This window comes from Sus scrofa, chromosome 12, assembly GCF_000003025.6.
Source record: "Sus scrofa isolate TJ Tabasco breed Duroc chromosome 12, Sscrofa11.1, whole genome shotgun sequence".
NCBI classification, from domain to species: domain Eukaryota; kingdom Metazoa; phylum Chordata; class Mammalia; order Artiodactyla; family Suidae; genus Sus; species Sus scrofa.
Window position 1 is genome coordinate 26,502,663 of NC_010454.4, and position 60,948 is coordinate 26,563,610.

The following is a 60,948-nucleotide window of genomic DNA, read 5'->3' on the forward strand; positions in this document are numbered from 1 at the left end:
CCCTGGCCTAGCTCAGTGGGTTAAGGATTGGCATCGCCATGAGCTATGGCATAGGTTGCAGATACAGCTCAGATCTGGCATTGCTGTGGCTGTGGCATAGGCCAGCAGCTGCAGCTCAGATTCCACCCTTAGCCTGGGAATTTCCATATGCTTCAGGTGCTGCCCTTAAAAAAAAATTTAAAAATCAGGAGTATTAGTTTATCTACTGCTACATTAAAAGTTACTCCAAAACTTAGTAGTTGGAAACAACAAATACTTTTTACTTCAGAGTGTCTCTGAGGGCCAGGATCTGGGAATGGCCTAGAAGGGGTGATGCCGGCTCTCCGGCTCTCAGGGGCATTGACTTCAGTTGTAGATGGGCACAGTCATCTGAAGGCTGTGTCACCTCCCACTCGAAGCCCTCGCTGTCACTTACCTGATGTCATACAATGGCCACATGTCCTGTCAATTCCCCCAACATCTGTGCTTACCTCCCACCCCACCTCAACCATATTTTCATTTACCAGCCAGAGTGAGCTTAGACAAGGCAAATCCAATCTTATGGCCCCTGCTTAATATCCATCCGCAGTTTCCTGTGGCTCTTAGAATAAAGTACAAAAAATTAAACAAGAAAAGGTCTTACAAGGCCCACCTTCACCTCCTGGCTTTGTCTCCTTACCTCCCTCTCTCAGCCCCTCCTGTGTGCCAAGCTTTGTTCCACCTGGACTTCTCCCCAGATGCAGTTCCCTCTGACCGGCCCTCCATCCACGCCCCTTCACCACCACACTTACATGCACACACAGGCCACTCACAAAGCTGCTACTCCAGCCTTCCTTTCTGTTCCCCAGTGCCCAGGAAACAGCCCTCAATAAACATTTGTTCAACTTTTGTATCTCTGATATCATTTATGCCTTACACTAGTGGCAAATATTTCCCCCCCAGATTGTGATTGCCTTTAACTTTGCTTAATTTCAACCTTCAGAAGTTTTACATTTTTTTTTTTTTTTTTTAGGGCCGCACCTGCTGCATAATGGAGGTTCTCAGGCTAGGGGTCAAATCGGAGCTGCAGCTGCCAGGCCTACACCACAACCACAGTAACGTGGGATCCAAGCCATGTCTGCCACCTACACCACAGCTCATGGCAACTGGATGCCGGATCCTTAACCCACTGAGCAAGGCCAGGGATCGAACCTGCATCCTCATGGACACTAGTCAGATTCGTTTCCACTGAGCCACAACGGGAACTCCTTACATTTTTTTTTTAATAACTTTTTTTTTTTTTGCATGTGGAAGTTCCTGGGCCAGGGATTGGATCTATGTCACAGCAGTTATCAGAGCAGCTGCAGTGACAATGCCAGATTCTTAACCCACTGAGCCACAAGGGACCGCCAGGAAAAGTTCTACGCTTGGATGTAGTCAAATCAGTCAGTTTTTCTTTGGAGATTTGTCTGTTGCTCTAAGCGCAAAAGTTCTAGAGTTTTTTAAGAAGAGCAGGTGCCCAAGCATGGGACCAAGTCTGCGGAATTCAGATGGGAAAGAACAGGAGCTGATGAGGAGGCTGGAAACTGACAGAGGGAGCTGGTGGGGGTGGGGCCAGGTATGCAGGCAGGGTTTGGTAGGGGTGGCATTCGCTGTTGACCAGTTTTCTTATGGTGCATACCACCCCCTAACAGGCTGGGACAGTATTTGTGCCCAGCTCATGTCAAGTGAAACCATTTGCCAGGCCGTGTGTGAAGCCCTGGGGAACTGACTTTTTAGGTAAGAATTGAAGGAGGGAGTGGTAGTTTATTAGGTTCAGGGGTGTGTGTGTGTGTGTGTGTGTGTGTGTGTGTGTGTGTGTGAAGGAGGGAGTGGTAGTTTATCAGGTTCACGGGTGTGTGTGTCTGTCTCTCTGTCTGGAAGAAAGTTCAGGGGGATGGAACAGTATCTGCCAAGAGCCCAAGGTGGGATATGTTTAGGTGGGCTTTATTAAATCCCCAAAGAGGCTGCAATCATCGCTCCCTCATTCAAACTCATTGCTTCTTCACGGAGCAAGGAGAGGGTGTTACTGACCCTGATGTGTGTTCTTGAGGGTCTCTGCCCAACCTCGGCTTCCAGCCAGCTCTGGTGCTGCCATGCTTCTCCACACCTGCCACGAGAATCAAAGGCAAAACCATGAGTGTAGCACAGCCGTCGTCCCAGGTGAAGCCCTCATTCACAGGTGGCCTCGGCTCCCCAGCTGGCTGGCCCATCCTTGGCTGTGAGAAGAGGGCAGCCTTCAGAAAAACACCTGTAAACTGCAGCAGTTTGGGCACAGGTGTGGCTCAGCCTTGCTCAGCCCTCAACCCAGCAAGGTGACATTGCCAGGGGAAGGGGGGGGTTGCTCACTGTCTTGTGGGGACAAATCAGAATGTAGGAGTAGGAGTTCCCGTCGTGGCGCAGTGGTTAATGAATCCGACTGGGAGCCATGGGGTTGCGGGTTCGGTCCCTGCCCTTGCTCAGTGGGTTAACGATCCGGCGTTGCCATGAGCTGTGGTGTAGGTTGCAGACGGGGCTCGAATCCCGCGTTGCTGTGGCTCTGGCGTAGGCCAGTGGCTACAGCTCCGATTCTACCCCTAGCCTGGGAACCTCCATATGCCGCAGGAGCAGCCCAAAGAAATAGCAAAAAGACAAAAAAAAAAAAAAAAAAAAAAAAAAAAAGAATGTAGGAGTAGGAGTTCCCGTCGTGGCGCAGTGGTTAATGAATCCGACTGGGAGCCATGGGGTTGCGGGTTCGGTCCCTGCCCTTGCTCAGTGGGTTAACGATCCGGCGTTGCCATGAGCTGTGGTGTAGGTTGCAGACACGGCTCGGATCCCGTGTTGCTATAGCTCTGGTGTGGGCTGGCAGCTACAGCTCCGATTCGACCCCTAGCCTGGGAACATCCATATGCCGTGGGAGCGGCCCAAGAAAGAGCAAAAAGACAAAAAAAAAAAACAAACAAAAAAAAAACAGAATGTAGGAGTAATACAATACGATGACTTCCAGGGGCCAGGCCTGTGCTTGCGTTTCCCTTGGTAGAAACTTTTTTTTTTTTTTTTCCCCTTTTAGGGCCATACCCACAGCATATGGAAGTTCCCAGGCTATGGGTAGAGTCAGAGCTGCAGCTGCTGGCCTATACCACAGTCACAGCAACACAGGGTCCAAGCCACATCTGCAAGCTACACCAGAGCTCACGGCAACCCTGGAACCTTAACCTGCTGAGCGAGGCCAGGGATGGAACCCGAATCCTCATGGATACTAGTTGGGTTTGTTACCGCTGAGCCTCAATGGGAACTCCCCTTAGTACAACCTTAGACAGTAGGCGTGACTCATCCTCAGCTTAGGGGTAAGAAGTGGAGGCTCAGAGAGGCTCTGTGATTTGTCCAGGGTCACTCAGCTATATCTGGAGACATCCAGGATCCGGACCCAGGTTGCTTGGCTCTAAAGCCCATGAGAGGACCTGGGATGCCACAGACCATGGTGGACAAAATATGTCCAGGCGTGGGCACGCATGATGCAGCACTGGGGACTCGATGTCTGGCACCTGGGGGAGGAACCTGTCAAGGACTTTGATTCCAAAAAGGAAGAACTCTGTGGGACGCAGGGCTGCACAGCTCTTTCTCTGTATCTCTCTGAGTTCCCACTGTGGCTCAGCGGGTTAAGAACCTGACATAGTCTCCATGGGGATGCGTGTTGGAGCCCTGGCCTCCCTCACTGGGTTAAGGATCTGGTGTGGCCACAAGCTGTGGGATAGGTTGCAGATGCAGCTCAGACCCCGTGTTGCTGTGGCTGTGGGGTAGGTCTTCGGGCAGCTCCAATTCCACCCCTTCTCTGGGAACTTCCATATGCCACGGGTGTGGTGGTAAAAAGAAAAAGAAAAAATACATCCTCTGCCCCACTGCAGGGCTGGAAGAGGGCTATTTTAGTAGCAGCAGAACTATGTGGGCCCCAGATGAGTGGCAGGGAGCTGGCAAGCCATGTATGGACAAAGCTGAGGAAACAGTGAAATGGAGCCGTTAGAACAAAACATTACATGCAAGGAAGGCTGATGGGGTCTGGGCTGTGGAAGCTGTGAGGGGCACAGGCGTGCCGACAAAGACTGGAGAGAGGCTGCCTCCCCCTGCAGCAAGAGCCCTGCCGCCTGCCTGGAGGAGGGGGCCCTGGAATGAGGACCAGAGACAAATGGGGGAAAGAGTGAGGTGCAGCAACTGAGGTAGAGGTCTGGGAACTTGGACAAGCACGCTGGACTCATGAGCTGGTGATTCCTGGCAGCGTTTGTGGGTGTTCAGAAACAAACCCCCTTCCAAGTTGGACTCAAGACTTATTTGGCAAAGAACACTGTCTCGGCGAAAGAGACATTGCCCAGAGACGGGAACGTGTAGGTGCTATCGTTTCCCAGAGTTCTAGATACGGTGTATTTATCCATGGCTCTGGTGTTTTTCTAAGATAAGTAACTGAATTGCTGAAACTGTGAAAATGAACACTTGTGTAAACTTTGGAAGAATTCTAGTGTATAAGTCCATGGGTCTGTGTTGGTGAAGCTCGTGTATACAGTAACTGCTTATTTTATTGTTATTATTATTATTTTGCTTTTTTAGGGCCCACATGTGGCATATGGAGGTTCCCAGGCTAGGGGGCCAGTCAGAGATGCAGCTGCTGGCTTATGGCACAGCCACAGCAACACAGGATCCGGGCCATGTCTGTGAGCTTTGCCGCCGCTTGCGGCAACGCCAGAACCATAATCCACTGAGCAAGGCCAGGGATCAAACCCGCATCCTCATGGATGTTAGTCGGATTCATTACCACTGAGCCACAATGGGAACTTCCTGGAACTGCTTTTAAAAGTGATAAACTTGGGAGTTCCCATGGTGGCGCAGTGGTTAACGAATCTGACTGGGAACCATGAGGTTGCAGGTTCGATCCCTGCCCTTGCTCAGTGGGCTAACGATCCGGCGTTGCCATGAGCTGTGGTGTAGGTCGCAGACGCGGCTCGGATCCTGCACTGCTGTGGCTCTGGTGTAGGCCAGTGGCTATAGCTGCGATTCGACCCCTAGCCTGGGAACCTCCATATGCCGAAGGAGCAGCCCAAGAAAAGGCAAAAAGACAAAAAAAAAAAAAAGTGATAAACTTGGAGTTCTCATTGTGGCTCAGTGGTTAACGAATTTGACTAGGAACCATGAGGTTGCGGATTCAATCCCTGGCCTTGCTCAGTGAGTTAAGGATCCGGCGTTGCCGTGAGCTGTGGTGTAGGTTGCAGATGTGGCTCGGATCCTGCGTTGCTGTGGCTCTGGTGTAGGCGGGTGGCTATAGCTCTGATTTGACCCCTAGCCTGGGAACCTCCATATGCTGCGGGAGTGGCCCAAGAAATGGCAAAAAGACAAAAAAAAAAAAAAGTGATAAACTTTGGGGCTTACATCTTTTTTTTTTTTTTCCTGTGTGTTAAATGGTTTTCTTTGCAGAGAATATAGATGTAGTCATAATGCAGTATAATTTTTAATTGGAGGAGACTAGAAATATAATCTTCTATTAGTAGATTTGTTTTATTTTAATTGATTAACAGACTTTATTTTTAAGAGCAGTTTTAGATTTACAGTAACATTCAGGGAAAAGTACAGGAAGTTCTCACACACACACCCCTCGCCCCCCACGCCTGCAGTTTCCCTGTTGTTAGTATCTTGTATTATCGTGGTCTATTTGTTATCATTGAGCCAAGAGTGATGCATTATCATTCACCGAAGTCCGTATTTATATTAGGGTTCGCTCTGCCTGTTGCACGTTCCAGGCATGTGGACAAACGTGTAATGACATAGACCCACCAGTATTACATCACTCAGAATAATTTCACTGCCCTAAAAATCCCCTGTGCTCCCCCTATTGTACATAGATTTGTAGAAGGAAGACTTTAGTTTTAAGCGATTTCCTCCTCTGCTTTTTTTTCTTTTTTGGCTGCGCCTGTGGCACGCGGAAATTCGAGTCATGGCAGTGACAACATTGGAGCCTTAACTTGCCGAACCATCAGGGGACGCCTCCACTTTCTTTTATGTATTTATGTATTTATTTATGTACTTATTTATGTATTTTGGGCCACACCCATGGCATGTGGAAGTTCCTGGGGTCAGGAACTAGACCCGAGCCACCGCAGTGACAATACCAGATCCTTAACCCACTGAGCCATAGGGGAACTCCTCCTCCTTTTAGAAAGTAGAAGTTATATTGTGCCCCTTCCTATGCCATGTCCACTTCCTCCCAATTCTAGGAAGCAGGTCAAATTGGTTCCTCACTGACAGCCTCCGAAGAGGTGGCCAGGATATGCTCAGCCCCTCAATTCCGTATAGCCACATGGTGGCACCTGAGGAACTCAGCAGATTATTGGCATTATCGTCTTCTGAGGCTGTAATGGGAGACAGTTACCCACAGTCCTAGCCTCGAGCTCCTGGACAGCATCCTCTCAGCAAATCTACATGCTGGTGTCACTTTTGGTTGAAAGCAACAGAAACCCAACTCAAACTAACTTAGGCAGCAGAAAAAATCTAAATATGTAGTTCCCTTGGTGGCTCAGCAGTAATGAACTCAACTAGGCTCCATGAGGACGCAGGTTGGATCCCTGGCCTTGATCAGTGGGTTAAGGATCCCAGCGTTGCCGTGAGCTGTGGGGCAGGTCCCAGATGAGGCTTGGATCTGGCGTTGCTGTGGCTGGCAGCTACAGCTTCCAATTCAACCCCTAGCCTGGGAACCTCCATGTGCCACCCATGCAGCCCTAAAAAAAGAGAAACATAAAAACTAAATGAATGAATGAATGAATGAATAAATAAATAAATATCATACCATGGACCAGATTTGGAGCTGGCCCTGTACCAGGTTAACTCTCAGTGGTGTCTGGCACTTAGGGATCCGTCTCCCAATGGCCCCTTGCTCTTGCTGAGATGATGATGCCTTTCATCTTTCATTATTTGGAGGATCTGACTCAATCTAGAAGAGCTGCATGTTCTCTCCAGCCGGTGTGCCTCCAGGCATCAAACGTCAGGGTCTCCTATCCCTCCCTCCTTTTGTACGGAAGGGGAGATTCCCTGACCTAATCTCTGTTCAGTGGCAGTTGCAGAGTTCCCGGCGCCTCGGTGAGTTAAGGATCTGGCATTGTCGCTGCTGCGGCTCAGGTCCACTTGCTGTGGTGTGGGTTTGACGCCCTGGCCCAGGAACTTCCAGGTGCCTTGGGCATGGCCAATAAATAAATAAATAAGTACGACTTTTTTGCAAATGGCAGTTGCATTGTCTTGCAGGGAGGGGCTGGTTTAATGTTATCTTGAAGAGCACAGATGGGTTTTGATGCTAGGGCCGCATACCTGCCGCTGAGATACATGTAACTGTTCCTGTGAAGCTGAACAAGGAGGACTCCTGAGGAAGAGCCATTCTAAAGCAGCTTCCCCGTGGTTTCCCACTGCCTCTCAATTCCCCTGGGCTAGTGCTTCCAGCCTTGGCTGAAAACCGACTCTGACCCCTCTGGTCATCCTTTCTTCCAGTCCCTTCAAGTCACAAAACATTGTCCCTTTCGTCATTAAAAGGTCAAGTTCCACAAAACAGTGGAAACCTCAATCCTTTTTTTCAAGAAGACTTCTCTCCTAACTGGGGCCCATGCTGGGGTGAAACCTGTGTCTGGAGAGAGGCAGGGGCATCGGCTTTGCTGCTTCAACAAGGACTTGCCACCCCAGCTGCTGGCCACCCTGTAGTCTCTCTCAGGTTTTGCCTCGCGGCTTCACCAGGAGCAGCCCCCACACCTGATGCCTGTAGACGTGGGGGGCTGAAGGACTGGCCATGGCCCTGCTGAGAGGTACCACACCTGCCTAGCCCCTCTGCCCATTCTTGCTCCCTCCCCTTCCCTTATTCAGGTGTAAGAAATACCCTGCAGGCCAAACCCCACCTCTCAGCATCTGCTTCCACCCTGAGAAGCCCTCCCCCACCCCCTTTCCACTAACCAAGGTTTCCTTTCTGACCAGTCCAGGGGTGGAGTTCAAGGTGCTGACCCGGCTTCTGTGCGCTCTGGACCTGGGATGTATCTCAAGACGACCCCCTTAACCTTCTCACCAGCACTTACAAGGTTTTTTGAGGTTGGGGCTCAACCCTCTCCCTAATGAGGGGAATCGCCCACCTTATCATCAAGGACTGGCTCCTCTGACATCACCCAAAGCTTGCTGCTCACCACATCCAAGTCACCACCTTGCACAAAACTAGTAGAACCAATACATGAATTCAGCAAGGTTGCAGGATACATTAACATACAGAAATCTGTTGCATTTCATTACACTGACAATGAAATATCAGAAGGAGACAGTAAAAAAAAAAAAAAAATGCCGTTTACAATCACTTCCCCAAAAAGCACCTATGAATAAATTTAACCAAAGTGTTAAAAGACCTATACGCTGAAAACTATAAAACACTGATAAGGGAAACTGAAGATTATGCAAGGAAATGGAAAGATATTCCCATGTTCTTAGATGGGAAGTGTTAATATTGTTAAAAATGGCCATTCGACCTGAAGCAATCTACAGATTTAATGTAATCTCTATTGGAAGGCCCACAACATTTTTTCACAGAACTAGAAAAAATAATACTAAAATTTATATGGAACCACAAAAACCCCAGAATTGCCAAAGCAATTCTGAGGTAAAAGAACAAAGCTAGCGGTATAACCCTTCCAGAGTTCAGAATATATTACAAAGCTACAGTCATCAAAACAGTATGGTATTGCCCCCCCAAAAGACACATAGATCAATGGAAAAAAATAGCCCAGAAATAAGCCTACACATCTATGATCAATTAATCTATGACAAAGGAGGCAAGAATATACAATGGAGAAAAGACAAGCCCTTCAGCAAGTAATGTAGGGAAAGCCGGACAGCTGCATGTAAATCAATGAAATTAGAACATTCACTCGTGTATATATATAAAAATAAACTCAAAATGGTTTCATGACTTAAATATAAGACATGATGCCGTATAGCTCCTAGAAGAGAACATAGGCAAAACATTCTCAGGCACAAGTCATAGCAACATTTTCTTAGGTCAGTCTCACAAGGCAAAAGAAATAAAAGCAAAAATAAACAAATGAAATTTAAAAGTTTTTGCACAGCAAAGGACACCATCGACAAAATGAAAAGACAACATATGGAATGGGAGAAAATATTTACAGGTAATGCAATTGACAAGGGGTTAATAACCAAAATGTATATAGTTCATACAACGCATTATCAAAAAACCCCAAAATAACCCAATCAAAAAGTGGTGAGAAGACCTAAATAGACATATTGCCAAAGAAGACATACAGATGGCCAACAAGCACATGAAAAAATGCTCAACCTCGCTAATTGTTAGCAAATCAAAACCACAATTAGGCATCACCCCATATGGGTCAGAATGGCTATCATCAGGGAGTTCTCATTGCAGCTCAGTACCTTAGGAACCCAACATAGTGTCTGTGAGGATGCAGGTTCAATCACTGGCTTCACTCAGTGGGTTAAGCCCCTGGTGTGGCCCTAAAAAGACAAATAAATAAGTAAGTAAGTAAGTAATAAAGTAATAAAGTAAATGCCGGAGTTCCCATTGTGGCACAGTGGTTAACGAATCTGACTAGGAACCATGAGGTTGCGGGTTTGATCCCTGGCCTTGCTCAGTGGGTTAAGGATCCAGCATTGCCGTGAGCTGTGGTGTGGTGTAGGTTGCAGACACGGCTTGGATCCCGAGTCGCTGTGGCTCTGGCATAGGCTGGTGGCTACAGCTCCAATGCGACCCCTGTCCTGGGAACCTCCATATGCCACGGGAGCAGCCCGAGAAATGGCAAAAAGACAAAAAAGAAAAAAAAAGAAAGTAAATGCCCAGGCTTTATTCCTTTCAGATACTCTCCTCTGGGAAAAGTAGAATAAGGCAAAGATGATGGACTTGGTGGCAGTAAGAATTTTGCCCAACAATGTCCAAAATAATTTGTGACCTTCTGACTGGTTTTCCTTGTGTGTACCAGCATTGGGGGAAAAGGCAGACCCTCCCCAGAGGTTCTTGATGAGTCTTTCTAATCCTGCCAACTGTGTCACCCTCCAAAGGACAAAGAATAGGACTTCAGGACCATGTTAAATCAAAATAATGAAAATGTCCCCTTTGAATACGGTGTTGGCTGTGGTGTTCAAAGGGATGAGATTTAGAATAAGGAGGTAGAGTCCTGTTCCTGTTTTGTGAGCGTTAGAGGTTATTGCATCCACATCAGCTGTCCCCTGCAATATCTGCTGTTGCCCTGTGGCAGTCTTGCATTCTCTGGCACTCATGGCTACATGGATTTTCCTGAACACAGAATACACAGCAAAGACTGAGCAGGAGATTTTTACATCGCTCGCTCCATAGAAAACTCTTCAGATTCTTCTTCTGCCATGTCTTCTGCCCAGGCTCTCATCAGTGAGTCCCCAGGATGCAGCCTGGGACACTGCTTGACTCCACCCTGCTGCCTGGGTCCTGACTCTCACTGCATCTCCCTCCATTGCGCCTCTTCCTTCTGTGGGATGGTTTGGCTCCTCTCTGGGATTTGACCACAATCCTCTGCTTTCCATGGCAATGCTCAGGAAACCCCACCTGCCAAGACTGGCCCTCGGATCCAACCCTTAGGCCTTCAGAAGGAAGGTGTCTGATTGGCCAGTCTTTTTCACTTATCCACCTCTTGGAACAATCACTGGGTCCAGGAAGATGCATTGTTAAGCTGGGCCCAGCTTGAGTCACGTGCCCACCCTGTTGCAGGAGCGGGAAAGGTACTGTGATTGATGGCATTTCTGCCATGACTACAGGGAATTGGGTGCATTTGCTCCAAAAGAAAAGGGTACTGATGAGCATATAAAACCAGTAGTGTCTCCAGCCCTCAAGAGTCCCCTTGGAAGTGGGAATAGGATATGGGGAAGGGGAGGAAGAACTCCCCTTCATACTTTGTAACAAAATCAAACATTTTTGGTTATTTTAATCCTGCATTGCCCTCTATGCTGGATTTCTATCACATGCAATCAAAAGAATCTCAACTGTTACAGAAGCATTGCGGGGGAAAAAAAGCATTTTTATATTTATACTTATTTTATTTTTTAGGACTGCACTCGAGGCATATGGAGCATCTGGTCTACACCACAGCCACTGCAACACCAGATCTGAGCTGCATCTGCAACCTACACCACAGCTCACCGCAACGCCAGATTCCCAACCCACTAAGCCAGGCCTGGGCTCCAACCTGCATCCTCATGGATACTAATCAGGTTCATTACTGCTGAGCCACGATGGGAACTCCTGATGTGTTTTGTTTTGTTTTGTTTTGTTTTTCCCTTTTTAGGGCTGCACTCAAGGCATAGGAAATTCCCAGGCTAGGGGTCAAATTGGAGCTACAACTGCCGGGCTACACCTTAGCCACAGCAACAAGGGATCCAAGCCACATCTGTGACCTACACCACAGCTCACGACAACACCAGATCCTGAACACACTGAGTGAGGCCAGGGATCAAACCTGCAACCTAGTCGGATTCATTTCCACTGCGCCACTACAGGAACTCCCTGATGTGCACTTAGAGATGCTTTCTTTCAATGGTAGCTCCCGCTGTGATGCGGCATGTTGGGGATTTGCCACTGTCTCTGTGGCGGTGTAGGTTCGATCCCTGACCCAGACCAGTGGGTTAAGGATCAGCGGTGCTGCCGCTGCAGCTTGGACTTGATCTCTGGCCTGGGAACTTCCATATGCCATGGGTGTGGCCAAAAAGAGAGAGAGAGATGCTTTCAGTGGTTTATATTTTCTCTCTTCCACATAAAATTTTGAATTACTTATTGTTAAATGTGATTTGTGTAAAAATCCTAAGTTAGTGGTTTTTCAAGGTGTAGATGGAACATGACAGCCTGCCAACAGAGAACCTGAGAATTTAGGTCCTTGTCACTCTGAAAACCAGGTCCTGACCTGGTTTCCACAAGGAAAAGGCTTGCTTCATCTGATGACCTTGCTTGCATACTTTGTAGCATTAAGTACTTGTCTGAGCAAGCCTGTCTCCTCACAGACGACTAAAAACACTCTATGAAGAGGGACCCTTCACCAGAGTTAATAACAGAAAACACTGTCCAAATCCAAGGCATGAATATAATTAAAGTCACATTGTATTTCCTGTTGGTCTCTGAGGCAGACATTAAAGTCTTATCTTCAATAGGACATTTAGAATGCCTGTCATAGAAAATTATCATTAAATGATAGTGCAGAAAAGAAATACAAAAATCTCTCATACCATTATTAATGTGATTTGTCTTAAGTCTTACAGTGGAATGCTGAAAATGTGCCAATAAATTAGTTCAAGAAATGATGCAAAATTACTTATTAATGAAGGGCTCAAACAAGCACCAATTATACTGCAGTACAAGCTTGCAAATATTTCCGTAAGTAATTCCCACTCCATATTTAGGTAGCACTGCTGTCCTGAAATAGAGTTTTAACTAAAGAACAACCCCCCCTTGGCTAAGAAGGCAGCTGCAAGCCTTTCCAGCTATGCCGTCACTATACCACCCTTCTTGTAATAATGTAACAACTGTGTGCCCTTTGTCCAAGCCAGCAGCCCTGCTAATCATGTACCCAACATTGCTTATCAGTTCCGCTTCTGTAACTTTGCTCGCTCAGTTTCTTAGGGAGGAACACTGTCTGCTTGGGGATGGAGGGAGGTCCGGGATGCTTACATGGGAAAATCAAGACCTTGTAATGTATAAAAGCTACTGAGAACAAAGACCTGGTGCTCAGACTCTGGAGGTGACTCCTCTGAGCCCGCACCGGTGCTGAATAAACCTTGCTTTTCCATATCTCCGAGTGCTGTTTGTCTCCTTCCATTGCCACGGTTTTTGCGGTTTCCGCAACAGTCCAAAATAAATAAAGAATCAAGAAGAATCATCATTAATTTATACAGAAAACTTAGTTTACTAATAAATTTTCCAGTTCACAAACTTAATCATAGCTTCTGGTTTTAAAAAAGGCAATAAACTGTTAATGTCTGTGCTTGGATTCATAGATCATGGAGCGTATTTATGTTCTAGGTGATAGAAGGCACTGGCGGAAGAAAATTCCCTGGCATTTAATAAGTTCAAGGGAAGTCTTAATATAAGGACAGAGGAATCACACAGCTGGGGCTATCAGTGCTTAAAGAAAGACAATGAGTTCCCTGGTGGCCTAGCAGGTTAAGGATCCAGCATTGTCAATGCTGTGGCTCAGGTCATTGCTGTGGCTCGGTTCTATTCCTGGCTGGGGAACTTTTGCATGCCAGCAGTGTGTTCCCACCGCCAGCCCCTCCTTGCAGAAAGGGAGAAAACCTGAGGATGCTTAATCACCAATTCAAGGCAACATGTGAAACTCTCCTTGGCAGCAAGTAAAGATTCTCATCAGGTCTGGGATTTAACCATCCCAGGAATGGAGCTCTGGAGAAGGTCAAGTTCTCAACCAAGCCCTTTATCAACCTTGATAAAGAAGGAGTGGGACTCAGAGACTTGGGATAGCAACATCTGGGCTGATGCACTCGATAATCTTGAATCTCCAGATTCCACTGAACCCTTTGGACCTACAGAAGTGACCCTTCCTCCATGTTAAGGGCTCCCTCTTGCTTTTAGGTGATACAGAGCCTCTGCTTTGTAAGACAAGATGCATCCGCCTCCTGGCCACCAGGCAAAGAACCAGAGTCAAGTCACAACATCCAGCCTGGGAAGTATTACAAGAACTTGCCAACATGTACTGGCAGGAGTCAGAGCAAATCCGGGACTGGATTCTGAGGATGAGGACCAAAGGGGCAGAATATAAAGTTTTATTAGAGAGAATTTATTAGTATGGAGCACTCTCCTGATGCAGGATTTCACTCCCTGCCAAGAACCCCAGAGAAAGGTGCTAGGATAGCTCCTGAAGCCTGAGCATGGCAATGGCCCACCCTAAGTGAAGTGAAAAGGCCCAAACTGCCATGGCTGGTGGTAGAAGAAGGGGTGAAACTGTTATAGAAAGTGAGGTCTGCATGAGGTTGAGGGATCAATCCCTGGCCTCACTCAGTGGGTTAAGGATCTGGCATTGCCGTGAGCTGTGCTGTAGGTCACAGACACGGCTCAGATCTGGTGTTGCTGTGGCTGTGGTGTAGGCCAGTGGCTACAGCTCTGACTAGACCCCTAGCCTGGGAACCTCCATATGCCGAGGGTACAGCCCTAGAAAAGACAAAAAGAAAAAAAGAAAAAAAAAATGTGGTCTGGATGCTCCCTGCTCTAAAGCCAATAAAGAGGCAAGGCTGGTGGAAAGGAAAGTTTGCTTTATTTCAGATGCCAGCAATGGGGGTCTGGGGTGTGGGTGGACTCCTGCCCAAAGGCCAACTCCCCCCCACTGACAATCAGTGGGCAAAGATTTTATAGGTGGAGGGAGGGGCTACATGCAGAAACAGCACAGTCAGCTCTGACAGTCCTCTTGAAATTGGTCCTGCAGTGGTCTAACCAGTGTTACCTTGATAGTTTAAGTACAGCTAATCTTTAGTTCCAAGGATTCTTGCCACATCCAGCACTGCAGGGGAATGGGAGATCCTGAAAGAGGAATAGCGCGGTATAACAAAACACACAAGACTCTGTTACATCTAGAAAGTGGGGGACCAGGAGGCACTCTGTTCTGCAGAACAAAGGCGCCTAGGCTTTAGCCCACATGACTTTTATTAAGGGAAGGTGACGTATGTAGGTTAGTCAGCAAAATCAGGCGTAGGCAATGACAAAGCTATCTCGTAGTGAATAACGAAGGACACTGCTAGCATCAAAGTTACTGGTGCACACCTCTGGGGCATAGCGCAGCTGCTTATAGAACAGCATGGCTAAGGCATAACTCCTTTGTCTTTGAAGAAGACCCTGTACCTTAGAACTTTGTGTCAGCAGACATGCTTTTCTGGTTTTGCCATCATAAGCATTCCTTTGTTTATTGTGCTTTTGTAAGTACACCAAGTTTGCTTTCTGCAGAGTTCAGCAGTTCAGTGGTCTCCAACAGTTTTTATTGCTTTTTTTTTTTTTTTCCTGCCACATGGAGGTTCCCAGGCTAGGGGGTCTAACCGGAGCTGTAGCTGTCAACCTACACCACAGCCACAGCAACACCAGATGCTTAACCCACTAAGTGAGGTCAAAGATCAAACCACATCCTTTGTTAACCACTGGGCCACAAGAGGAACTCCAGTTCCAAGGTTTGTTCCCATTTCTTTGAGGCCAGTTCTTGGAGTTGTGGCAGCTTAATGGCATGGCTACCACAGGCTGGTCATCATGTAGTTAACTTCTTCCACCTCATGGGGGTTTCTTTTTTTTTTTTTTTTTTTTTTTTTTTTTTTTTTTTGTCTTCTTGCCTTTTTCTGGGGCTGCTCCCACGGCATATGGAGGTTTCCAGGCTAGGGGTCGAATCAGAGCTGTAGCCACCGGCCTACACCAGAGCCACAGCAACGCGGGATCTGAGCCGCGTCTGCGACCTACACCATAGCTCACGGCAACGCCAGATCCTTAACCCACTGAGCGAGGCCAGGGATCGAACCCGCAACCTCATGGTTCCTAGTTGGATTCGTTAACCACTGAGCAACAACGGGAACTCCCAAGGTTTCAGTAACTGTAAGACAGCTCGTAGGACATGGCTCAGAAAATTATCTATAGCCCTTGAGGAGGAATGAAAGGTCCTTGACTTTGCTTAATGGCTAAACTATTATTATTTGTTCTCATTTGACTGTTTTCCTTTACTCCTGTATCTCCTGTATTTTCTCACTTCTCTGATTAAACTTATTCTTTTTTTTTTTTTTTTTTTGTCTTTTGTCTGTTGTTGTTGCTATTTCTTGGGCCGCTCCCGCGGCATGTGGAGGTTCCCAGGCTAGGGGTCTAATCAGAGCTTCAGCCACTGGCCTACACCAGAGCCACAGCAACGTGGGATCCCAGCCGCGTCTGCAACCTACACCACAGCTCACGGCAACGCCAGATCGCTAACCCACTGAGCAAGGGCAGGGACCGAACCCGCAACCTCATGGTTCCTAGTCGGATTCGTTAACCACTGCACCACAACGGGAACTCCTGATTAAACTTATTCTTTAGCTAAAGTTTTTCTACAGAGAAAAAGCAGATGGAAGACATGGAGTGGAAGGACCACAGGGTCTGCTCTGTTCCAAAATGGCTCAAAGGAGAGGGCCTACTAGACCAGGTTATCCAACGGAGGGCCTGCAAGACTGCCCAGCTGTGTTCTCTGGGAGGGCACATGGGACACTCTTAGCCAAGCCTGTAGGAGGGGCATCAGCATCACTGAGAAGTTCATGCTGGCCGTATGCCCCATAGGCCAAGGCTGAGGGTGGGAGATGCTGTTACAGATCAGGGCTCCCTGAGAGTAATGGGGATAAGAGGAGCCTAGACTAACAGAGGCCAAGTGGTAGCACTTATCTGTCAGAAGTGGCCATGATTCTAATAATGAGCAGCAAGTTCAGACAGGCAGCCAGAGGCCCTGACACTCAGAGAGCCATGAAAATGGTTATAGGACATGGTGTTCCTAGAGGCAAGACAAGGAGGCAACCAGAAACAGCACTGCTTAGAATTCCTGTCCTTTTTCTATCATTTAAGATGAACACAGGAGTTCCCGTTGTGGCTCAGTGGAAATGAATCTGACCAGTATCCATGAAGATGTGGGTTCGATCCCTGGCCCTGCTCCACGGACTAAGGATCTGGCAGTGCTGTGAGCTGCGGTGTGGGTCACAGAGGTGGCTTGGATCTGGCATTGCTGTGGCTGCGGTGTAGGCCAGCAGTTGGAGCTCCCATTCAACCCCTAGCCTGGGAACATCCATGTGCCACAGGTGTGGCCCTAAAAAGGAGGGGAAAAGAAACAAGATGAACTCAGAGATTCAAGAGGAACCAGTGGGTGCCTCTTCCATAGGCATCTTTTCCAGTTCTCTACTTCCCATTCCCACTACCCATTCTCCACCTCCTCCCCCACCCCCACCTGTTACCCGGCTGCATGGCTTTCATGGTTTCCCATCCACATCCATCTTTCTCCCTCCGGTGTGGAAGGTTCTCAGGGACAAAGTCCCTGTCCTACTCTTCACACCCCCAGTACTTATCACAGTGCTGACACACGGTGGGCATGGCGCTCAGTAAATGATTTTGAAGGAATCCATGAACTTTCATCAACTGTGATTCCACCATTTATTTCCCTGTGCTGCCTGCGTTACCATAGTGACACTCTCCTATAAGGGACTCTCGGTGTTATAAAATGTTCAGAAAATGTGGTGAGTTTAAGACCCTGTATTGCTGCTGTTACTAAAACCTCCTGGTAGAGGGCCCTAATGAGCCTGCTCTCAGATGGGTCAGTTACAAACAAACAAACAAAAAACAGGAGTTCCCATTGCAGTGCAGTGGAAATGAATTCGACTAGGAACTGTGAGGTTGCAGGGGTTCCATCACCAGTCTCGCTCAGTGGGTTAAGATCCAGGGTTGCCAAGAGCCGTGGTGTAGGTCACAGACACGGCTCAGATCTGGCATTGCAGTGGCTACAGAGTAGGCCAGCAGCTACAGCTCCATCCGATTAGACCCATAGCCTGGAAAAATCCATATGCCACAGGCGCGGCCCTAAAAAAGACAAACAGCCAAACAAACAAAAAACCACTGACCCTGCTGCTCATTCCCCAAGCAGGTGTCAGCAAATTAATGAGGGGATGAGGGAGGCCACCACAGACAGGCAGCTGCAGGAACTGTTCCTCTAGCTCCAGGCACACCCTCAAGACCATCATTACCCTGAAGGGAACCATGTGAAGCTGGATGTCTGAATTCAGGGAAGGGACTCTTTTCCAAAGCCAGGTTTAGAAGACGCTCTTCACCTTAGGTCTAAAATCCACATGCAGGCCACTGAACGTACCCACTCTGATTCCCTTGAGTCACAGAGAAATCACAGAATTTTCTAGCTGCAGGAGTATAAAACCCACATCTCCTGCTGAAGAGTAGTCAGGAAAGAAAGCATATAGAATTGTATGTGCTTGTATGTATGTGTTTTCTTGATGTTTTCCACACCACAGCTGAACACAAACCGCATCTTTGGCCATACTTCAAGGTTCCTATTGGCCACAGATAATTCACCTTAGAGGTGTATTCTTGCTGAACAATAATGTTCTGGGCGGTTGGGGAGCGAAGTGCCCGTGGTGGGCGTTCAGGAATTCCTTCTGCTTTGCTACTTAAAAGAAGCTCATGGTTGAGGAAGCGGCTAATGGTTGAGGAAGAACTTTATGCTAAACTTGGTTCTTTGCACCTCTGTGCTGCACATAGTTTAAGCAGCTAGGAACTCTGCACAGGAGCAGGAAGCAAAGGTCAATTCAGAAGGGCAATTTCATGGACCGGCCACATACTGGAGCAGCATCAATGGGATTCCATGACAATGCTAATAATTTGGATGATCTGCTTGGTGCCTTTTGCTGCCCCTGCCAAACACCAGTACCATGGAGAGTAGAGCACTTCACCTCTGAGTTAGACAAGGCTCCTGGCCTCTTTGTACCTTCGTTTCCTCATTTGGAAAATATATACATAAATGGACCTCAAGACGTACTTTCCAGAATTCATACTGGGCTTACGCCCAACTCACCAATAACTGCCTGATTTCTTTTTCCCTTTTTTTTTTTTTTTTGGTCCACCCCAGGGCATATGGAGTTCCCAGGCCAGGGATCAGATACGAGCCGCAGTTGTGACTTAGGCAGCAGCGGCAGTAAGGAAGGATCCTTAACCCACTGTGCTGGGCCGGGGCTCAAACCTACATCCCAATGCTCCTCAGATGTCACCGATCCCACTGCTCCACAGCAGGAACACCTGTCTTAGGTTTTGTTTTTTTGTTTTTGTCTTTTGTCTTTTTGTTGTTGTTGTTGTTGTTGTTGTTGCTATTTCTTGGGCCCCTCCCGCAGCATATGGAGGTTCCCAGGCTAGGGGTTGAATCGGAGCTGTAGCCACCGGCCTATGCCAGAGCCACAGCAACTCGGGATCCGAGCCGCGTCTGCAACCTACACCACAGCTCACGGCAACGCCGGATCGTTAACCCACTGAGCAAGGGGCAGGGACCGAACCCGCAACCTCATGGTTCCTAGTCGGATTCGTTAACCACTGCGCCACGACGGGAACTCCCCTGTCTTAGGTTTTAATGCATAGTGTTTTTTACATGTATTCATCTTCTATTTCACTTACAACTTGTGTAAAAACTGCATTCCGTGCCAGGCCTGAAACGTTCCAAAGCTCACTTCTGTGATTAAATTGCAACCAAGATTTCTACAAGACACAAGCACAAGAAGCAAAACATTTATTCTTTCAGAACATTTAACCATTGCCAGTAATTCTAATCTATATATGATGACACATAACCTCAACACCCCCTCCACACTTTAGAGAAACCTCACTGTGGAAGGCATTTGCTTAGGATTCTATATGCGGTGCCTTAGATACCAACCAGCAAATGTTCAATAAACATGTGTGTCAAGTGATTCTTATTTCTCCAGAAAAGGGCAGCGCTCTTGACATTCGGGGCCGGATGATTCTTCGTTGGGGGCTCTCCCGTATACTGCAGGATGTTTAGCGGCACCCCTGGCCTCTGTCCACTGGATGCCAGGAGCGTATCTACAGTTCTGACAACCAAACACAGCTCCAGACATGGCCAGAGGTCACCGGCGTGCAACATCACCCTGGTTCCTGGGGGAGAACCGCTGCTCTATCATGATTCACTCCCATATGCATAATCATTCTCACGTGAATCTTTGCTAGAGACAAAAAAGATTTCCTTCCTAATTTTTGCAGTTAAACTTTTAATGTTTCAAAATGAGTAACACATTCATTTCATTAAACAAATAACTTTTACAAAAATTCCAATATAATGAAGTTCTGTTTGTAACTTACACATATTGCAAAAAGGGTAGTGATTCAAATGTACGTCTTTCAATAGATTGTATTTTATTGCAGGATAAGTCCTTAGGAAAAGCAAAAGGAAAAGGAAAATAGTGCCTCAATTAGCTGTTAGATATCCAGTTAGTAGGAATAACCAGCAGAGGTTAGAATGAGAACAATGACCAAGCAGCTTTTGTCTAAACTCTAAACCTTAGGAAATGTTCCTAGTTAATCACTGTGCCAGGACAGGAACTCCCTACAACTATAGATCTTGATAGATCTGGGAGGTAATCTTTCCTGAGAGCAGAAGAATTGATTAATGAACTTTCACGGTCTCATCAAATTCTAGATTATGAGCTCAAAGTTTTAGTCTCCACATTTAATTACCATTTCTTATATTAAAAGGACTATTCTTTTTTTTTTTAAAGAGACACTTTTTTTTTTTTTTTTTTTTTTGTCATTTGCTATTTCTTGGGCCGCTCCTGCGGAATATGGAGGTTCCCAGGCTAGGGGTCCAATCAGAGCTGTAGCCACCGGCTTTCGCCAGAGCCACAGCAACGCGGGATCTGAGCCGCGTCTGCAACCTACACCACAGCTCACGGCAACGCCGGATTGTTAACCCACTGAGCAAGGGCAGGGACTGAACCCTCAACCTCATGGTTCCTAGTCGGATTTGATAACCACTGCGCCACGGTGTGAACTCCAAAAGGACTATTCCAATATTTACACCCCTTCCAGTTTCGTTCTGTTTTTCTAGGCCAATTCCATACCTGAAGAAATAAAAGATAGCCTTCTTGGGAGTTCCCATCATGGCTCGGCAGAAACAAATCTGACTAGCATCCAGGAGGATGCAGGTTCCACCCCTGGCCTCACGCAGTGGGTTAAGGAGCTGGTATTGCCCTGAACTATGGTGTAGGTCACAGACATGGCCAGCATCTGGCATTGCTGTTGCAGCCTGGAGACTTCAGCTCCAGTTCAGCCCTTCCACCCCTAGCCTGGGAACCTCCATATGCCGTGGGTGTCGCCCTCAAAATCCAATCCAATCCAATCCAAAGATATCCTTCGATACAACTTGAAAGGAAGGCACTCCTCTCATGAATACGTACCTCCCAGCTAACTCGGTACTATACTTCACCACTAGTCTCTCCCTTTCGAAGCCATCCTGTACACAATCGCCACATTAACTCTACACAAGTGGTTCTCAAATATCAGCATCATTTGTGAACTCACTGAAGACACACATACTCAGCGCTACTCTGGACCAACTGAATCAGTACCTGTGGGGGTGAAGCTTGTGTTTTAACAAGCCTCCAACTGACTGATGCTGCTGCAGGCTAAAGTCTGTTCTAGAGCTCTGCTGCGGGAATGTGATAGGGCCTGTTAGCCTTGGCTTGGCCTCCCAAACCCCAGAGGATCAGGCTCTAATCTCCTACTCTCCCTACTTGGACTCTACAGGTACTCAAAAGTATTTTTCTGTGTTTTGCCTTTCTCCCACTGTCCTTTGCAAGCTTATTCTTCCCAAGATGTCTGATGATACGCAATGGCCCTCTTGGTCCATTTAAACAGCACTGTTTTCGTAACATCTCTCCCAATCCAATTTGAAGTGTTCTCTCCTTCTGTGCTCCAAATCAACTTACAGCTCTCACTGCCCATATCCATTTCTTCTTTTTTTTTTTTTTTTTTTTGTCTTTTTGCCTTTTCTAGGGCTGTTCCCGCGGCATATGGAGGTTCCCAGGCCAGGGGTCTAACCGGAACTACAGCTGCCAGCCTACACCACAGCCACAGTAATGCCAGATCCAAGCCGCATCTGCGACCTACACCACAGCTCAGGGCAACGCCAGATCCTTAACTCACTGAGCGAGGCCAGGGATCAAACCCACAACCTCACGGTTTCTAGTCGGATTCGTTTCTGCTGTGCCACGATGGGAAGTCCGTGTGTTCAGCCTTTCGATAGCTCCCTGGTGCCTAAAGAACACAGTGACAAAGTCTGATCTTGGCAGACAGAGCCCTCTTCACTGGCCATATGTCTGGCCACCTCCCCCATCCTAACTAGAGTAATTATATTCTTCTCACAAGGGCTTTTGTGTCCTCTGGCCTTTGCATGCATTGTTCCCTGTGCTTCAAACACCCTTCCTTCTGCCTCCTTCCTGACTAACTCATTCAAGTCTCATCTCTGGTTACACCCCCTTGGGCCCCTGACACCCAGGCTGATTGGAACTCAGCCCTGGTGCCCCTTCTCAGTGCTTATCACAAGTAGCCCCAGTCTCTGTCCACCAGCCCGGGAGCAGGAGATGTGTCTTTCATCCCTGTATCTTCCTAGCATCCAGCTCAGAGGTTGGTACGAGTTAGGTGCTTATTACATATCTATTGCCTTGAAATGGACTCCATCTAGTCACACCCCCCAAGTATTCCACCTGCCTGCCAGTTCAGAAGCCCAGCTATTTGAAAGTTGACTTTTTTTTCTTGACTAGGAAGGGCCGCACTTGTGGCATATGGAAGTTCCCAGACTAGAGGTTAAGTTGAAGCTGCAGCTGCTGGCCAATGCCACGGCAACACCAGATCCGAGCCACGTCTGTGACCTACGCTGTGGCTTGCGGCAACGCCAGCTCCTTAACCCACTGAGCAAGGCCCGGGATTGAACCCGCATTCTCACAGACCTTATGTCAGCTGCTTAACCCACTCAGCCACAGTGCAAACGCCTGAGAAAGTTGACTTGTAGCTATTATAAACTGCCTGCATCAGGAGAGCCATTTGTGCCGAAAGCCTCGTCACTTGGAATCCGAGCAGAGGGCGAAACAAAATTGCCTCCTCTTCGAGCACCTTCACGACAGTTTCTCATTCTGTGCTCACAACCACCTGTCTGGAGGCAGGACAGGCGGCAGCACCCCGGTTTTCTGCACAGTGTACTGAGCTGCAGAGACGCGCTTGCCCGCGCTGACCGCGGCAGAGGGGAGCTAAGTCCAGGCTGCAGTCTCACACCCCCTCCGGCAGCTGCTCTGTCATCCTGTCTTTTTGACTCCAAGAGGGTCTTGCCCAGATAAGTACAACACCTCTGATGGCTTCTGTTTCGGACAGCCACAAAACCCTGGTCACCTCCTGTCCCCAAAGCCAGAAACATAATCCCACTGCCTCTGATTTTCTCCCCAGCCCCTTCAGTTAAAGCTGAGCAGACAGAAATTATGACATCTCTGAATTCAGAGGCTGCAATGAGCTGAGAAAAACAAGCATCTGTGGCTCCTTCCAGGACCCACCAGGTGGAGGAGATGTTGCCCAGGGTGGGGGGTGGCAGGGGGGATGGTGAGGGGAGGTGGGGAGGAGGCACCAAGGAAACTGCCCTCCCCCCACCGCAGAGAGTCCATTGTAAATTGTCTCCTATAGCCAGAACAGCCAGGAGCAAGGTCAGGGGAGCAGAGTTTGGTCTGAGGAGAGCCAGTGTATTGTCAACAGGTGATAAGTGGGGTGGAAAGCCCCACTTATCACTGACTAATGTGTCCCCAGGTCCTCGGGAAGCTGGACCCCCACCAGTAGCCCTGAGTGCAAAGGAATTCCCGATGAACCCCATGGGAATTAGATCAGGAGCAGAGCCAGGGCAAAGCTCTGGCTTTTCCCCTTGCTAAGTGAGCCCCATGGTCATTAAGCCTTTGTGGGGCTCAGCAGAGTTTCTAGGGAGCCCTGAGCCAGATGGGAGAAGTGTCTCCTGGGGTCCCCTGGAGCAGGGCCTGCATGTGGGCATCCTTGGAAGGAGAGGGGTCTGGAGGAAGGCAGAGGCAGTGGGAGGCCGGAGGCAGTTGCAGGAGCAGCTTACTTTCCTGCTTAATCATGGAGGTGGGGAGGCTTGAGGGTCAGCACATGGAGCAGTGGGTTGGCTAAATTTGTTTACGTTTATTCTAGCTGATGTACAGTGTTCTGTCATTTTCTGCTGTCCAGCAAAGTGACCCAGTCATACATACATATATATATATATATACACACACACACACACACACACACACACATTTTTTTTTTCTCACATTCTCTCCATCACGTTCCATCACAAGTGCCTTAATGTAGACTTCAGGGACTGACCAAGGGCTCCATCTCTCTGGACCCTAATGATCTCATTCATTCCCTACAAACCCCTTGTGTGCAGGTGTCTTATAGCTGAGAAACCAGAGATTAAGTCAAGTGTCCAAAGTAAACAGTGGGTCAGTGGCCCGCTGGGAACTGAACTCAGGCCTGGCTAATCCCAGCCTGGGCACTTCAGGTCAGTTGGACCAGATGCCCCACATTAATGTTTGAGTATGAACCCCTCCAGGGGGTCTTCTGCGGTCATCTCTGTCTCCTTTGGGGCCCCAATTTTCCTGGGCCCCTGAGCATGGCATAGTAGCAAGAGTTCAGAGTGTGATACAGAGAGTGTGGGTTTGTTTTTCCAACTTGTGCCCTTTCACCAAATCGGTTAATTCCTCTGAGCCTCAGTTTCTTTATCTGTTAGGTGGGGACACTAGTAGTATCTTCTCTCAGTATTTCACCAGGTTGAAGGAGGATTAAATGAGAAAGGCTCTGCCCATGATTTGAAGGCTAATTATATTCACAGTGATTGTCGTGGGACCTCCTGAGTGAATTTCTTGCCTCCAGTGTTCACCCCCTCCACCTCCTGTCTCTCAAGAATACTGCCTTCAGATTCACCTGCCTAAACCTCACCCAGGGCATGTCTCCTGCTCAGGAGCCATCCTGTTTTTTCTCTCCACTTGAAATGAAGATGCTGTCACTATAGCCCAAGCCACGTGGTCTGGGGCTGCCCTGTCCAATATGCTGTCTGCTAACCACATGTGGCTATTGAGTACTGGAAGGGTGCGAATTGGCTTTTTGCTGCAAGTGTAAGACACCCACTGACTTCCAAAAACTTAATACAGCCAACTGCAAAATACATCAGTACTTCTTTTACATTGACTCATGTTGAAACAAAGGTTTAGATGTCAGGCTTAAATGAAATGTATCATTAAAATGAGGAGTCCTCTTATAGCACAGTAGGTTAAGGACCCAGGCAGGAGCCACATCTCTCCAGAGGTCCATGGCTGAACTCAGCGCAGTCCCAGAGAGGTCCTCACAGCCCCCACATCCCATGGGCAAAACCTCCACTCAACAGACACCACGTTGGCCTTGAATGATCAAGCCTGGAATCCTCAGTAGCCAAGGCTTTCTCGCCTGACATTCAGGGCCTCTGGGAGACGAGCTGCATTCATGGCGATAATGTTGCAGCTTTGAAAGGGAAGCGCCCCAAAGCCCCTAGGCCTGGGGCTAGAGGAGCCCTCTGAGGAGAGGGCCAGACAGCAGGCATCCCTCAGAGGTCTCCGTCCTGCTGTAGGCCCTGGGGCCAACATGTCCCAACACCGACAGGCTTTCTCGCACAAGCCAGACCTCAACAGAGGGAGGGGGCGCGCCAGGAGGGTCGGGAGCTCATCCATCAAGAACCATCAAGAACCATCAAACAGCAGGGCCACAGGCTGTTTCAGGGGGCCTTCTGCACCCCCACCCCACCCTCCAAACCTTAGCCTCCTGGAATCAAGCACATTCCACTGGTGGGGGATTAGGGGGTCGGCAACCCAGGCTGGGCTGCCCCCCCTGCCACCCCAGTCACACAGTGCAGCGACCCATCTCCTATACGCCCCACCCCACCCCCAGCTGGAGCTGTGGTTAAGGGGCCCAGGGCAAAATAGAAATTGGCAGGGCCGCTTCGTCTGCCTCTGCTTTTCAGAAAATAGCACACACATGGGGACACAATCTTGACTGTCTTGTCTTTTTTGAAGTCAGAAGAGCTGGATTGCACAGAGGATCTCCACAGCTTTGTTTACACCAAGAGCTGGGGCTGGGCAGTGGGAGGGATCCCTGAAATGAAAGCAGAGGACCCCCCGTCCTGCCCACCCAGCCTGACACCTGCACCTGGCTCGGTCTCCTGAAGCTGACCAGGGGTCAGCCGGCCTCAGGTGCCCTGAGTGCTCACAGCCAGGTCCTCCCTGCCAGGTGGGACAAGAGTGTGGACTTCCCTTCTCTCCTTCCCACGCAAGGGAGCCCTGGCTGGGGGTCTGCTGTCCTGACTACAGCAGGGCCAAGAAACACCCCAAGCCTTGGCCATTGCTCCTGGAGGCATCAGAAAGGCCTGCATTGGACTCCTAACTTAGCCCCATTTCCTTAATTGCCATGCTCCTCATGCATTCTTGGTAGAGTGGAAAGCCAGCTGGCCTTCCTATCAGAGAGATGTGGGTTGGGCCAGTGGCTACCTGTGCATCCTTGGAGACTTGACTACTCTGATCTTTCTTTTCCTTACGAACTTCTTCTACAAGGATTCAGTGCAATCCAGGAATTGAAAAGACCTGGCGCAATACACAGTGGATGCTGCCATTAGATGGAATTCCTCCTTCTCCCTCCTGCCCTCCCACTTCTCTCGGTACTTTCACAAGGTAGCCCTGATCACACTAACCACCCTAACTACAGTGGAGCTAAGGCACAGTTATAGGCAGGGCTCCCAAGTGGTGGGCTCCTGGCAGGACCCCGTAACAGAGCCTAGTACCCTTGTGGTGCTCAGGCAATGTGCTTATGTTTATATCTTGGGGAGGTAGGGTTGCATATTAGTTCCGAGCATAACTCTGCAGCCTCAGTTCAAATCTGGACTCTGCCATTTACTGGCTGGGCAACCTCAGGCTAGATACTTAACTTCTCTGTGCCTCAACCTCCTCATTAGTAAAATGGGCATAATGATGGCACTTTGCTCTTAGGGTTGTCGTGGGGTTTAAAGAAGGTGATAATTCCAAAGGGCACATGATACATGCTACAGGAGTGTTTTTGGTTTTGTTTTGGTTTGGTTTTGGTCTTTTCTAGGGCCACACTCATGGCATACGGAAGTTCCCAGACTAGGAGTCTAATTGGAGCTGTAGCCACTGCCCTACACCAGAGCCAGAGCAATGCAGGATGCGAGCTGTGTTTGCAGCCGACACCACAGCTCATGGCAACACCGGATCCTTAACCCACTGAACAAGGCCAGGGATCGAACCCTCAACCCCATGGTTCCTAGTCGGATTCGCTACCCACTGCGCCACAACGGGAACTCCTACAGGAGTGTTTTAACAGGTGAAATTTATTGACCACCTTTCCTGACCAGAGATGCTCACCATCCACCTGCTGGCCCCGACCCAGGCCTCGTCCTGCTAGGTCAGGGAAGTCCTTTCTGACCCTGTGTCTATTTCCTTATAAGATGGGTAGGCAGCCAAGCTCCTGAAGAGGCCGGGTGAAGGACTTGGCTTGGCGGCTGCTCCTTGCCTCCCACCCCGCCATCAGCGCTGGTCAGGACCAGCAGCTCCTTACCCGCACTGGCTTTCTCGTGAGTGGGAGCTGGGCTGGGGTGGGCTAGCTGCCTCTCACGGCTCAGGGAGGGCCTGACAGGCCAGGAAAGCGTCTGTAACCGCCCCATGGTGAGCGCAAAGGACCCCAAGGAGGCATGAATGCCTCATCCCCAGGGGAGGGGCAGAGTTCTAGGCAAGAGGCTCTTTCTGAGATCTTTGTGAGAAAGATGATGGGTTCTCTGGCAGCCCCAGGCATAGTTCAGGTCTGTGTTCACATGGAGGCTTCATGCAGGTCTCCTGAGTCTGAGACTTTATGCTTCTTCAGTGACCTCTGATCAGGATAAAATGCAAACTAGAAGAGCAGATGCTACAACAAAAAAGATGCTGTGAGAGAAGGTGAGCACTGTGAATCTGTCCACCTGTCCATCTGCTGAGCATCCACAATAAGCCAGGCTTGGCCGTGGGTGCTAGTGAGCTAGAAGCGAGGAAGCCAAGGCCCTTACTTTCAAATTGTTTTCCAGTGAGGAAATGAACATTGGTTAGAAGAACCTGGGAGCCCTGCTGAACTGGCTTAAATAACAAGGGACACTTATTTCACATGGCAAGAAGGCCAGCGGGAGAGGCTCTGGGATTAGTCAATTTAGAGACTCAGTGGTATTATTGAGAGCCTGGATTTTCTTTTTTCTTTCTTTCTTTTTTTTTTTTATTTCTGCCTGACTACCCTCCACGTGCCAGCCAGCTCACCTCATGGTATCAAAGTGGCTGCCACATATCCAGGTATTGCAGGCCAATACTGTAGACAACTGAAGCATGAGAGGACGTTTCTTCCTTTGTCTCTTTTTGAGAGAGAGGAGATCGTTCGCACAAGCCCACAAGAAATTGCCTTCAACTCTCACTGGCTGGTGTTTTTATCACCTGCCCATGCTCACATTAATCTCTGAAGGGACTGACCACATGTGGCTTAGGTGAATCCGGGTTTACCCCTGAGGTGGTGATCCCTTCCCTAGGGAGGATGGCTGTCTTATTAGAACTGGGGTTCTCCTTACCAAGGAGGAGGAGGAGTTGGCTACACACGGTGCGTGTTGGCAACCAGAGGGAAATGCCCAGCATTCTGTGTTTCTTCCCCCAACCCAGGAGCAGCTCAGTAAATCCATCCCTGCCTTTCTCAGCCCCCTGCGGTATTTGTTTGTCCCTCAAGACCGACAGCTTGGCCACAAACTGCTCTTTTTTTGTTGTTAAAAGTTGGCCATGTGAAAACCTCCTGCCATAGCGTTCTCTCTCAGTCTTACAACACACACAAGTGCATGTGTGCGTGCACGCGCGCGCACACACACACACACACACACACACACACACACACAGTCCAGATGTCCACTGAATTGCTCTAAATCCAACATCTATAGAAGGAAAATCCCTATTCCGGTGCGTTGCCACCTCCCCAGTACAGACACCATCCGTGTGTAACATGATTTGCAGAAGTAGGCATCTCTGAGCCTCCATTACCTCACAAACAATTCCCAGCCCAAGACTGGGCTGGATCTAAAGCAAATGGAAAACGAGACCCAATCCCATGTGCTCCACTGGCCCATCCAGGAGGAAGATGCTGACGAGGCAGTTTTCAGGGAGGGGAGGCTGCTTATCCAGTCGGGTCCATAGCAGGCACCAGAAGGAATCTCAGTGATAAAAAAAACTTTGCTCCACTGAGCCCAGAGACTGTGTGTGGCAGCCGGATATTGTGGAGAAAACCAAGAGATTTGTTGCAAATAACTCAACTCTAAGCTCACTGCCATAGGCACAAAGAGATTCTAGATATAGTCCTTAAGATTCTGCTATTCCCTTCCCCATCAAAAGAAGTGCAGCCAAGTGCACTAGAGGCAAAAACCAAGACGCGGAGTTCCCACTGTGGTACAGTGGGTTAAGAATCCGACTGTAGCAGCTCTGGTTGCTACCAAGGCATGGGTTCAAACCCCAGGCCGGCCCAGTTGGTTAAAGTATGACATTGCGGCAGCAGTGGCTCGGATTCGATCTCTGGCCCAGGAACTTTCATATGCCGTGGGTGCAGCCATTAAAAAAAAAAAAAGCAAAAAAAACCTAAAAAACTAGTCCCTAACACCGACCTGCTTACTGTGTCTTACAGGGCCTGTGCCTACCTTGGGGGCTTTCCTTGACTCAGATCTCAGTAAGGAGCTGGGGTCTGAGCCAGCTTGTCCATTGGTAAGGTGGAGACAGAGGCAGTCCTAGGCAGTTCTGTTTTGTACCACCTGACCCTGGGCACCCCTCTCCCTTCCAGGCTATAGCCGAAGGTGTGGCCCAACTCAGCAGGAGACCGCTCATGCACAGGCTGGCTAGGTGAAGTCTCTGGGCTCTGGCTCAAACACTGCCCAGTCCAGGACTAGGTGGGCAAAAGAGAATCTCACTACTGGGAATGTGAATTCAGAAATAGGGTAGGGTAGAACTGGAGACTAATAAAGAGTTGTGGGAGTTCCCGTCGTGGCTCAGTGGTTAGCAAATCCGACGAGGAACCATGGGGTTGCAGGTCTGGTCCCTGGCCTCGCTCAGTGGGTTGAGGATCTGGCGTTGCTGTGAGCTGTGGTGTAGGTTGCAGACTCGGCTCGGATCCCACATTGCTGTGGCTCTGGCGTAGGCCGGTGGCTACAGCTCCGATTCGACCCCTAGCCTGGGAATCTCCATATGCTGCGGGATCGTCCAAGAAATAGCAACAACAACAACAACAACAACAACAACAACAAAGACAAAAGACAAAAAAAAAAAATAATAATCCGACTGTAGCAGCTCTCGTCGATGCCAAGGCATGGGTTCAATCCCCAGGCCGGCCCAGTTGGTTAAAGTATGACATTGCGGCAACAGTGGCTCGGATTCGATCTCTGGCCCAGGAACTTTCATATGCCGTGGGTGCAGCCATTAAAAAAGAAAAAACAAAAAAAAACTAAAAAACAAGTCCCTAACACCGACCTGCTTACTGTGTCTTACAGGGCCTATGCCTACCTTGGGGGCTTTCCATCACTCAGATCTCAGTAAGGAGCTGGGATCTGAGCCAGCTTGTCCATTGGTAAGGTGGCAGAGGCAGACCTAGGCAGTTCTGTTTTGTACCACCTGACCCTGGGCACCCCTCTCCCTTCCAGGCTATAGCCAAAAGTGTGGCCCAACTCAGCAGGAGACTGCTCATGCACAGGCTGGCTAGGTGAAGTCTCTGGGCTCTGGCTCAAACACTGCCCAGTCCAGGACTAGGTGGGCAAAAGAGAATCTCACTCCTGGGAATGTGAATTCAGAAATAGGGTAGGGTACTACTGGAGACTAATAAAGAGTTGTGGGAATTCCCGTCGTGGCTCAGTGGTTAGCAAATCCGACGAGGAACCATGGGGTTGCAGGTCTGGTCCCTGGCCTCGCTCAGTGGGTTGAGGATCTGGCGTTGCTGTGAGCTGTGGTGTAGGTTGCAGACACCGCTGGGATCCCACATTGCTGTGGCTCTGGTGTAGGCTGGCGGCTACAGTTCCGATAGGACCCCTAACCTGGGAACCTCCATATGCCCTGGGAGCGGCCCGAGAAAAGGCAAAACGACAAAAAAAAAAAAAAAAAAAAAAAAAAAAAAAAAAAAAAAAAAAAATTTTGTGCAAATCTGAGGTAGTGGGATATAAAAAAATAGCATCTAAGCCTCACTTTCTGTACCACCTTTGAAAGAATGGAAATACTCCTTGGGGTATAGCTGGAGCTACCTGGGATCCTGGCCCACACTTTGGTAAGCCCCACAGTGCAAGGATCTTGCTCCTTGGTTTCTCTTCAGCTCCCTGTCTTTGTGTCCACCTCTTCCTGAAGTCAACCCCCCCTCCCCAGGACAGAGTTTGAGCAGCATGGGGACTTTCTGCTCTTGTGACCTAATCGGGCAGCCAAAGCACCTAGTATTGTCCCTGGCCCACAGCAGGTGCTCGATGAACAGTCACTGCCATCATCTTCCCCCTCATTACTGTCATCACTGTTACTGACTCTTGGGCGGCAACCGCAGCTTACATTTCTCTGCATCCCTACACTCAGGGCACTGTGATGGTTTGCAGGTTTGGCGTCTTAACTGTCCTGGGCTACAATCCTAGCTCGAAATGTTGGATGTGTGGCTTTGGGCACTTGCACAGGTTCCCTCTGTTTTTCAACCCTGTTCCCTGTCTGTCAAATGAGGACGACAACATATGCTGCCATGGGTTGTTGGGCTAAATAAGACCGTGAAATGCCTAACCCAGGGCTTGGCACCAAGTAAGCGAATAGTAAGTATTGGCTGCTGCTGCTTCCTAGTATCACTACTACTTACTTGTGCACTTCATTTATGTTTTGGCTGCGCCCATGGCACGCAGGGCTTCCCAGGCCAGGGATGGAACCTGCACCACAGCAGTGACTCGAGCTACGGCAGTGACAACACCAGATCCTTAACCTACTGAGCCACCAGGGAACTCCAGTTGTACGCTTTCAACACAGTACATTTTTCTTAATGGCCACACCCACAGCAGATGGAAGATCCTGGACCAGGGATGGAATCCGAGCCACTTGTGCAACCGACACCACAGCCGCTGCAAACCCCAGATCCTTAACCTAAACCCACTGCACTGGGCCAGGGATTGAACTTGTGTTGCCCCAGACACAACGCTGGATTCTTAACCTGCTGCACCACAGTGGGAACTCCAAACACACTCAGTATTCGTGGGCTCACTGAAATTCAGATGACCCAGAGAAAAACACTTGTTTTTCATTCTCAGGAAGAAGCTTTGGGAGGCAACTTGGCAGGCCTGGAGAGAAGAGACGTCTCTCCCACAGCATCAGCAAACTAACACATCAGAAGAGGGACTGATGGGCTGTCCGCTTTGCCCAGAACCCCACCCAGCTGCTAGAACCTGCTGGCTGTCTCCCGGGCCCTCCGCTCCTCCGGGGACCCTGTGCTGTTGTCCTGCGGTTTGCGCCATTCCTTACCTCACGTTACTAAACCAATAGCACTATTTGTGGTCATTTTTGGCAGATTACCACATCTTGTTCATTGAGAATGTCTTTTACTCCCTAATGTATTTACCTCTCGTGGACTTAATGTGACTGAATAATGACCGTCTTTGCAGGAGCAGAAGAGCCTTTGCAACTACTGGCATTACATAAACACTTGGAATCTTGCAGCCGTAGGCCTGTGCTGGGTGAGGGAGGAAGTGGGAAGGTTTGGTGCTGGGCTGAGCGGCACACGGCAGACCCTCAGCGGGGTCAGGAGAGGCCAGGGAGGCCCTTGTGAGGCCTGAGGAGAGCCGTCTTGGGCAGTGGCTGCTCTCACACCTCCTCCTCCTTTTTTTTTTTTTTGCTTGTTAGGGCCTGTAAACATGCTGTAAACAACTGGTACTTGAGGAACCAGGAGAGAGAGAGCACCAGGACACGCTGTTACATAACTGAACCCTCGACGCCCCTTGAGAATGACATGTTTGCAAGTTCCCAGGGACTGATGCTACTGGGGCAACGAGGGAGAGAAGCCCCGCTTCATCCTCCCCTTCCTCCTCCTCGGCCCACATTTCCTCCTGTGGAAATACTGGCTACCACGAGGGGTTCTAGCTTCAGCGCTGCGTTTTCTTGCCTGTGGCCCTTGTGACTGGCATAGAAATAATTCAGCTGTTTCCATTTTAATTCCTCACCACATGGCCAGAATTGCTTATCAATGTATATTTTAAAAGGACAAAAAAAATATTTTAGGAGTTCCTGTTGTGGCGCAGTGGTTAACGAATCCGACTAGGAACTATGAGGTTGCGGGTTCGGTCCCTGCCATTGCTCAGTGGGTTGACGATCCGGCGTTGCCGTGAGCTGTGATGTAGGTTGCAGACCTGGCTTGGATCCCGAGTTGCTGTGGCTCTGGCGTAGGCCGGTGGCTACAGCTCCGATTTGACCCCTATCCTGGGAACCTCAATATGCCGCGGTAGCGGCCCAAGAAATAGCAACAACAACAACAACAACAACAAAGACAAAAAAAAGACCAAAAAAAAAAAAATAATAATATTTTAAAAGCAATTCCCAGAATCGAGGGTTATACTCTGCAGGTGGCCTGAGCCAGGACGGGGCTCACTCGGGAGGACCCTCAGGTGCCGTGTCAGTCTCCTCCCCCAGGTCTTCCACATCCGATTCTATGGTCAGAATCACATCTGCCGGGGCTTCACTGACCTCCCTGGAATGACAAGAATAATGCCAAGGCTTTTACTCTCCGAAGCAGCACGTAAACTTTTCATTATTTCCTTATTTTACTTTTGCTTTTGAGGGCCGCGCTAGTGGCACATGGAAGTTCCCAGGCTAGGGGTCAAATCAGAGCTGCAGCTGCTGGCCTACCCCACAGCCACAGCAACACCAGGCCTGAGCCTCATCTGTGACCTACACCACAGCTCACGGCAGTGCTGGATCCTTAACCCGCTGAGCGGGGCTGGGGATGGAACCCAAGTCCTCATGGATACTGGTCAGGTTCATACCCCACGGAACCATAAGAGGAACTCCTGTGTCCTCATTTTAGACAAGAACTTCAAACTGTCCCCAGTCATTTACCCTGCACCCTTGTGGAAGATCTCTTCCTCATCAGAAGACTCCTTATCGTGCAGCTTCTCTGCCATGTTTTTCTTGCGCGTAGCACTGAGAGGTCTGTACGTATCCCGAAGCCAGAGTGGCCGCCTTCTCCAGAAAAACCCCTGCCTCGGCAACACAGAAAGGGAAATGTTAAGTCTGCATCTCCCCTGCTTTCTCCGGCCACGGGACGTTATGCTCCCGAAATTTACCTCGCTCTCGCTTTCTCCTGAGCGTCTCTTACGCAGCAGAAATCCGAAAAAGCCCCTTGGAGGAAAACACACACAGTGAGTGACCCATGCGCTCTCCATCTCCCTTCCCGTGTGCTCGCTCTGGTCCTATTAGGACGAAATGGATAACTCAGTCCATGATCACAACAAGCACAATCACCCCAGATCTGGGATCGGAAAAATAATGCCGTGCAGGCTGGCCTTCCAGAAGTTCTCCATGTCTGTCCAAAACGGCCCTCCCGTTGTGTCTCTGGGGAGCCTTTGGCCTGTGGCTTAGCACGGAGCATGGGTGGGACTTTCAGCCCCACTCAGCTTTGTGGCCCTCCCCCAAGTGCCCCTGTGCAGCGCAAACACTGCCCCAATCAGGCGGGGCAGAAGAGCATTAACCCTCTAGAAGCATTTTACATGAGTCCCCTTCAGACCTAGCATCTCGTGTGGCATTTGCTGGGCGGTAGGGGAGAAGGTGATTCTCTTTTCCTAGGTGCTTTACTCCAGAAGTTGAATCCCACCAAGTAAACACCCGAGTCCAACCAGTAAAGTTATCTAGCTTGCTGACTTTGGTTTTTTGGTTTGTTTTGTTGCTTTTTAGGGCCAAATCTGCGACATATGGAAGTTCCCAGGCTAGGGGTCAAATTGGAGCTGCAGCTGCCGGCCTACACCACAGCCACAGCAAAGCAGGATCCAAGCCACGTCTGTGACCTACACCACGGCTCACAGCAACGCTGGACCCTTAACTCACTGAGTGAGGCCAGGGATCGAACCCGTGTCCTCGTGGTTACTAGCTGGATTCGTTTCCCCCGAGCCAAGACAGGAGCTCCCAGCTTGCCAACTTTCATACTGCAGGCTGTCACTGAATTCTGAGATCAGTTAAAGGCCAGGACTAGCCACAAAAAATCTTCTTGTTGAACGCAAAGAGAATAGAAAAAAAAGTCAGAGTGTACGCTAAGTTTGTTTTAGAAATGACTGACGTCCATATAGTATGTGTATACTGACTTGTGATAGGAAATGGGGCTCACAGCCCAGGCTTGGAGGGACGTCCCCAGTGGAAAGGGCCCGTCTTCTTTTTGATGCTCACTAGCAGTAAGGCAACGGGGCAAGACATTTTCCCTTGCTCTTTCTCCACTTCCTTATTAGAAAAGGCAGAAACAAACTACTGTCTCAAGTTTCTTCCAGTTCAAATTCTATGAGGTTTGGGTAAAGGGAATAGAGAATGGGGGCCGGAAGGCCAGCAGGACGAAAAGGGAAGTTTTCCTGCCACTTTATCGGAAGGAGTCATACTCTACATTTCATCCGCTTTGAGTGAGTCTAGCCCCCAAACTCCCAAAACCATGCGGCCTTCCCTACCCCAGAGCCTCCACGAAGGCCTCTCCTGGTCTGATGCCCACCACCAGCAGGAACAGGTACCACCCAAACTGCTGCCCCTCCACCCTTGTCCCTTAAAGGACTAGAGAAAGCAGATGAAGCTGCACCACTCTCATTCGAACTCAGCTTTGGCTGGGAGCTAATTTTGCTGGTAAATAAAGCATTTAGGTAAAGACACAGTCTTCCCGCCTTCAGCCGTTTCTTCACTGTAAAATGAGGAGACCAAAAGAGATGAGTTCTAAGTTCTCTAGTTCCAAAAAACACTGTTTTAAAAGACCAGTGTTTACCTTCTGCGTCCTACTTTCCCTTCCCGTAATGTTCTCCTTCGGGAATAAACCTGTTTGGGAAGAAAACATGACCACGATTAGCCATCACAACCATTTTCTCCCAATCTTTATTCATTCCTTTTTATTTTATCTTGAGTTCGACTCTACAGAGATCTCCTTTAAAAGTCCTGGGAATGTACTTTCAGTAAAAGAACCACATGTATTTCAGTCCTCATGACTAAGGAGGGGGTTCGAGCAGTAGTAAGCGGAAAGGTGGCTGTGATTTTCAGTTTGCGGGTTCTGAATCTGAATGAATTGTTGTCCTTACCTCGATGAGACATAAAATTACAATCAAAAGCATCAGCACTACAGCCACAGATATTGCCAAGATGAGTTTGTTATTATACCCATATCCTGGAACATCTTTTGTGAGCTAAAAAAAAATAAAGAACAATGTTTTAAAAAACAAGGGGAGAGAAAGGATACAAGCTAACTATTTTTAAACCTATTCTAAACAATAGCTAACCATTCCCTTTTTTTTTGACCGAGCATGCATGCAGAAGTTCCGGGCCAGGGACCAAATCTGCCCCACAGGAGTGACCCAAGCCATAGCAATGACAGCTCTGGATCCTTCACCCGCTGCACCGCAAGGGAACTCCAGTAGCTAGTTCTTCTTAAACTATTCTAAAACCCCATTCTTTCAGGTAAGCAGCTTATAGTTCTTAAGAAGAGAGCAAATCTAAAATGCTATTACGCTTATGGTCAGCACCTCCTTCTACCACTTATGTATCTTGCATCTTAGGCCCTCTTCTCCTCTACCCTAGGAATAGTGGCACATGCCCTGAATGAGCAAAGAGGGAGAGCACTGGCTTAGCCAGTTTTAGGGCTGAGACAAGATACAGACTAGGAGCCCCTGGTCTTCCTGCGTGGGCACTTTATGGGCCTGTCCTAAGCGGATGAAAAGTCCAGCTCCCATGTGTCAGGCATTGTCTTCACCTCACTCGACTCCTTCTGTTCCCCCTGGGCTTCTGTGTTCTCGTTGATGTAGTTCTCGGTTTTCCACTGGTCCGTATCCCATTCTGCCTTGGACGCCTTGGCTTCTTGCTGCTCACTGAGAAGCTTCATCAGGAGGCCTGTCCTGGAGATGAGCTTGGCACAGGCCAGCTGCACTTGGGGCTCGGAGCAGTCCATCTTCAACGTCCGGATAACATGAGAAATGAGCCGCCTCACGTCATTGTTGGGGATGAGGGACTGAAGCTGCTGGTTCAGCTGAGCTTCAAACTGACTCCCCGGGGAGGAAACTCCTGGGGAAATGAAGCTTGTGGGCGTAGAGGCCACGTCGGTGCCCACATTGTGGTGCTCCCATTGGATTGCGCTGGTGTGTTGACCAGTGGGCATGACGTTGTCTGCAGTCGTGGCAGAATATTCTGTAGGAAGTGTCCCCTGGGCAGTGGGTCCAGGGATAGGTCCCGACAAAGTAGTTGTTCCTGAAGTAGGAAGTTCTTCAAAAACAACTTGCGGAGTATCTTTTTCTGAGATAATGTGTTCTGTAGAAGGTTCTGAAGGAGAAAAGGATTCTGGAGAAGGCTGTTCCTGAAGAGTCAGTTCTCCTGAAGGTGAGGAAGCCTCTTGTGAAGGGGAGTTTATGAGGCTCCTCACGGCAGAGGACAGAGGCCTCAATGCAAGCAGCAGTCTGTAGCTTGAGCCTTTGTCTCTGAAGGCCTGTCTGTTTTGGGGCTCAGGTGTTCTGTGAAGCACAGGAGAGTGAGAAGGATGGAAGGAGTCTATTTTTCTGGGATATGAGATTGTCTCAGAAGCCTTCCTATTCTTGACTCTCGCATTGGCATCTACCAGAACAAAAAGTGTGTCCGACAGGTCCTCTGATGTCTTTTTGACCGTTGCTGGGGCTTTTGGATGGATAGAGGCAGCAGGCCTGCCCCTCGAGTACTGTTTCAGGAAAGAAGAGACTTCTGCTTTATGTTCCCTTCCGAATGAAGGCTCTTTTTGCAAGGAGTCTGCCACTCGCTTCCTGGGCCTCTGCACCACCCACAGCTGTTCCAGTTCCCTGGCGGAGGGCCCCCCGAGCTTGCTTCCTTTGGTAGTGGTCTCTACAAATGGCTGGGCGGTCTCTTTTCTCCTGATGCTCTGCCTTCTCATTGCTCTGAAGTGCCTTTTCTTTATGCCCCTCGGGCCCTTGAGGACCCTGTTCACCTTCAGCGGCCTTTTGTCTACGCTCTCAATCTCCTCGAGGCTCTCTGCCTGTGTTCGGGCGGTTTCCAATTTCTTTCGAAGGATCTGGCGTCTCAGTTTTGGACTTAAAATGTTGGAATATATAAGCATGGCAGTTTTTTCTTTCTTCATAACTTCATCAATTTTTTCTTGAATTTCTGCATCTAACAAATTTTCCAGAAAACGGAGTTGCCTCAATTTATTTGTATAACCTGACGTGCCGGATTCAGGGTTAACAGGAGGGTTCCCGGTGTGGGTTTTCAAGTGGCCCGGTGGGATGTCTGCCTCTGCTACATTTGAAAACAGAAGCTGGATGAATGGCAGTAATGTTGATTCTACATCTTCTAGATTTCCCTCTGAGAAATACGGCAGGATGTAATTGAGTGCACTGATAACATCACTTTCGTCACTAAAGTCCAACTGCTCATTCATGAAGCTCGACAAGCTGACACCACTCTTGTCTGAGGACGGCCTCTCTGGTTCAATCATCAGCTCGGTGCTGGTGTTCTTCTTCCGGGCTTGTAACACCTTCATGAACGATCCTTCTACATCCCCTAGAGATGTCTCTTTATCTGTCAAAAGAGAAGAGACTGGTTTTGATCCTTGAAGGCTGATGGCACGGCTCTTGTCCACAGCCCTGTATCCCAGTCAGACACCTTAGGCATCAGCAAACCTCTGAGTGCCACTTAGAGAGCAGACAAAGAAACCCAAACTTAGACCTATGATTGGCAACAACCAAAGGTGCAAAAGGTAGCCTCCGAAAAAGCGGCTCTTTATTCAGAGAATTCCATAACGTGAAATACAGCAACTATATATTTAGGATTATTCCCCTGGTCCCAGGACCCCAGAAAAGCCGAGGCTGGAAGACAAACACTCCCCGACTCAGCCGGGCCCTGCGGGTCTACTGCGACTCCTCCCTCAGGCTCACACACCCCATCCTGTCCTGCCTCAGAAGCAGAGGGGCTGCCTCCCCCCACCTCTTCAGTGTGCTTGTGTTCTGGCTGCTATCACAGATGACCACGACCACACCTGCAGCTCCCAGGTCCTCGCCTGGACTTGTCTTTCTCCATCTGCCCACCGAGTCCTTTGCTCGGCCCCTGCTTCCATATATCCCAGCCCTCACGACAGAAGGTTCTACCCAGAAAAAAACACTATGTCCACCCTGGTTCTTTGCTAAAATTTGGGCAGGGATCTGGGGTGCAGGTTAAGAGATTTTCCAGGCTGTATGCCAATGTGGAAGGTTAATATGTGAGGCCCTAGAAGGCAAAAGGGAAAAAGCAACTTCTGTCAGAAGCCTACTCTGCTTTCATTTCACTTTGAATATTTCCAGCTCTGCTTGTGGAACCATCCAAAGCTTCTGACTAGGTGAAGGTAATGTGTACCACTGTGTAGCTGGGCTTCTCCTCCAGAAGGATTAAAAGCATTTGGGGTGGGGGTGGTGAGGGTCAGGGGAGGAGGTAAAGAGTCACAAGAAAGGAGCAGCACAGATCGGGAGAGAGCCCAAAACCGGGGACAGGAGGTCTGAGCACTAGGCCACGACACTTAACGCCTCTGATCTTGCTTTTCCTCACCTGTAAAAGGAGATTAAAAATGCCTTTTCTGCCCACTTCTGGTGGAGAAGGGAGTAATACCATTGGTCAAAAATTTTTTTTTGAAAAATAAGCAACCTCGACTTTATATAAATAGCAAAGTGTTACCTATAATGTGTTCTAGATCATTGATAGAGACGCGTATTCAAGCCATCTGGGCAGGAAAGCAGGTTTTGGAAGTTCTTAAGTTAGTGTCCATAAATCTATTATATAGAAAAATAGTTGAAAGCACCTAAGTGTTTTGTGGCTAGAGAAGCTTGAGATTTAGAGCAAGTTCAGAGCTGGACAGTCTAAGAATAAAATAGCTCTCCTACCCATTAGAAGGGCTAGATCACAGCTTCTGGTTATGGAACCAAAAATTCTCAGATTCCAAATAAAACATAAAACAGCATCACTTGTACTCTTTTATACAATTGCAAAAAAACAAAATAAAAATACACTTACACTCGTTGTGTAAGACAAAGGGTACTTGAGACTTAACGTACATAAAATCAGTGTACAGACTGGGATGCACTAGAGGAATAAGTTCTCATCTGCAGGGAGCACCGAATATAATATGTTAATTCCCTTCCCCTCTGCATTCCTTTCTCTTGCTCCTGTATGTGGATCTGTCACATTATTAAGCTAAGGTAGCTGAGCTATTATTAGCTTAATAATGTAACCAAGAATCTAGGGAGTTGGAACTCTGAATGAATAAAAAGAAGGCAATTACATCATTAATTTAACAATTTATCATAATTGATGAAAAACAAACATGAAAAAGGTTATCATCAGGCGATTCGGACTCACCACAACGTGTGCTGTTTTTCAGGCATCTGTCACAATGCAGCTTGACTGTCTTGCAGACAACTTCAATGTTACTTTTAAATTGGCAGAGGCAGCAAGCCATATGGCTAGGCAAGATCCTGTAAATGGAAATGCAGAGAATTAAATCTGTGGTAGAGGAGTTATTTGAGTAGGTAGGAGAGGCAGGCCACAGCCACCACAGGGCGGTGCCAAAAGGAGTTCTTGGGGCAGAAGAACTGGAGAACTGGAGAGGGACTAGTTGGTCAACTGCTGCTCTTGGCTGTTGTAAATTATGGAGGAGGACAGAGGTTCCCAACAGAAGGATAAGGATGGCAGCAGAGAGAGCGTGCCTAGAGAAAAAGGTGATACGTATTAGAGTAGGGTGACACTGGCCTGTAGTTTAATTCAGAAGTATCTCCTCCCAACCCAACAGCTCACTTGGAGTTGTGGAAAGTAACATAGTGTCTTTTCTATCAAAGGAAATCTTGGTTACTCCATTTTGCTCCGGCTCTGGCCTCCGCTGAATCAACCCTGCGAGACCCCCTTCCTCTTTACCTATTTTCCCAGTAACAATTTGTTCCAAATTAGCCAACCGGGAAGAATGTGCACCCTGACCCGACCCATGGGAAGGGGACAGGCACATCACCTGCGTTAGGGATAAATAGGGGAGGGTCCTTTGTTCGGCGCGCACACTTTTTGGAGTGCCCGCGCCCTTCTGCAGAAGTAAAGAGCCTTGTCGAGATTTCTCCTTGTCCACGTGTCTCACTTTCCAACACTGACGACCTGAGCCAGAGTTATTGTAATTTCCAACAGAGTTGACAGAACACACGAAGAGGGCAGACTTCTAAGAAAAGTCTGAACAAGTCCCCAACGTCTGGAGTCCCTTTCTCAATTCCTAGTTGTGAGTCGTAAAGATATTAGAAATTACTAATCAACACGTGGCTAAACAATAACAGAGATTGTATTGGCCAAATCTGGACAATCTGAACATTCAAAAGAAGAATATGAGCATTACAATAAGGTATAACATAACTAATTCGAAGAAGAGCACATGAGTCCCTAATGATTCTTATAAAGAAAAGAGGGAGAGCTCTTCTTTACAGAGTAATATTAGCTAATAAATGCATAAGGAATGATAGCGTCATCTTGGGAATTCCCGCTGCGGTACAGCGGGTTAAGGATCTGGTTGTCTCTGTGGAGGCGCCGGTTTGATTCCTGGCCGAGTGCAATGGTAAAGGATCTGGAATCGCCACAGCTGTAGCAGCTCTGGCTCAGATCTGATCCCTGGCCCAGGAGCTTCCATATGCTGTGGGGGCAGCCAAAAAAAGGGAAAGTGTCATGTTGCAACTACCAATGTAATAACTGATTCCAACAGAGATTATCATGGATGCATAGCTGGGTGACGAGTCGTTTGACAGTAGGATCCTCACTGATCCCAAAGCATCACCCGGATTATTTATTAACTACCAAGGGGGAAAATAACTTTACAATGAAGAGACATGGAACATATCACCTTAAGCAAATGATCAAACATAGCACTGGGCCACCAAAACTGAGCAAGTAGGAAGGATACAATGTCTATGAAGTAGTCATCCCCAAAATGTTTACTTTGAATCTAATGAAGAAACAAACAAATCCAGATTGTAGGGCAATTTACAAGACAACTGGCTTGGACTCTTCAAAAATGCCAATTTCATAAAAGACCAAAAAAAGAAAAAAGAAAAACAGTAGAGAAATACTCTCAATTAAAAGAGACAAAGATATGACATGAGATGCCTAATCTTTGATTGGACCCTGTAGCAAAACAAAACAGACTTAAAGAATGTCATTGGTGGGGTTCCCGCTGTGGGACAATGCGATTAGGTGGCGTCCTGGGAGCGCACTGGGATGCAGGTTTGATCCCCAGCCTGGCCCAGTGGGTTAAGGATCCACAGCTGTGGCTTAGGTTGCCACTGCAGCTCAGATCTGATCTGGCCTGGGAACTCCATATGCTACGGAGTGGCCAAAAATATGAAACAACAGTTTTTCAAGAAACTGCATCTCAGGCAGTAAGGTTCAGTGACCCCCAAGTGATGGAACATAAGGGAGTGAGCCCTATGATTGCCCCGTTTACTTCTTTGAGAGAGTTTCCCGGTCATAGGACAGGGAAGAGAAACCCAAGCAGAGACTGATGGACTCCCTGACTGAGGAAATGGAGCTGAGAGTCCGGGAAAACCAAGGTGAACGGCTTCACAAAGCAGAATACTAGAGAGAAAAGAAATGCACAGACAAAGAACTCTGGAGATAGGCAGAGGGATCTCTTGAGTATTCAACAAAGTGTTGGGCAGTGCAGGTGTGTGAGGACATACTTGAGGCCAGGAAAATAACCACATGAAAGGAGTAATAATAATAAATGGCTTTCGCACTATCACACAGCATTGGAAACAGCACCTGTTCCTACAAGCCAGACAGGAAAACCTTATGATACGCAGGAAGGACTTGTCTCCGCAGCTGCAAATAATGAGCTCCAGACTAAGGGCTACTTGTGGTCATACCTAACAAATCTTAAAAACTAGACCGAGGGAGTTCCCATCGTGGTGCAGCGGAAATTAACCTGACTAGTATCCATGAGGATGAGCTTTCAATCCCTGACCTCGCTCGAGTGGGTCAGGGATGCGGCATTGCCATGAGCTGTGGTATAGGTCACGACACGGCTTGGATCCGGCATTGCTGTGGCTGTGGTGTGGGCTGGCAGCTGTAGCTCTGGTTCAACCCCTAGCCTGAGAACTTCCATGTGCCACAGGTGCAGCCTTAAAAAGCAACAACAACAAAAAACCCTAGACCTAAAAGATAAAACAAAGCTCAGGTATTTTATAAGAATATACGAATATATAGCACACAATAAACCACGATTCACAATGTCTGGAATTTGAGAAAAATCACCAAGCATGCAAAGCAGCAGGAAAATAGGACCCACAGTGAGGCGAAAAAGGAATCAAAACCAACCCATAATCTATGCAGATGTTAGAATTAGCACAAAAGAACATTTAAAATTGTATTTACATAGGAAACAAGTTATTATGACTGTATTTCATATGTTCAAAACATCCAGGCGGAAGTCTGAAAATGTAAAGTAGAAGCACAGAAGATGTAAAACACACCCAAATTGAGCTTCTAGAGATTAAAAACAATTTCTAAATGAAAAAGATACAGGACGGTGTTAAGGGCACATTAGACACTGCAGAAGAAAGGGTCAGTGAACCTTAAGGCATAGAAACTATCCACAATGAAACACAAAGGGTAACAAAACAACAGAAATCACATAACGGCTGGGAGGGGAGAAATGAAAGTACATTCGTTTAAGTTTCCTACACTAGTCAGGAATTTTATTGATGAAAATTATACATGAGTAAATCTGACTTCGGAAAATAATAAAACAAACCTAAAAAAACTAAGGGAAAACAAATGTCAGAAAAATCAACTCACAGTTTCTCCAATTCAAGGGTCATCATGAGGATACTTTCAACTGTTGTAAGTGACACTTGCGTCGTTCCCAGGTCTCTGAAGGAAAAGCCCAAACATGCATGATATAAACACAAAGACAAAAATCCTAGCCTTAAAAAAAGATGCTTAACATGGAATTACTTCCATTCTGGCTTCCTACTTGCCATCAATGATAATGCCCTTTGGAGCTCTTGTTGAAGAAATTTAAATTTACTTGCATCATCAAATTAATGGCCTTGGTGCTGAACAGTATAATCTTTTTTTATTATTTTTTTTGTCTTTTTAGGGCCACAGGTGTGGCATATGGAAGTTCCTAGGCTGAGGGTCGAATCAGAGCGGGAGCTGCCGGCCCACACCACAGCCACAGCAACTAGTGATCCGAGGCGTGTCTGCGGCCTACACCACAGCTCACGGCAACACCGGATCCCCAACCCACTAAGCGAGGCCAGAGATCAAACCCAGGTCCTCATGGATACTAGCCAGGTTCATTACCACTGAGCCAGGACAGGAACTCACACCAGCTAAAATTTAAATTGTCACTTTTTAGGCAAAAATACTCAATCTCTGATGAAAGTGCAAAAGAGCAGAAATCATCTCATGAGCCATGAGACTGCTGGGATACTTACAAATATCTTAATGCTGGTAATTTATAAAGATAAGAATCTTCAACCGTTGTCAAAGGATTACGGCTGAGAACTCTGAAAAATGGAATGGAATTAAAATTATCCGCATTTTCAGTTACTTCCATGAAAGTTTATATTCATTTTTTGGTATGGAACTTGAAGGAAAAAATCATTTTCCATCTTTACTTATAAATCACCCTTCGAATCCATAAAGCACTCTTTCTTTGGAAACTACCCAAGTATCCAGGAGATAAAGACAAGCGAAAGAGAAAGAAATAGAAAAAGAAAAGGCCGATAGCAAAGAAAAAATATTCCAAAGAACTTTTTAGTTCAAAGACCCTAGAAGTGACTACGCTGGCAGGAAGCCCTTGCTCTGTAAGAAATGCTTTTTTTTTTTTTTTAATCATTTTGGGCTGTCCTGCGGCATATGGAGTTCCTGGGCCAGGGATCAGATCTGAGTTTCAGTCATGACCTGAGCCACAGCTGCGGGATCCTTAACCCACTGTCAGGTGGAGATCAAATCTGCCACCCAGCACTCCCAAGAGGCCACCGATCCCGTTGCGCCTCAGCAGGAACTTTAAGAAAGGCCATTTTTTAGTGTCCTCCATAATTCAAACTGTTTTTCATCTCTAGAAATTTTTTTACATTTCATGGTTTAAACTACATAGCTGAAGACAAAAATAGGAGCCAAAGAGGAGAGAAATCCAAGAGAAACTGGTAAAAGCCATACTCCCATCACATAATCCCATATGTATTCTTTTTTCTTCTTTTTATAAAAGCTGTACCCATGGCACATGGAAGTTCCCAGGCTAGGGGTCGAATTGGAGCTCTAGCTGCTGGCCTCCACCACAGCCACGGCAACACCGGATCCAAGCCGCATCTATGACCTACACCACAGCTCACAGCAATGCCAGGCCCTTAACCCACGGAGCAAGGCCAGGGATTGCACCCACATCCTCATGGATACTACTAGGGTTGGTTAACGCTGAGCCACTCTGGGAACTCCTCCCATGGGTATTCCTGTACCACAGCCTTTGTTACTGTGTGTGTCATCGCTTGTTTATCTGCCAGTCTCCTGGAATGCTAGCTCCTTGACAGCACGAACCACACTTTAGTGTCATTGCTGTCTCTGTGTTAGTCATGGCGCCTAATATTTACTAGGTATTTAATCAGTATTTGATGAATAAATCAATAACATTTGTTTATATATCAATAAAATGAACACATTCATTTTTGGAATACATCTTTATTCCAAAATGCTGGAATAGATTTTCTTCTCAACTCCTTAAAAAAAATAAGCAAAACCAAACCAAAACAAACAAAACAAAAACCACAGAACAGGAAGAAAGAAAATAAAAATGGAGTTCCCGTCGTGGCGCAGTGGTTAACGAATCCGACTAGAAACCATGAGGTTTCGGGTTTGATCCCTGGCCTTGCTCAGTGGGTTGGGGATCCGGCATTGCCGTGAGCTGTGGTGTAGGTCACAGACACGGCTCGGGTCCTGATTTGCTGTGGCTCTGGCGTAGGACGGGGGCTACAGCTTTGATTCGACCCCTAGCCTGGGAACCTCCACATGCCGTGGGAGCGGCCTAAGAAAGAGCAAAAAGACAAAAAAAAAAAAAGAGAGAGAGAAAGTAAAAATCTTTCTTAGGTTAACTTTATTCAAAAATCATTCGTGTATTTTTGCAGAATATTGTAAAGATAATGATCATAACTAATGTTTTGGGGGTTGCCAGGCACCTGTGAATAGCATTTAACATTTAATTCTCACAGTAACCTTATGGGATAGATATTATTATTACCCCATTGTACAAATGAGGTAACTGAGGCACAGAGAGGTTAGATAACTTGTCCTAACCTCATCAAGCTCAGAAGAGGGACAGCTGGAATTTGAACTCAGTTCTGACTCTAAAGCCTGTGTCTAACCTGTATGAAAAAAAAGGGGGGGGTTAAAATGTGTTATCTTCACCTTAATGTTGAGAGTACTACATATAGAAAATACCTTTTCAGACTTCATCAACCCGTGAGAATTATATTTTCTCCTTTCATTTTCCCTCATCATCTCCCATGATTAAAACATTAGCCTGTGGTCATTGAGACTTGAGATATTTTTTACTCTTTCATTCATTCATTGCTTTCTTAGGGCTGCACCCTTGGCATTTGGAAGGTCCCAGGCCAGGGGTCAAATTGGAGCAGCCTCTGCCAGCCTACGCCACAGCCGCAGAAACACAGAATCCTTAAACACACTGAGCAAGGCCAGGGATCAAAGCCTCATCCTCATGGATACTGGTCAGATTCCTAACCCGCTGAGACACAAAAGGAACTCCTTAGAGATTTTAAACCACGTGGCAGGCAAATCATTAAAAAAAGCTGGAGTAATAACATCCGAAAATTCATCCCTCCATAAAAACAACAACAACAACAAAGTTGACAAAAGTGGTCAGAGACACCTTTTTGCAGAACTCTGGAAATTCAGCCAACAGGCTTGCAGCAATCTGGGGAGCACTTTAGTTGAGGAAAACAAATTAATTTCTGTAAGAACAATGAGATGTGTTGCCTTAACTTGTCTTAGACCTCTGCCCTCCATGCCAGTGGTGGCCTGGAAAAAGAGCCCACGTTCCCAGTACCAGAGGGAGCAGCATGGAGCTTGAGTTCCCTCAAAGACTCATTCCCAAGGCTCTGTCATTGTTGGGCATGTCTGGTGGTTCCCTGGAAGACCTCACTTGAAAGGCTTGCCTCTGACCCCACTGAGAGCTGCCTAGTGCTAAAAGCCTCCCCTCGCGTGGCATTTTCGGAAAATATTTGCAGGTCAATGTTTTAACAGGGCAGTTGCATGAAGGAGTAGATAACAGCTTGGGGCAAAAAACTGAATAACTAATTTAACTATTAGCTTTAAGAAATGAGTTCAGCAAGGCTGCAGGATATAAGATCGAGATGCAAAAAGTAGCTGTATTTCTATACCCCAGTAATACGGGATCTAAAAATGAAACTGAGAAAACAATTCCATGTATAACAGCATCAAAAAGAACCAAATGCTTAGGAAAAAACTTTAACCAGAGAAGTGCAAGACTCACACGGCAAAGTGCAACACACTGTTGAAAGAAGTTGAAGATCCAAATAAGTGAAAGACGTCATGTTCATGGATCAGAAGACAGTATCATTAAATTTTTACTCCTTCCCAAGCTGATCTATATTTGCAGGGAAAGGCCTACCCAAATCCCAGCTGACTTCATTCCAGAAATTGCCAAGCTGATTCTAAAATCCACATGGCAATTGAAGGGACCCGGAATAACCAAAACCATGTTGGTAAAGAGCAAAGTAGGAGGCCTCACACGTCCTGGTTTCCAAACCCAGGTCAAAGCTACTGCAATCACAGGGTGGGACTGGAATGAGAACATACATGGAAATCAAGGGAACGGACTTGACAACACAGAAACAAATCCTCATATTTACGGTCTATTGATTTTCAACAAGGTGCCAAAGTAATTCAGCGTGGAAAGAAGAGTCCTAATTGGTGCTGGGACAACTGTACATCCACACACAAAATAACGAGGCTGGACTCCTACACTGGACATTATGGACGAAAATGAACTCAAAATGGATCAAATAGCCAAATGTAAGAGCTAAAGCTACAAAATTCTTCAAAGAAAACACAGGAGTAAATATGTATGATCTTACATGAGGCAACAGTTTCTTACAACCACCCAACCAAAGGAAAACAGAGATAAACTGGACTTCATAAAAATTAAAAATGTTTCTCTTCAAAGGACACTATCAAGAAAGTGAAAAACAACTCCCGTATGGGAGAAAATATTTGCAAATGATATATCTGATAAAGGTCTAGTATCCAGAACTTCCAGAATACATCAAGAAATCTTACAGCTCAATGATAAGATAACTAATTTCCTTCTTTTGCTTTTTAGGGCTGAACCCATGGCACATGGAAATTCCCAGGCTAGGGGTCGAATTGGAGCTATGGCTACCAGCCTACGCCACAGCAATGTGGGATCCAAGCCACATCTACGACCTACACCACAGCTCATGGCAATGCTGGATCCTTAACCCACTGAGCAAGGTCAGGGATTGAACCCGAATCCACACACTAGTCGGATTCTTTTCTGCTGCACCACAACAGGAACTCCAAAGATAACTAATTTTAAAATGGGCACAGTGGGGTTCCCTAGTGCCTCAGCACGTTAAGCATCCATTGTTGTCACGGCTGTGGCTCCAGCTGATGCTGAGGCACAGGTTCTATCCCTTGCCTGGGAACTTCCACTCACTGTGGATGTGGCCAAAAAACACAGGTAAAAATTTAACAAGTAAAATGGGTAGGAGTCCATTGTGGCACGGTGGACATGAGCCGGAATCGTACCCATGAGGACGCAGGTTCGATTTCTGACCTTGCTCGGTGGATCAAGGATCTGGCGTTGCCGTGAGCTGTGGTGTAGGTTGCAGATGCGGCTTAGACCCTGCAGTGTTGTGGCTGTGGTTGGCAGCTGCAGATTAGACCCCTAGCCTGGGAAATTCCACATGCCACAGGTGAGGCCCTAAAACACACACACACACAAAGTAAAATGGGCAGAAAATTTGAAAAGACATTTCTCCAAAGAAGACATACTAATGGCCAGTAAGAACATGAAAACTTCTCAATGTATTAAAATCATTAGGGAAATATAAATCAAAGCCACAACGAGATACTCGCTAAGTACTCACTACAATAGCTATAGTCACACAGTAACAAATGCTGGCAAGTATATGGAGAAACTGGAACCCTCGACATTGCTGTGTGCAACTATATGCCAATAAAACGGAAAACCTAGAAGAAATGGACAAATTCTTAGAAAAGCACAATCTTCCAAGACTGAACCAAGGTGAAAAAGAAAAGATGAATAGACCCATCACAAGTACTGAAATGGAAACTGTGATTTAAAACCTTCCAACAAACAAAAGTCCAGGACCAGATGGCTTCACAGGGGAATTCTATCAAACATTTAGAGAAGAGCTAACACCTCTCCTTCTGAAACTATTCCAAAAAATTGCAGAGCAAGGAGCACTCCCAAACTCATTCTCTGAGGCCACCATCACCCTGATACTAAATCCAGACAAAGATACCACACACAAAAAAGAAAACTACAGGCCAATTTCACTCATCAACAGAGATGCAAACATCCTCAACAGAATATCAGCAAACCAAATCCAACAATACATTAAAAGGACTGTACATCATGATCCCGTGGGATTTCTCCCAGGGATTCAAGGATTCTTCAATATCCACAAATCCATCAGTGTGATACACCACATTGACAAACTGAAGAATTAAAAACCACATGATCCTCTCAATAGATGCGGAAAAAGCCTTTGACAAAATCCAACACCCTTTGCTGATAAAAACCCTCCAGAAAGTCGGCAGAGAGGGAACTTACCTCAACATAATAGAGGCCATATATGACAAACCCAGAGCTAACAGCATTCTCAATGGTGAAAAGCTGAAAGAATTCCCGCTGAGATCAGGAATGAGACAAGAACGTCCACGCTCGCCACTACGCTTCAACATAGTTTTGGAAGTCCTAGCCACGGCAATCGGAGAAGTAAAAGAAATAAAAGGAATCCAAATTGGAAAGGAAGAAGTAAAACGATCACTATTCGCAGGTGACATGATACTATACCTAGAGAATCCTAAAGACTCTGCCAGAAAACTGTTAGAGTTCATCCGTGAATTTCGCAAAGTCTCAGGATACAAAATTAATACACAGAAATCGACTGCATTTCTACAGACTACAAAGATCAGAAGGAGAAATCAGGGAAGCAATTCTGTTTACCATCACATCAAAAAGAATAAAACGCTTAGGAATAAACCTACCTAAAGAGACAAAAGCGGAGTTCCTGCTGTGGCACAGCGGAAAACGAATCCAACTAGGAACCATGAGGTTGTGGGTTTGATCCCTGGCCTCGCTCAGTAGGTTAAGGATTTGGCGTTGCCAAGATCTGTGGTGTAGGTCTCAGACACGGCTCGGATCTGGCATTGCTATGGCTCTGGCGTAGGCCAGCGGCAACTGCTCTGATTAGACCCCCAGCCGGGGAACTTCCATATGCCACAGGTGTGGCCCTAAAAAAGATAAAAAGACAAAAACTATAAGACACTGATGAAAGAAATTAAAGGTGGCACATAGAGATGGAAAGACATACCATGCTCTTGGAGTGGAAGAGTCAATTTTATCCAAATGACTACACTACCCAAGGCAATCTACAGATTCAATGCAATCCCTATCAGATTACCACGGACATCTTTTTTTTTTTTTTTTTTTTTGTCATTTCTTTGGCCACTCCTGCGGCATATGGAGGTTCCCAGGCTAGGGGTCGAATCGGAGCTGTCCAAGGACATTTTTCACAGAACTCAAACAAAATATTTTAGTTTCTTTGGAAGCACAAAAGACCCAGAATAGCCAAAGACATCCTGAAAAAGAAAAATGGAGTCAGAGGAATCAGGGTCCCGGATTCCAGACCATACTACAAAGCTACAGTCATCAAAACCGTATGGTACTGGCACAAAGACAGTCATATACATCAGTGGAGCAGGATAGAAAGCCCAGAAATAAACTCCCAGACCTACAGTCAACTAATCTATGACAAAGGAGGCAAAAATACACAATGGAGAAAAGACAGCCCGTTCAATAAGTGGTACCAGGAAAACTGGACCGCCACATGGAAAAGAATGCAATTAGAACACTTCCTAACACCATACACAAAAACAAACTCAAAATGGATTAAAGACCTAAATATAAGACCAGGTACCATCAAACGCTTAGAGGGAAACGCAGGCCAAACACTCTCCAACATAAACAACAGCAACATCTTCTCAGATCCACCTCCTACAGTAATGACAATAAAAACAAAAATAAACAAATGGGACTTAATTAAATGTAAAGATGTCTGCACAGCAAAGGAAACCCTAAGCAAAACGAAAAGACAACCCACAGAATGGGAGAACATATTTGCAAATGAAGCAACTGACAAGGGATTAATCTCCAAAATTTATAAACACCTCCTACAGCTCAATACCAAAAAAACAAACAACCCCATTAAAAATGGGCAGAAGATTGAAACAGACAATTCGCCAAAGAAGACATACGGATGGCCAGAAAAACACATGAAAACATCTTCAGCATCACTCATTATTAGAGAAATGCAAATCAAAACCACTATGAGGTACCACCTTACACCAGCCAGAATGGCCATCATCCAAAAGTCTACGAACAAGAAGTGCTGGAGAGGGTGTAGAGAAAAAGGAACCCTGTCACACTGTTGGTGGGAGTGTAAATTGATGCCGCCACTGTGGAAAACAGTATGGAGATTCCTCAGAAAACTACAAAGAGAACTACTATTTGACCCAGCAATCCCACTCCTGGGCATTGATCCACAGAAAACCATGACTCGCAAAGACGCATGTACTCCAATGTTCATTGCAGCACTATATACAATAGCCAAGACATGGAAACAACCTAAATGTCCATCAACAGAGGAGCAGATCAAGAAGATATGGTACATATACACAGTGGAATATCACTCAGCCATTAAAAGCAAAGAAATACCAGCATTTTTAGCAACATGGATGGACCTAGAAATGATCATGCTAAGCAAAGTCAGTCAGACAGAGAGACACCAACATCATATGCTGTCACTTACATGTGGAATCTAAAAAAGGGATACAACGACCTTCTTTGCAGAACAGATACTGACTCAAGGACTTTGAAAAGTTTATGGTTTCCAAAGAATACAGTTCGGGGGGTGGGGGGATGCGCTGAGGGTTTGGGATGGAAATGCTATAGAATTTGGTTGTGATGACTGTTGTACAACTCTAAATGTAATAAAATTCATTGAGTTTTATATATAGATATATACATACATATATATATATATACACACATATATACATACATATACTAAATCAATGACACTTCAAGAAAAAATTAATGAAAGGAAAAAAAATTGCTAGGACCCCTCCGAAGACCTTAGAAGGGACCGATGTAGGTGAGGAGCCCTGAAGCTTAAGCTTCATTCAATGCATGATAAATCAACCTCAGCTGAGGCCCCTTTCCAAACTTATTTAATGCAGGGTAAAAACAAAGTTTCAACTTCTAAACACCCAGTCTTCTTTCATTAGAGGTAATAAAATGACATAACCGGAGGGGTGAAACCTTCCCTTGGTGGCTTGCCTTTGGAAAGACTTTAGCAATCAAGTTTACACCTCACAATGGCAACTGCTTCCTGAAGCAAATGAGCTTTGTCTATTGGAAAAATTTAGCCCAACCACAGCTCACACCGAACTATATTATGACAACCACTTGAACGTAACTCGGAATGAGCTTTAGAACTATGGTGTCATGTTCAACACCAGATAGCTCTGATTTTTCATTACCTTTTTCTGTGCTTTAGGATGAACACAGGCGTTCCCGTTGTGGCTCAGTGGAAATGAATCTGACCAGTATCCATGAAGATGTGGGTTCGATCCCTGGCCCTGCTCCACGGACTAAGGATCTGGCAGTGCTGTGAGCTGCGGTGTGGGTCACAGAGGTGGCTTGGATCTGGCATTGCTGTGGCTGCGGTGTAGGCCAGCAGTTGGAGCTCCCATTCAACCCCTAGCCTGGGAACATCCATGTGCCACAGGTGTGGCCCTAAAAAGGAGGGGAAAACAAACAAGATGAACTCAGAGATTCAAGAGGAACCAGTGGGTGCCTCTTCCATAGGCATCTTTTCCAGTTCTCTACTTCCCATTCCCACTACCCATTCTCCACCTCCTCCCCCACCCCCACCTGTTACCCGGCTGCATGGCTTTCATGGTTTCCCATCCACATCCATCTTTCTCCCTCCGGTGTGGAAGGTTCTCAGGGACAAAGTCCCTGTCCTACTCTTCTTCACACCCCCAGTACTTATCACAGTGCTGACACACGGTGGGCATGGCGCTCAGTAAATGATTTTGAAGGAATCCATGAACTTTCATCAACTGTGATTCCACCATTTATTTCCCTGTGCTGCCTGCGTTACCATAGTGACACTCTCCTATAAGGGAGAGTCTCGGTGTTATAAAATGTTCAGAAAATGTGGTGAGTTTAAGACCCTGTATTGCTGCTGTTACTAAAACCTCCTGGTAGAGGGCCCTAATGAGTCTGCTCTCAGATGGGTCAGTTAAAAAAACAAACAAAAAACAGGAGTTCCCATTGCAGTGCAGTGGAAATGAATTCGACTAGGAACTGTGAGGTTGCAGGGGTTCCATCACCAGTCTCGCTCAGTGGGTTAAGATCCAGGGTTGCCAAGAGCCGTGGTGTAGGTCACAGACACGGCTCAGATCTGGCATTGCAGTGGCTACAGAGTAGGCCAGCAGCTATAGCTCCATCCGATTAGACCCATAGCCTGGAAAAATCCATATGCCACAGGCGCGGCCCTAAAAAAGACAAACAGCCAAACAAACAAAAAAACCACTGACCCTGCTGCTCATTCCCCAAGCAGGTGTCAGCAAATTAATGAGGGGATGAGGGAGGCCACCACAGACAGGCAGCTGCAGGAACTGTTCCTCTAGCTCCAGGCACACCCTCAAGACCATCATTACCCTGAAGGGAACCATGTGAAGCTGGATGTCTGAATTCAGGGAAGGGACTCTTTTCCAAAGCCAGGTTTAGAAGACGCTCTTCACCTTAGGTCTAAAATCCACATGCAGGCCACTGAACGTACCCACTCTGATTCCCTTGAGTCACAGAGAAATCACAGAATTTTCTAGCTGCAGGAGTATAAAACCCACATCTCCTGCTGAAGAGTAGTCAGGAAAGAAAGCATATAGAATTGTATGTGCTTGTATGTATGTGTTTTCTTGATGTTTTCCACACCACAGCTGAACACAAACCGCATCTTTGGCCATACTTCAAGGTTCCTATTGGCCACAGATAATTCACCTTAGAGGTGTATTCTTGCTGAACAATAATGTTCTGGGCGGTTGGGGAGCGAAGTGCCCGTGGTGGGCGTTCAGGAATTCCTTCTGCTTTGCTACTTAAAAGAAGCTCATGGTTGAGGAAGCGGCTAATGGTTGAGGAAGAACTTTATGCTAAACTTGGTTCTTTGCACCTCTGTGCTGCACATAGTTTAAGCAGCTAGGAACTCTGCACAGGAGCAGGAAGCAAAGGTCAATTCAGAAGGGGAATTTGGGAGTTCCCGCTGTGGCCCAGTGGTTAACAAATCCGACTAGGAACCATGAGGTTGTTGGATCAATCCCTGGCCTTGCTCAGTGGGTTGACGATCCGGCGTTGCCGTGAGCGGACTCGGCTCGGATCCCGCGTTGCTGTGGCTCTGGCGTAGGCTGGCAGCTACAGCTCCGATTAGACCTCTAGCCTGGGAACCTCCCATATGCCGCGGGAGTGGCCCAAGAAATGGCAAAAAGACAAAAAAAAAAAAAAGGCAATTTCATGGACCGGCCACATACTGGAGCAGCATCAATGGGATTCCATGACAATGCTAATAATTTGGATGATCTGCTTGGTGCCTTTTGCTGCCCCTGCCAAACACCAGTACGATGGAGAGTAGAGCACTTCACCTCTGAGTTAGACAAGGCTCCTGGCCTCTTTGTACCTTCGTTTCCTCATTTGGAAAATATATACATAAATGGACCTCAAGATGTACTTTCCAGAATTCATACTGGGCTTACGCCCAACTCACCAATAACTGCCTGATTTCTTTTTCCCTTTTTTTTTTTTTTTGGTCCACCCCAGGGCATATGGAGTTCCCAGGCCAGGGATCAGATACGAGCCGCAGTTGTGACTTAGGCAGCAGCGGCAGTAAGGAAGGATCCTTAACCCACTGTGCTGGGCCGGGCTCAAACCTACATCCCAATGCTCCTCCGATGCCGCCAATCCCACTGCTCCACAGCAGGAACACCTGTCTTAGGTTTTGTTTTTTTGTTTTTGTCTTTTGTCTTTTTGTTGTTGTTGTTGTTGTTGTTGTTGCTATTTCTTGGGCCCCTCCCGCAGCATATGGAGGTTCCCAGGCTAGGGGTTGAATCGGAGCTGTAGCCACCGGCCTATGCCAGAGCCACAGCAACTCGGGATCCGAGCCGCGTCTGCAACCTACACCACAGCTCACGGCAACGCCGGATCGTTAACCCACTGAGCAAGGGGCAGGGACCGAACCCGCAACCTCATGGTTCCTAGTCGGATTCGTTAACCACTGCGCCACGACGGGAACTCCCCTGTCTTAGGTTTTAATGCATAGTGTTTTTTACATGTATTCATCTTCTATTTCACTTACAACTTGTGTAAAAACTGCATTCCGTGCCAGGCCTGAAACGTTCCAAAGCTCACTTCTGTGATTAAATTGCAACCAAGATTTCTACAAGACACAAGCACAAGAAGCAAAACATTTATTCTTTCAGAACATTTAACCATTGCCAGTAATTCTAATCTATATATGATGACACATAACCTCAACACCCCCTCCACACTTTAGAGAAACCTCACTGTGGAAGGCATTTGCTTAGGATTCTATATGCGGTGCCTTAGATACCAACCAGCAAATGTTCAATAAACATGTGTGTCAAGTGATTCTTATTTCTCCAGAAAAGGGCAGCGCTCTTGACATTCGGGGCCGGATGATTCTTCGTTGGGGGCTCTCCCGTATACTGCAGGATGTTTAGCGGCACCCCTGGCCTCTGTCCACTGGATGCCAGGAGCGTATCTACAGTTCTGACAACCAAACACAGCTCCAGACATGGCCAGAGGTCACCGGCGTGCAACATCACCCTGGTTCCTGGGGGAGAACCGCTGCTCTATCATGATTCACTCCCATATGCATAATCATTCTCACGTGAATCTTTGCTAGAGACAAAAAAGATTTCCTTCCTAATTTTTGCAGTTAAACTTTTAATGTTTCAAAATGAGTAACACATTCATTTCATTAAACAAATAACTTTTACAAAAATTCCAATATAATGAAGTTCTGTTTGTAACTTACACATATTGCAAAAAGGGTAGTGATTCAAATGTACGTCTCTCAATAGACTGTATCTTATTGCAGGATAAGTCCCTAGGAAAAGCAAAAGGAAAAGAGGGCCTCAGTTAGCTGTTAAGACATCCAATCGAAGGAATAACCAGTAGAGGTCAGAATGAGAACAATGACCAAGCAGCTTTTGCCTAAACTCTAAACCTCAGGAAATGTTATTTGAACCTTCCAGAGCCCCGAACCCTGTCTTTGCCTCTCTGAAGTGTCACACCTTCACGAGCTTCATAAACAAAACATACAACTATAGACCTTGATAGATCTGGGAGGTAATCTTTCCTGAGAGCAGAAGAATTGATTAGATGACCTTTCAGGGTCTCAGCAAATTCCAGATTAGAGCTCAAAGTTTTAATCCCCACATTTAATTATCATTTCTTATATTAAAAGGAATATTCTAACATTTACACCCCTTCCAGTTTCGTTCTGTTTTTCTAGGCCAATTCCATACCTGAAGAAATAAAAGATAGCCTTCTTGGGAGTTCCCATCATGGCTCGGCAGAAACAAATCTGACTAGCATCCCTGGCCTCACGCAGTGGGTTAAGGAGCTGGTATTGCCCTGAGCTATGGTGTAGGTCACAGACATGGCCAGCATCTGGCGTTGCTGTTGCAGCCTGGAGACTTCAGCTCCAGTTCAGCCCTTCCACCCCTAGCCTGGGAACCTCCATATGCCATGGGTGTCGCCCTCAAAATCCAATCCAATCCAATCCAAAGATATCCTTTGATACAACTTGAAAGGAAGGCACTCCTCTCATGAATACGTACCTCCCAGCTAACTCGGTACTATACTTCACCACTAGTCTCTCCCTTTCGAAGCCATCCTGTACACAATCGCCACATTAACTCTACACAAGTGGTTCTCAAATATCAGCATCATTTGTGAACTCACTGAAGACACACATACTCAGCGCTACTCTGGACCAACTGAATCAGTACCTGTGGGGGTGAAGCTTGTGTTTTAACAAGCCTCCAACTGACTGATGCTGCTGCAGGCTAAAGTCTGTTCTAGAGCTCTGCTGCGGGAATGTGATAGGGCCTGTTAGCCTTGGCTTGGCCTCCCAAACCCCAGAGGATCTGGCTCTAATCTCCTACTCTCCCTACTTGGACTCTACAGGTACTCAAAAGTATTTTTCTGTGTTTTGCCTTTCTCCCACTGTCCTTTGCAAGCTTATTCTTCCCAAGATGTCTGATGATACGCAATGGCCCTCTTGGTCCATTTAAACAGCACTGTTTTCGTAACATCTCTCCCGATCCAATTTGAAGTGTTCTCTCCTTCTGTGCTCCAAATCAACTTACAGCTCTCACTCCCATATCCATTTCTTCTTCTTCTACTTCTTCTTTTTTTTTTTTTTTCATCTTTTTGCCTTTTCTAGGGCCGCTCCCACGGCATATGGAGGTTCCCAGGCTAGGGGTCTAATCGGAGCTGTAGCCACTGGCCTACGACAGAGCCACAGCAACACGGGGTCCGAGCCAACTCTGCAACCTACACCACAGCTCACAGCAACGCCGGATCCTGAACCCGCTGAGCAAGGACAGCGATCGAACCGGCAACCTCATGGTTCCTAGTCAGGTTCGTTTCCACTGCGCCACAATGAGAACTCCTCCATTTCCTCTTTTTAAGATAGCCATTTTTGCATCCCATTTCCTCTGAGCATAAACACCGTAAAGTATGGACTGGATCATGCTCGTGTGCACTATCTTGGCTGCACTTGCGGCACATGGAATTCCCAGGCTAGGGGTCTAACTGGAGCTGCAGCTGCCGACCTACACCACAGCCACAGCAACGTCAGATCCTAGCCGAGTCTTCAACCTACACTACAGCTCATGGCAACGCTGGATCCTTGACCTACCCAGTAAGGCCAGGGATCGAACCTGCAACCTCATGGTTCCCAGTCAGATTCCTTTCTGCCGTGCCACAACGGAAACTCCTTGTCTGTCATTTCTCAAGGCAATGCATGGACATAAAGCAAACTCTAATATTTACAACATAAACAAATACCTGGGGGGAAAAGTACGAGAAATAGGAGGGAAATGACTGTTTTAAAAGAGGTGTGCTTTTATTACTTCATGGTTCCCAGGGGAAAAAGTAAGAGAAATAGGAGGGAAATGACTGTTTTAAAAGAGGTGTGCTTTTATTACTTCATGGTTCCCGCTTTTGTGCCTCTACAGCGCTCTGTCATCCATCCGGTGCTTGTGTCCTGTGGTTCGCACTCACATGTTTATGTTTCCTAGGAGATCGTGAGTTGCTAGAAGGAATCCTGTCTTCCCCACCTTTATGTTTACCACACGAGGCACAGTGCTTGACGTATTCTTTTTTAGATTTTTTATGGACTGGTATTTTTTGAATGAAATAGAACACTTAGGCTAACATGAAATCATCAGCTTATGAAGCATTTCACAGTAGAAGTAATGAAGGGCCTAATCCACTGAGCAGTTATCAGACTTGTTTTTCTCCAAACTATATTTGAAAGGCTTGGAGCCCAGATGGCAGAGGCACTCAACAAGACGCATACAAAAGTGGTTGTATTCCCTGGTTGCCCCTTAAGGCCTCAAAGGTTTGATCATTCAAAGAACTATTCGTAAGGCCACAGGAGGCTTTGTATACCCATTCCATTCACTTAAGCCTTCTGTATTTGCAAGAAGAACCTAGTTGCTAAAGAGCATCATTCCTTAGCTTACTAATGATTAATGACATAGACAGCTGTGGATGCTGTGGACAAATGACACAACCTGAGCTTTTATAGCCAAGAACACAGTACCTCTTTACCTCTAAATAAACAGAAATACGATACAAGCATTTTCTCCTCGACAAAGAGGCTAGAGAAACACTCATTTTTACTTAGTGAAGTGAGGGGCACTTCTGATATGCTTCTTTAGGGTAACCATATCACTTACCCATCACCTGAAACATTTTTAATATTGGTATAATAATTCCTGTATTGAAATCCTCCACACCAGTCTGTCCTTCGTAACTTAATGTGTTCTTGACAATAGCATTTACATAATCCACCTGCTTAAATATTTAAAAGTTAATTTAGGTTAAATTCCCAAAATTATGAGTTCGTGGCATTTGGATTAATCTAAGTGTTCTGTATTTTCTTGTCCTATGGGTGACTATTTGAGGATAACCTTAATTCCGCTTGTTTTACTCAACTAACTTTTTCAAACCTTTTCTATAAAAGCCAGAGGGTACATATTTAGGATTTGCCTTCCACATACAGTTTGTTGCATATTTTTCTTTGTTTCTCTCTCTCCTGTTTTCATTTCCAGGCCTTTAAAAATCATCCTCAACTTATGGACTGTATCACAGTGGACCATGGGCCAGATTTGATCCATGGATCACAAACTCAATATAAGTGGATGATAGAGGAACACTTCTAAGGGTCCTGTGCGTGTCTATAAGGGCTCAGACCTCATTACCACCCTTCCTCTACAACTAAAGGGTGTTGTTCTATATATATCTCATCTCGATCATTTAAAAAATTTAAATGAACGGGAGACATTTAAGTAGAGATGGGCTGGGGCCCTACACAGACTTATAAAATTGTAGATTTTATTGCTTGTAGAAACTGTAGAGATTATCTAACTTGAACCCGTCAGTCACTTTATACAGAATCGACTGTCTAGATAAGAACTCAGAAGAAAATAGGATTAACTAATTAACTTACAAATACCGGAGGGACAGCAAGCCTTCAAATGAATCCTTATGTAACTCCGTCAAAGCATTATCCCTGAGAATTCTGAAATGAAAAGGTTATTTCTGAATCAAAATGCAAACCAACCACAACTATTTATTTACTACATAGGACTAACGCCCAGATGTGGGGAAAACCTGGGCAAGGGAGCCACCTAAACATCCTAAATCTTGTTTTTAATTTATTATCATTATTTTTTAAACTTTATGGCCACACCCAGGCTAGGGACTGAATCTGAGTGGCAGCTGCAACCTATGCTGCAGCTGCATCAAATATCAGATCCTTTAACCCACTGTGCCTGGCCAGGGATCAAACCCTTGCCTCTATAGAGACCTGAGCCCCTGCAGTTGGATTCTTAACCCACTGTGCCACAGCAGGAACTCCCGCCCCAATTCCTTTAATGATTTTTATGTTTTCCTTTATAATCGATTTACAGTGGTCTGTCAATTTCTACTGTACAGCAAAGTGAACCAGTCATACATCTATATATTCTTTTTCTCACATTATCCTCCATCAGGCTCTAGCACAACCCAATTCTTATTTAATTTAGGGATGGTGATCTCTGCTCTGTCTTAATTTATTTTCTTTTTAAATTTTGACCGTACCCACAAGCATGTGGAAGTTCTCGGGCCAGGGATCAAACCCGCACCACGGCTGTAATCAGAACCACAGCAGTGGTGACATCAGATCCTTCACTGCTAGGCCACCAGGGAACTCTCTGCTCTGTTTTCATTTAAACCTTTCTTCTCGCGCCCTCCTTTTGTGTCCATCTCTCCCTCCCTCTCTCTCTGTCTCTCTCTCTCACACACACACACACACACACACACACATCCACTCTTCCCACCAAATCATATAGTTAATGTCTACCCTTTAGATCACAAAGTCT

The 60,948-nt window shown here is 46.9% G+C and overlaps 1 protein-coding gene and 1 long non-coding RNA gene across 4 annotated transcripts; one reads left to right on the forward strand and one right to left on the reverse strand.

Annotated features, from left to right (window-relative positions):
• On the reverse strand, nt 32,235–60,251 carry LOC110255209 (leucine-rich repeat-containing protein 37A2-like). Of its 3 annotated transcripts, XR_002337172.1 has the most exons (13): nt 60,036–60,251; nt 56,325–56,396; nt 55,623–55,703; nt 44,337–44,408; nt 43,693–43,767; nt 40,231–40,346; nt 36,620–38,424; nt 35,952–36,056; nt 35,645–35,694; nt 33,978–34,032; nt 33,751–33,890; nt 33,213–33,382; nt 32,235–32,908 (listed from the first exon to the last, which is right to left on the reverse strand). XR_002337172.1 is itself a non-coding variant. In XM_021067156.1 (12 exons), the coding sequence occupies exons 3-12, from the start codon at nt 55,640–55,642 to the stop codon at nt 33,280–33,282; spliced, it is 2,541 nt and encodes an 846-aa protein (XP_020922815.1). In that variant the 5' UTR covers nt 55,643–55,703; nt 56,325–56,396; nt 60,036–60,250; the 3' UTR covers nt 32,235–33,279. The 3 variants fall into 3 exon arrangements, 2 of the variants coding, with proteins under 2 accessions (XP_020922815.1, XP_020922817.1); XM_021067156.1 differs by having other exon boundaries at nt 32,235–33,382; nt 60,036–60,250; XM_021067158.1 differs by lacking the exons at nt 32,235–32,908; nt 44,337–44,408 and having other exon boundaries at nt 33,196–33,382.
• On the forward strand, nt 36,050–39,860 carry LOC106505443. Its single transcript, XR_001299876.2, has 2 exons — nt 36,050–36,327; nt 38,201–39,860. It is a non-coding gene; the product is annotated as an uncharacterized LOC106505443 (long non-coding RNA).

Excerpts from the sequence above, each read along its gene's own strand:
- LOC110255209 (XM_021067156.1), bottom strand. The coding sequence starts at position 55,642 with ATGCAGTTTTTACACAAGTT. Across the intron at positions 36,057-36,619 it reads AACAGAAGGAGTCGAGTGAG|CTCACAAAAGATGTTCCAGG; the intron begins GTGAAGACAATG and ends ATTTTTTTTTAG. Across the intron at positions 33,891-33,977 it reads CAGGAGAAAGCGAGAGCGAG|GGGTTTTTCTGGAGAAGGCG; the intron begins GTAAATTTCGGG and ends TTGCCGAGGCAG.